Genomic DNA, 72,089 nt, shown 5'->3' on the forward strand with positions numbered 1-72,089 from the left:
GTGGAGAGCCAGAGGCGAAGCTCAATCCGAGGACCCTGAGATCATGACCTGAGCCATAATTGAGAGTTGGAGGCTTAACTGATTGAGCCACCCAGGCACCCCTTGTGTCCTGTTTCTGTAATGAATGATCTTACACATTATCCATTTTTATAACAATTTTGTAAATCTCATTCTTATTGGATGCATAATAATCCATAGTGTGGATGTTCCATCATTTCTTAACTAGTTCTCAATTTTTGGAGATTTGTTTCCAATAAACACTGGGGTGATGATGTAACTGTGCATAATTCTTCGCCTGAGTTTTGAAAGATTCCCTAAGGATTGATTGCTCTAAGCAGCCTTACAAAAGGTGAGAGATCACCAGTCTTTTTATGTTTCAGTAGTGGTCAAATATATATGAGAGTTGCCGTTTTAACTGTTTTTAAATGTCCACTCCCGTGGCATTAGGTGCATTCACATTGTTGTGCAGTCATTACCATGATCCAGAACTTTTTCACCTTCCCAAACTCAAACTTTGTATCCATTAAATATCGAATGCTACTTCTATTCTTCACTCATGGCACCCACTAGTCTACCTTCTGTCTGTATGAGTTTACTCCAGAGACCTCATGTAAGTGGAATCATACACTGTCCTTCTGTGCTGGCTTAATTCACTTAGCATTATATCTTCAAGGTTTATTCACGTCATAGCATGTGTTAGAATTTCCTCCCTTTTATGGGGAGAAAATGGAAGCCTTGTAGGCTATTGGGTGGAGTGTGATTGGTGCAGCTGTTATGGAAGACAGTATGGAGATTCCTCAAAAAATTAAAAATAGAACTCCCATCCGATCCAGAGATCCCACGTTTAGGTAGGTATCTGAAGGAAATGAAATCTGTGAGTATCAGCTATCTGCATGCCTAGGTTCATTGCAGCATTATTCACAGTACCCAAGGTATGAAAACAGCCTCAGTGCCCAAGACAGATGAATGGATAAGGAAGATGTGATTTATATATATAAATATATATATGTATATTTAATGGAATATTTTCCACCCATAAAAAAGAAGGAATCCTGCCATTTATGATAACGTGGATGAACTCAGAGTGATTCTGCTAAGTGAAATAAGTCAGAGAAAAACAATACTGTCTGTATTACTTAATGTGAAGTTTTAAAGGGAAAAAAAAAGTCAAACTCATAGAAAGAAAGAGTAGAATGGTGGTTGCGAGGGGCTGGGGGTTAGGGAAATGGGGGAGATGTTGGTCAAAGCGTACAAACTTCCAGTTATAAGATAAATAAAGTCTGAGGTCCAAAACACAGCATGGTGACTAGAGTTAATAATATGGTACCGAAAAAAATAAAATAAAATAAAAAATAAAAAAAATAACAATACGGTACCGTGTACTTGAAATTTGCTAAGAGTAGAACTTGAATGTTCTCACCACACACACACACACACACACACACACACACAGAGTATCTATGTGAGGTGACGGATGTGTTCATTAACTTGATTGTGGGAAGAATTTTGCCAAATATATCAAATTGTTACATTGTAGCCATTAAATGTATACAATTTTATTTGTTAATTATACTTTGATGAAGCTGGAGAGACAAAGCAAAACAACACAAAACAAACTGAAAGCAACGTCTTGATAACAAGGAGGAATGATAAGGATCAATCTAGTCCCATTCCTGGGGAAAAAATTTTGTCAGCTTTGCTGTGTTCACATGTGGAAGACCAGAGGTCAGCATTAGGTCAGTAGCTGATCAATATTCTTGTTTCTAGTTGAACTATTAAAAAATTGTTTTAAAAAAAGAAGTTCCCTCCTTTTTAAGGCTGACTATTCCATTGTACGTATAGACCACATTTTGTTTATCCATTCATGCATCCATGGACGTGTGGGCTGTGTTCACTTCTTGGCTCCTGTGAGCTGTGCTGCTGGGAACACTGTGTGCACACCAATCTTTTAAACATTCATGATAAGCTTTACCATCTGGAAAAGTTATACCAATGTGCCTGTCCTCTTACCGTGGGCATGTCGTACCTATGTTACTACATTCAGCATTTGATGGCAATTTTAAAAAAGATTTTATTTATTTATTCTTGAGAGACACAGAGAGAGAGAGGCAGAGACACAGGCAGACGGAGAAGCAGGCTCCATGCAGGGAGCCTGATGCAGGACTCGATACCCAGACCCTGGGATCATGACCTGAGCCAAAAGCAGACGTTCAACCATTGAGCCACCCAGGCGCCCTGTTCTTAAGTTTTTATTTTCATTCGAGTTAGTTAACATACACATAACATGTATGTTTCTCTGACTTATCTCGTTCAGCATTATACTATCCAGCTCTATCCATGTCATCGTGAATATACAGTCACTTGGGCTGTTTCCATATCTTGGCTATTGTAAACAATGCTGCAGTAAACATAGGGGTGTATGTATCCCTTTGAATTAGTGTTCTTGTATTCTTTGGGTAAATACCCAGGAGTGAGATTGCTAGATCAAAAAGTATTTTTATTTTTAACTTTTTAAAAAAAGATTTTATTCACTTATTCATGAGAGACACACACAGAGAGAGAGAGAGAGAGAGAGAGAGAGAGAGAGGCAGAGACACAGGCAGAGGGAGAAGCAGGCTCCCCATGGGGAGTCTGATGCAAGACTCAATCAGATCCCACCCAGGACCCCACCCTGAGCTGAAGGCAGATGCTCCACCACCCAGCCACCCAGGCGCCATGATGGCAATTTTTAAAATGAAAGACCTGTGAATGCTGAAGGGGGTGCTGGAATTAACATCAAAATAGGAAAAGGCTTTTATCTACTTACTGGCCTGTCCACTCCTTTGCCATATGCAGTCTTCTTCCCTCCATCTATCTACTCACCCACGCATCCGTCTGTCCATCCACTTATCCACCTGTCCTTTGGTCCATCCACTCGCCTATCCACCCCACTCACCCACCTGTCCATCCCTCCACCTCCCCATCCATTCTATTTATTATTCCAGTTCTGACTTCCTGGGACTCTCGTGTCCTTTTTATAATACAACAGAATAGCCGGAGAATACGTAAGGATCTGTCTTTCTGTCCTTTATTCCTCCAGAGGCACCTGAAAGATAATGCATATCAGGCTCTAAGTCACCCCCTCGCTCCTTACCGCTGGCCTCCAGTCTTTTCAAAATTACTCCACTGGATCTTTTCCGTGGAAGTTAAACGTCCCTCCCTCCTGCAATACCCAGCTTCCAGCACATTATGAAACTATGTTCGCTTGTTAATGTGGACTTTCAGCTTCACCAAGGTGCAGGCCTACCTGTGTTCTTTATTAGGCTGGGGGGCGGGGGTGACGAGGCAGCTACCTGTGGTCCTGGGTGGCTTTGAGGGGGCATGTTGCAAGAAGAGTTCCTGAGCCCGAAATATCTCCCCTTGGCACACAACACCTTGGGCCTCGAACTAAGAGAATTAGGAGGCATTTCACAATGACTTAAGGCTAGTTTTACATCCTGCAGTGTTCCCTCTTTGTAAGGGGAATTGGAGAGGGGGTGTTTGTGTGTGTTTTCATCTAAATGTAAATGACAGGCGTATTGCATGGGGGGCATTTCCATGAAAAGAATATAGAACCGTAATATTTAGAGCTCTATCAATTCCCTAGAAACCACTCTAAAATAGACACAGGAAGAGAGAGAGCCCCTCCCAAATAAATGAGTTAAGTAATGAGAAAAAAAGCATTTTGGAGTTAGGTCTAATTGGTATCTGAAATGAAGTCAGCAATCACAGCGAGATCCTAACGTTGGCTTAACAAATAATTAGACTTTTTTTTTTTTTTTTTAAGATTTTGCTTATTTGGGAGAGAGAGATAGCAAGAGAAAGCATGAGGTGGGGGTGGGGGTGTAGGGAGCCGCAGGCTGCCTGCTGAGCAGAGAGCCCAACTCTGGAGCTCTAGCGCGATCCCAGGGGTCCGGATCACAACCCGAGTCAAAGGCAGATGCTCAACCAACTGAGCCACCCAGGTTCCCCAATAATTAGATGTTTAAAAAAATGAGTTTTTCTGCTAAAAATATTTGCGGTCATTGAGCTGATGTTCACATCTTAGAGATCAGCCACTTTCAGAGACCGAGGGAGGTTGGTGGGTCCCGGCTGCTGGATTCTGACTTCCCTGCAGAGACTGGGTTCTCGGGCTTTGGGTGCATGGGTCCACCACCTAAGAGGAGCCCTGCCGCTTGGCTGGTTGCTTACTTGGAGGCGTATCAGTCGGAGAGAAGTCCTTTCCTCAGATCTAGCTCAGGACCAGGATGAAAATAGCACTAGAGAGGTTCGGCCTGGGAGACACTGGCCGTGCGCCCGCACTGCCTCTCAGCTTCCACCTGGCGCAGGGAGATCCTGGCTCCTACCTCTGTTGGTGACAAGCAGGCACTGGTGGCCCTGGAGCGTGGGGCCCCGCCTGGCTTCGGGAGGCTGCACACAGGGCGTGTATATTTTAGAAACACTACTTCACTGCCTCCCAAGGCTCCCTTTGCTAAGCTCTTGCCCGGCTTTCCTGGAGCTGTTTCAGTCTTCTGTAGGCAATGATCAAAAAAAAAAAAAAAAAAAAAAAGGAAAACAAATTTAGTTGACTTGGATTTTCTTTTTTCAAATAAACTCTGAGTCATTTGACTCAGACCCTAGGGGTCTGAGATGGGATAGTGCTTGCCCTCTGAGACCCACATCTTTCCCTAATCCCACTGGGGACAGGCCGCCACAGCAGAACATTTCCAGAATTTTCTGGAAAGGCCCCCACCTAACCCTTCAGAAATTCTTCGAACAACTGCTTCTCCAGGGGACGAAACTTCTCTCCCAGAGCTGGAGTTATCAGCCTTCCACGGGTGACGAATGTCACAGTTGTCTTCAGGAATGCAACCTCCTGAACAGTGGCCTCGTGCCAAGAAAGGCAACTTTGTGAACACGCTTACACATTATGGTCATACTTTTCACATTGGTCTCTTTCATCTCTTTCGCAATTTAACTCTAGAGTGTTCTATTCTTTAGTGTTCTTTTTAATTCCCACTTTCTTTCTCTCTTTTCTTATTCTTAAATAAATGTGACTTGGAATTGTGGATTCCTTGTAGGTAGGATCATATCTGTGTCTCTTAAGTCTTTCCAAGTGTCTGGCCTCCCTCTCCACAGAAAGAAGCTCTGGCTTGATAAGAATTTCCTTGGCATTTTGAGCTGGAGAACCTCCTTCAGTAGATGCCCTTGGCAGGAGAGGAGGTCCCTCTCTGCTTGGGGTGCAGGCGCTTTCCTGGGGGAATATTTAAGTTTAAATCGGCCACAAAAATGAAGCCAGTAGAAGTGCCAAGGATATTTTGCCTTTGAGGTTAAAAACCTCTTGCATTGATATTAGCGCTTCTGAGCCACAAGCAGTAAAGTCTGCAGAAATATATTTTCACAGGCAGGAAATCCCCAGGCTAAAAGTTAAACGCCCTACCTGAGTGTACTTCTCGCTCAGGCTTTTGAGAACCGAGATGTGAGAGGAAATCGCAGATCACTTTAACACACGCTTATTACTCCCAGGGAAAAAAAAAAGTCTTTGCTGAATTCTTTAGATTCTCCAAGCAAAAATGTCTGTGCTGCATTAACACTCCCACCCCTACCACTGCCCCGAAGTTTGGTCACTTCTCAAGTATGTCTACACTTTTCTCTAAAAACAGGAGGTTCCTCCTCCCCTTCCATTCGTGTGACTCAAGCTGGCAATTAGGAAAAGCTGTAATTACTGAAAGTATCAGAATAGCTTCGCTACTGGGGACATAGGATTCTCAGCCCCATAGCTATTTACAGCAATCTCTTCTCACTCTTCCTACCCTTCTAGAAGTCCACTGCGGATGCCAGTCTCTCAGCCATTTCGCATGGAGTTTGCTATGTGTGTGGCTGACAACAAAAGAAAAAGTCTTAGGAAACATTCTTTGCGAAACACTTAATTCCCTGTGCAAGATGTAAGGGGTGCGTTTGGCCAGCGAGGTCCTCGGCGAGCTGGTAGTTCTCAGGTTCTACACAAGAGGGCGCTTTGGGACCCCATTGCACAAACAGGATTACAGGGTGTTGTGTGGGGGTAAATTTTAGTAAAAGTATTTCATATCCAGGCCTGCTTATTCTTGGCAAAATTACTTAGGACCACAATTCAGAAAAGAGAAAGTTATATTCCTGCACGTTCCTTGTGTGACTTATATGGTCATCTTTTATGGGCTTAGTTTCTTAGAGCTAGCATCTTCATTTTTTTAAAGATCTTATTTATTTATTCATGAGAGACACACAGAGAGAGACAGAGACATAGGCAGAAGGAGAAGCAGGCCTTCAGGGAGCCTGTTGCAGGACTTGAAACCAGGACCCCAGGTTCAGGACCTGAGCCAAAGGCAGATGCTCAACCACTGAGCCACCCAGGCATCCCTGAGCTAGTGCCTTCTAAGGAAGGAATCAGTGTTGTCCAGCAGAGTTGGATCATGTGCACAGCCAGAGTCCACTGTGGACTAAACTAGGAAATAGCTCGAGATTGTCATCCCATCTCAACGTATGACCAGATGGTAAAGATTCTAAAGTCAGCCCTGCCTCCTTCCTGTTCATTCTTATCTCATTAAAACCATGTCCACTCCCACCCTATGCCCCAGACTCGGTTTCTGAGGTAGAGCTGAGCCAGGCTTTGAGAGAAAAAAACAATCTGATTGAATTCATTCCCATCGAGACATGAATTAATCGCATTGTTCCTTCCTTAAGCCTTTTAGAATTAAAAACAAAACAAAAGAACAACACTTAGTTCCAGAGAAGGTGCCAGATTTAGGCTATCGTTAATAGAATTCAAACATCGGTTTGGATACAAGTCTTTATGTTTAATAGCTGTAGGATCAAATCTAGATCTTATCATAGGGTGACATACATTGGGACACTTTTCAATAATATACTCAGTAAATATTTATCGGGTGCCTACTATGTGCAAGGCATCAGGGGTACAATAACAAGCAAAACCAGAGAGGGACCCTCTTCCCAGGAACTATAGTGAGAGAGGGAGAGAGAGGTAAATCAGTCACAGAAATGCGGGTAAATTCACACCTCAGGTAAGTGCTACCATGATACTCTCCAGAGTCTGTCCTCACATCCATCGTCAGACACATAATAGGACTGCACTTTCTCATCCCTTTTGAGGTTACACGTGGCCGTGAGTTGCTTTGGCCAATGAGATGTGAGCCTGAGTCACGCATCTGAGTGATGATGAGTGGGAGCTTCAAAAGCTGGTGCATCATCTGCTACGTTCCCTCCCCACTGCTTTGGTCCACCTGGGAGCATGTGTCTGGGATGAAGTTTCTGTGAGGCCTGGCCCTCAGGTGACCACAATGAGCTAGTCCTGCCTCTTATCCTCCTGCCAGTGAATATGCAGGGTGAGAGAGAAATAAAGCTCTGAGATACCACAGGGATTTGGGGCTTGCTTTTTGCTGCAGCAGAGCCTGGCCTATCCTGGCTGATAGAGCTCTGGTAGATAGGTATGTGGTGCCCTAAAGATGAGTAATAGGGGAATGGGCTGGGTAGAGGAGGGCAGGAAGTTAGGAGAATGTCTCTGAAGATATATCTGAGCTGTGGGCTGAGGAAGATAAGGAAGGGTCCTGGATGAAAAGCATTTGAGGCTTTGGACGGGGGGGTAGAAATGTAGATGGAGAGAATTGGGGGGATTAATCTCTCTGAGCTAGTTGACAAAATGGGGCTGATACATTTGTTGAGAGGGGAAGCAGTTGCAGAGGGAGGGCACCCAGCTCAGAGCCTGGCATGCAGTAGGTGCTCAGGGTATAGTAATAGCTGACACTTATCCATGCACTAAGGGGTTTGTGTATATGAACTGACCTGATCCTCACACCATCCTATGACTTAAGTACCATTATTTATTTATTTTTTTTAAAGATTTATTTCTTTATTTGAGAGAGAGAGTGTGTGAGTGGAAGGAGGAGGGGCAGAGGAAAGAGATTTTCAAGCAGATTCCCTGCTGAGTGAGGAGCCCGACATTGGGCTCAATCTCATGACTCTGAGATCATGACCTGAGCCAAAATCAAGAGTCAGACGCTCAACTGGCGGAGTCACCCACATGCCCCATTTTAGGTACCTTTATTACCTAGTGGTTGGGGCACAGAGAGGTCAAGTAGCTTACCTGAGATCACCCAGCTAGTGAGTGGTAAAAGCTGGATTTGAATTCAGGTGCTGCATTTTTAGTGATTGTGCATCCCCGCTTTTCAGCTGCTACTGTTGTTATTACTGTGGTTTTAGTCATAAAGGGAAGGGGCTCTCGTCCCCACCCCCAAGCTCTACGAGGAATAACTTGCCACCAGGCGAAAGCCCTGTGTATGATGAGGCACAATGACATTTTTTAAAAATATTTTTTTATTTATTTGAGAGCGAGAGAACACGAGGGCAAGAGAGGACAAGCAGGGAAGGGGGCAGAGGGAGAGAGAGAGAGACAGACTCCTGGCTGAGCAGGAAGCCTGACTAGGGGTTCGAACCCAGGACCCTGAGATCATGACCTGAGCTGAAACCAAGAATCAGACGCACTCTTGTGATTTTTTAGGGTCCTCTGATATTTTGTATAAGTCAACTATTGCCTGATGATGCTGTGTAACAACCAACCACGAAATACCATGGCAGCTGGCAATCAACATTTATTTCCCATGGGCGTGTGGGTTATCTGGGCAGTGCCCTCGGGCTAGACTCAGCTAGCTGGTCCTGCTTCCAGTGATAAGTGCAGCTGAGCTGGGCTGGAAGGGCTCTGCCTCTTGTGTCTTAATTTTTGGTGGTTTCTGAAGGAACAGCCACTCCTCAGGGACTGTCTCCTCAGGGTGCTGGGAGAAGTACTCAGGAAGCAAGTGGAAGCACGGGGTACACCTTCAGACCTCATCCGTAGCCTAGCAAGGGGCCTGACCAAGGTGGCAGGGCCAGGGACCGCCACAGCCCAGACGCACACCCTGTCTGTGGGACTCAATGCTGTAGGACATTCCATCATGCTGCTTTGCTTAGGTGGAGCATGACCCTCGGAGAGGCATCCAGGATGGGGTGGCTGGAGGTGTGACATACCTATATTGATGGGTGTCTATGCTTCTGTAAAATGGGCATGCCAGTAGCCAGGCTCCTCCGAGCAGGGCGGGCGGAGAGGGGCAGGGTCTTTGGGATCTAAATCTCTTTACCCTTTCCTGAGTCTGGCAGACGGCACGGCTGTTACGGTGCCGAGAAATTTGATTGACTCAGTGGCTGCGAAAGTCCTGCAGACTTGAGCACCTGGTGCTAATCTCACGCACGTGTGGCATCAATTGACAGGGTGACCTTAACAATAGGATGAAGCACTTTATTTCCTTAAAGTTTTACACTTTCCTTTCCCTCTATTTCTCCTGATTGTCTCTCTCAAAAGCCACGGCCGCGCTGGCGAAGATAACTTGACAATTCACTCTGCCTCAGTTGGCCCAGCCACAGAATGGGGAGAACATGCCCACCCTGCGAGCCTGTGGCGAAGGTACATAAGAGAGTACAGTGTGTGCCCCGTGTGTGCCCCGTGCAGGGTGAGCTCCGTAGTCTGCTCAGGCTGCCGTAACAAAGTAGCACGCACTGGGGGTTTAAACAATGGAAATTTATTTTGTCAAGTTTGTAGAGGCTGAAGTCTGAGAGCAGGATGTGGGCAGGGCTGGGCTCCTTCTGAGGCCTCTTCTTTGGCCAGTAGACGGCCGTCTTCTCTCCATGTCCCCACAGGCTCATCCCTCTGCGCATGTCTGTGGCCGGATCTCTTCTTGCAAGGTCACCAGTCAGATTGGGTATGAGCACCCACATGAGCTCATTTTAACTTAAGTGCCTCTTTAGAGACCCTCCCTCCAAATGGGGTCTAGCTGAGGTCCCGGGTGTTAGGATTTCAGCCTATGGAGGTGTCGGGGACACGATTGAGCCCATTAACAGTAGGCCTGAAGGACTCCAGGCCGTTATCAGCCACGTGTCCTCGAACAAGTCCCTTTCTGCTGCTGGCACCCCGTTTCCCTATCAGAAAGGTGGGATTGATCTTTGGAGCCCCCAGGAGACGAGCAACAGAGAAGGGCATGTGCTGGTTGGTGCCTTGGGAAGAACAGGGAATATCCTTCAGGCAGCTCATTGCTGGGGGCGGAAAGGCCAGCTGTCCTTTCTCCATCATCTGGGGCCATCTTTCCTGGACGCTCAGGACAGAAGGGCCCCTGGCCTCCGGTCGGATGACGAGGTGACAAGCGGGAGTGCTGACCTGCCCTTCTCCTGTGAGCCATCCGGGCAGCTAGCGTTCTCCTCCCCGGCCCGGCCCCACCAGCCCTGCCTGCTCCAGTGCCCGACAGAATGGAAGGCGGGAGGGCTGAGAGCTGATCGCCTCAGGCTGATCAGGCTGCAGGACCTGATAGCCCACACCTCACTCCCAGCTCTGCTCTCGCCCCACAGACGGGGCAAGGACCTCTATGTTTTTTATTCCTTTCTTTCAACCTGAACTTTTTAAAAAAGACTATTTATTTATTTCAAAGAGAGAGAGAGAGAGAGAGAGAGACTGAGAGCAAGCACAGCAGGGGGAGTGTGAGAGGGTGAAGCAGGCTCCCCACTGAGCAGGGAGCCTGAAGCAGGATTCGATCCCCGGACTCTGAGATCATGACCTGAGCTGAAGGCAGATGCTTCACCAACTAAGCCACCCAGGTGCCCCTCAACCTGAAGTTTTTAGTGGAAATAGCTAACAGAGTCACATGAATCAAAACTCATAAGGTCTAAACAAACATTCGGAGAAAACTCCCTGGGACTTCCTCTGCAGCCCCTCCAGCCTCTCCCGGAAGGCTCCCAGTGTTCCCAGCTTCTCGTGTGGTCATTGCAGGGACACCTTCTGTGCACACAGCAGAGGCGCCCGCGTGCTCTTTACCCCTCACCCCTTGGCCTGTGCACTTTGCTCTCCACCACGGACGTCGGGAGATACCAGTGCATGAGCCTCTGCATTCTGGCTGCTGCAGTCCCATCATCAGATGCCGGCGCTGGCTACGCTGCAGTTTATCATCGGCCCCCTGTTGGTGAATGTGTAGGCTGTTTCTAATGCCAGGGCCAGACACTTTACCTCTGTCTGCCTCAGTTTCCTCATCAGTGAAGAATTTAGAACAGAGCCCAGCACAAGATAATTTTTGGGCACATACTCGTTGTAAAGGGGGGCTTTTTCATCACCATCTTCTTCTCCTTATTCCAGTTTCATTCATTTATTCACTAGTATGCAAAGCTCACATGTGTGCTGCTCCCAATTCCTGCTCATGCTGTTCCCCTTTCCCTTCTCCTCTGATCCATCACCTGGTCCTCAGGTGGCCCAGCTATGTGGTGTTATAATGCCTTGTCCTTCCCTTCACCAAAATCATAATTGAAAGCGCGCTGTGCTGCTATCAGTGAATTGATGGACAAAAAGAAATGAACCATTAGGCTGGTCGGACATGTTATCATGTTTTTCATTCATTCATTCAGAAGTAATTTTTTCAAAAAAAATTTATTTATTCATGAGAGACAGAGAGAGGGGGGCAGAGACACTGAAAGAGGAAGAGGCAGGCTCCCTGTGGAGGGCCCGATGTGGGACTCGATCCCAGGACCCCGGGATTATACCCTGAGCCAAAGGCAGATGCTCTACCACTGAGCCACCCAGGGGCCCTCAAAAGTAATTCTTGATCACCTGCTCTGTGTTGGGCACTGCGGTAGGCCCCGTAGTCCCATTTCATATCTGAGGCACCAAGACAGAGCTTATCAGATAGTCATAGAATTCGTAAGATAACCACCCCCCCGCCACGACCACTGCCACCACCACATTCAAAGGAACTATTCAAGAATGGGTCATACGATTATTGGGACCCTTACTCCAAGGCAAGGACATTAAAAGTGTCAAGAGAGTAGAAATCGGAAGATGTCTTTGGAGAGAGATGTTGGCTCCGAGGGCTGGAGATTGGGGAATGCTGCCTTCAAATTCCAAACCTGGTAAAGGGCAGCCAAAGGATCACCGGAGGGCTTGTGCCGGTCGCTTGGACACAGAGCATCAGCACCTGCTCCCCTGGAGGAAGCTGAAGGGACCTGGGGCAACAGAGCAGAGCATCCTGGCCAGGTGCACGCAGAGGGCAGAGACAGCAGTAACCGTGATGAAGGAGGTTCTCCTGTCCCTCAGCTTTCTTCCTCACTGTGCATCAGCTCTGGTGGGGGCAGGACACGCAGCCAGCAAGTAGGGGCGTCAGTGAGTGAGGGAGAGAAGTGATTACGAGCCCCGCCTTCCCGGGGCAGGTGCGGGGTCTGGAGCCCGCCCAGGCTGGGGAGCAGGGAAGGCCAATTTGAAAGTGAGTTCTGAAGTTGGGTTATTCCCCGGGATTCCATCTCCGTGTCGAACTGAGGCCGTGGTGGTGACGTATGGGGGCTCTGGAACTTCCTGCCTCATGGGAGGGAGCAGGGAAGCCCTGTATGGACGGTGGGGGTTCTCGCCGGCAGCGGATAAAGGGCAGGTGGGCAGGAGGGAGTGTGAGAAACAGAACCACGACCATCTTGCTGATGGAGCCCATGAGTCCACACGACACTCTGGTGACATGATTTTCCACAACCAGGCATCATTCTTGAATGAACGTGCACGCCACTCATTACACCCTCTGCTCCGTGAGGGCAGGGCTGCGTCTCCCTTGCTCACAGTTTTGTCTTCCCAGGACTGGCACACAACAGATGCTCCATGATATTTGCTGAGAAAATGGATGAGACACTCGTAGCTCTCCAAATGTTCTGCTGCCTGAGAATTTATTTCCTGGTGCCCATTGGTCAGGACCTGCCTTCAGGTAGGACCTGCCTCTGGGCACAGGTGTGCTTCCTCACTCAGGCAGGTGGGACGCCTCCAGACACCTCCCCGGTCTGACTCAGCCTCTGTATTTGTAAGACAAAAAGGTTTAATGACCTCTACCTCGGGGAGGGCGGGGAGGGGAGGGGGTGGAGAGCTGTGGTGCACCTGGGGGTTAGGTCCGTAATTTCTGCTGAGGGGCCGGAGATTGACCACCGACCGGTCACTAAAACAGTGACCCTCCCGGAGAGAGGTGATCTAATGCTTTCCATATATTAACTCGTGTCATCTTCATGACAGCCCTCGACTATCCCTTCCTGTTTTACCGTCAAGGACACAAGGCACAGAGGGGTTCCGCGCCTTGCCTGAGGCCACACAGTGAGCAGTGGGGGAGCTGGTCTAGGAACCCGTGCTGGTCGGCTGGGGCACCCCAGCAAACTGCCACCGACCCAGGGGGCTCGCACGCCGGAAATGTGTTTCTTCACTGTTCTGGAGGCTGCACGCCCAAGACCAAGGTGTGGGCAGGGCTGGTTTCTCCTGAGGCCTCTCTCCTTGGGGTGCAGGTGGCTGCTCTCTCTCTGTGTCCTCACTGGCCTTTCTCTGAGCACCCTGGCTTCTGGGATCTCTTCCTCTTCTTTTAAGGACGCTAGCTAGTCCTCTTACAACCTCATTTAACCTTAATGAGCCCTGAAGTGCCCCATCTCCAAATACAGTCATGTTGGGGGTTAGGGCTTCTCCATATGAATTTGGGGGACATGAACTGGTCCACAGCAGCCCCCACTGCATGCTCCAGATTCCAGGGTTCCACATCCCCCTTCCCCACCCCATGGCACTTTCCTCAATCTCAATTTTATCCTATATAAAGTGATAATTGTAATGTTATCTGTATGAGAGCACAGGATGAGAGGATGTATAAAAATACAGAACACCGAGACGCCTGGTGGCTCAGTGGTTGAGCGTCTGCCTTTGGCTCAGGGTATGATCCCAGGGTCCTGGGATCGAGTCCCACCTCAGGTTCCCCTGCAGGGAGCCTGCTTCTCCTTCTGCCTGTGTCCCTGCCTCTCTCTTTCTGTGTCTCTCGTGAATAAATAAATAACATCTTTTAAAAAATACAGAACACTGTTTGAATATGAGGATATTACAAAATAAACCTTATAACCCACAGAGATGAGGCTGTGCAGGCTGAGGTCTGGGACCATGCGTTGGCTGGCCTAGTTAAAGAGACACTCTTTTTAACCGTCTTTTGTGACAAACATCAACAAATAGCCTTCCCAGGGACGCCTGTCTCGTCTTGCTCACTCCTTCCCATCATTCTCCGTGTATCAGGCTATCTTCTAGAACTCAATCAAGAGTCAGCACAAGTGTTGCCTCCTACAGGAAGCCTTCCTGGATCTCCCTAGACCTCATCTCCCACAGCCCCTGTGTTCCCTTTGGCTCTGGCACACAGCACAGGTACTCAGATAGGCTGCTACCTTGCTGCCTGTCCCTAGACTGAAACTCCGTGGGTGGTATGTCCATCTTATTATTTTCTGTTGGCTTCCTTTCCTTTTTTTTTTTTTTTAAGATTTATTTATTTATTTATTTTTATAAATTTATTTTTTATTGATGTTCAATTTTCCAACATATAGAATAACACCCAGTGCTCATCCCATCAAGTGCCCACCTCAGTGCCCATCACCCAGTCACCCCCACCCCCCGCCCACCTCCCCTTCCACCACCCCTAGTTCGTTTCCCAGAGTTAGGAGTCTTCCATGTTCTGTCTCACTCTAGTCTTTCATTCCTCTCTTCCAGCTTCCCTCTTTTTGCCCCCTCCTCCTCCATTTCCTCTTCTATTGTCATTTCAAAACCTTTTTCTTTTCTTTTTAAAAAGATTTTATTTATCTGATGGAGGGGGAAAGAGAGAGAGACAGAGAGTGCATCAGCAGGGGGAGCAGCAGAGGGAGAAGGAGTAGCAGGCTCCCCGCTGAGCAGGGGGCCAGATGAGATGGATGCAATGTGATAGGATGTGGGGCTGGATCCCAGGACCCCAGGATCAGAGCTGACGGCAGACACTTCACTGACTGAGCCACCCAGGGACCCCCAAAACATTTCTCTTTTCTGACTTCAGAGCGTAAGATACCATCCTTAGAAAATTTCACAAATTTGAAGAATCCCAGGTAAAATACAATACTGTGATTGCAGGACCTGGATGTCTCTCTAAGCAAAGTTCCTTGCACTTCTTTCCCTCTGCATATATATATTTTTGGGCTAATTCTCATGACTCTATGCATGCAATTTTGTATCTTGTTATTTTTCTCTTTTTCTATATTCCACGGAGCATAGTTTCACATCGTGAAAGTTGCTTTGTCAACACCAATTTCATTGACAGCCATATATTCCAGTGTGTGTGGTGTTATATCTTTTCCCACCCTTATTCCTGCCTTTATAAACCTCCTTTCTGGCTCCGCTCTGCTTTCCCCTTGAGTGATGAGCCACCGATTCTATAAGAGCTCAAACTGGTCAGGGCACTTTGTTCTTAGAGAATCATAGAATTTTATGTGTGTGTTTTCTTTCATCCCTAGGAACTCAAAGCCCTTGAAAGGAGGGGGGTCACCTCTCAGAAAGTGACTGTGCCTGGGAATCAAGTTTTTATTAATCCCTGGTGAGTGAGTAGGAGTAAAATAGAGTCAGCCCCATTTACAGATGGAAACACTGAGGTGCAGAGAGGCAGTTTGCTTCTCCCAGGGTGAAGACTGCATTCTGATTTTGGAAAGTGGTAGGAACCGACTCTTTTCTTTCCACTGGCTGATGTCCTCCTCTACCAAACTTTCATTAAGAGCAAGTGCCTAAATTAAATAAGGTGCTCAAACCACTATACTCTTTATGCAAAACATCCCAGGGGGACAGGCTGGGGAACAGGCTGTAGACACGTAGCTCCCTTCAGAATCTCTCTGTGTGTTTCCACTTGCTCTGTCTCTGTGTCTCACCCCCTAGACCTTGCCACACTGTCTCCTCTGCCTGGAGAGTCTTGCTCCCTCCTCCTTGGACTAAATCCTTACTCAAGCTCTGAGACACATCTTAGGAGTGGGAAACCTTTCTGTGTCCCCAGGTTGGAGTCCAGGGCCCCTTCCCCATGCTGGTCTCTGATCATATCTGATTGTCCGTGCGTGCGCTCATGTCCCGACCCCTGTCTGCTGTGTCTTTCTCACCACTGTACTGTGCTTGCCAAGCACAGTGCCTGAGACATAGTAGGCACGTAGTAGGCATGTCAGAATGAATGAATCTCCATGGTCACAACTGTCTACCGCGTGGATCTGGGGGCCATAAAATGGAAAAAGAGACAAAAGGAGGCAGGTATTTTAGGAGAGGAGAAGGCAAAATGAAGTCAAAGTGAGACAATGGTAAGTATGCCAATGTATCCAACCAATTTGGACTCCTGGCCCACGTGGCAGTTAGCGTTCTTACCGTAAAGGACACTTGCCTGTGGTTTATCCACCCATATCATATGTGTTGGTGTCAGTGAAGTGGTCCCCAGTCTGTCCTCTGGCCACACCCAGGCTGATCTCCTTTGAGAGCCTTGAGCTGGACTATTCCATCAGGATACCATGACCAGGTGGGATGGTGCATGGGCAGCCAGACGGCCTCCCTCTGGGACCAGTGTTTGCCTAGCACCCATAGTAGCCAGCTTCCAAACCCAGCCTCTGGTGACCCTCACCTCCTAGTGTTTGTGTGCTGTGTAAGACCCTCCACTTGAGTGGGAGCTGGACCTAGTGACTCACTGACAACATTAGAATATGATAAACATGGGGGCACCTGGTTGGCTCAGTTGGTTGAACATCTGACTCTTGATTTTGGCTCAGGTCATGATCTCAGTGTCCTGAGACTGAGCCTTGAGTCGGGCTCTGCACTCAGTGGAAGTCTGCTTGAGATTCTCTCTCTCCTTCCCTCCACCCCTACCCTGCTCACTCTCTTTCTTTCAAACAAATAAATTAAAAAATATTTTTTAAAAAAGAATATGATAAAAATGATGTGATGTTACTTCTGCTGTTAGGCTGATTTTCATTTTGCCAGTGGATTATTTCTACTAACTTCCTGGCTTGCAGCCTTTGATGACATTGACTAGCACATGGGAGAGGCCCATCTGGCAAGAAAGAAGCTGACTTTCAGCCAAGAACCAATGAGGATTCGAGGCCTCTGTCAACAGCCACAAGGACCTGAGTGTGGCCAACACTCTCTGAGTGAGCAGACCCTTCCCTGGTGGAGCCTTCAGATGAGACGACAGTCCCTGGGCCAGTACCTTGATAGCATCTAGTCGGAAACCATGGAGCAGAGCATCCAGCTTAGCTGTGCCTGAATTCCTGACCCACAGAAACCATGAGATTATAAATGCTGTTTTAAGGTACTGAGCCTTGGGGTAATTTGCTAAGTAGCAATCATAGCTAAGATAGCGCCCATTCTATGCCATTGCCTTCAATGTTTTCTGCAGGCACCTTATATCACTTGGTGCTCCTTTTCATGATCTTCCCCACCCAGCTACTTCCAGGGGATAGATGGATAAAGACTACACTTCCCAAACTCCCTTGCTTCCAGGATTCTGGAGGTAATTTAGGTTCTGCAAACAACATGAACCTGTGCAAAATTTAAAAAGCAGGGATGCCTGGAGGGTATTATGCTGAATGAAATAAGTCAATCGGAGAAGGACAAACAGTGTATGTTCTCATTCATTTGGGGAATATAAATAATAGTGAAAGGGAATATAAAGGAAGGGAAAAGAAATGTTGGGAAAAATCAGGAAGGGAGACAGAACATAAAGACTCCTAACTCTGGGAAACGACTAGGGGTGGTGGAAGGGGAGGAGGGCGGGGGGTGGAGGGGAATGGGTGACGGGCACTGAGGCGGACACTTGACGGGATGAGCACTGGGTGTTTTTCTGTATGTTGGTAAATTGAACACCAATAAAAATTAATTAAAAAAAAAAAAAAAGCAGGGATGCCTGGGTGGCTCAGTGATTGAGCGTCTGCCTTTGGCTCAGGGCATGATCCTGGATTCTCAGGATTGAATCCCAATTCAGGCTTCTTGCATGGAGCCTGCTTCTCCTCTGTCTGTGTCTCTGCCTCTCTTTCTGTGTCTCTCATGAATAAATAAATAAAATCTTAAAAAAAATTTGGAAAGCTGATTTTTTTCTGTGGCAGTGGCAGTTGATGGGCAGGCTCTGGCAGACTTGAACTTTTGCCATGGCCACACTCTGTGTCCCATTCTCTGCTTCTCAGTTCCAGGGTGTGGGGATGCTGGGGCATCAGCAGAGATTTCCTGCAGTTTCTTGAGTTCAGAATCAAAGCAATGGTGATGTGACCTTGAGGCCAAAATTCCAGCAACAGCCCATTACTTCTACACCTGCAGCTCATCCAACAGTTTTATAAGCATCCATGTCTTCATATTGAAAACCTTCCCACAAAAAATATTTAGACAAATTTCTGCTACCTATATTGAACTTGGCTGATATAATCATTCACTGTTCAAGGCTCTGGGGCCACAGGTGAACCTGACATAATTCCAGACCTCAATATGCCCACATGCTAGTGATGGAGCATCTTTCACTTGCATGGGTCCCTTCCAAGGTTCTAAGAGAAGGCTTGTGATTTTGTTTTCATAATTTTGTGGGGTGTTTTGTCCTTTTGTTAACACATATATTTTGAAAAAAGTTTTTAAAAGACTTTATTTAATTAATTATTTAGAGCATGTGAGCAGACGGAGAGGGAGAGAGAATCTCAAGCAGACTCCACACTAAGCACAGAGCCCGACATGGGGCTTGGTCTCATTACCCTGAGATCATGATCTGAGCAGAATTTAAGAGTCAGAAAGTTAACAAAGTTAACCAACTGAGCCACTCAGGCACCCTGGTTTGTTTGTTTGTTTGTTTTTTTAATGAGCACCTCCTCAGAAATTGTACAAGTTCCTGGCCCCTTGAAACTTAGATGTAGGCCCTGGCTTTGGGGAATCCCATCCACTTTATAGTTTAGCCCACCAACCTTGTGATAGAAATCTCTGAGCTCCAAAGCTCTACCCACTTCTTGGACATCACTTCTAGGTTGTCTTCTGGCACTTTATTATTAGTTTTTTAAGATTTTATTTATTTAGTCATGAGAGACACACAGAGAGGCAGAGACATAGGCAGTGGGAGAAGCAGGCTCCCTGTTGGGATCCTGATGCAGGACTTGATCCCAGGACCCCAGGATCACGGCCTGAGCCAAAGACAGGTGCTCAATCACTGAGTCACCCAGCTGTCCCATCTTTTGGCACTTTTAACCTTCTCTTCACTCTAGGGGCCATCTTTGGTTGAATGACATCACCATCCACCCACTGGCCCAATCCTGACACATGCGGTCATCACTGACTCTCCTTTTGTGGTCCTACCTCATTCATGGGACTGATGTGCTGTAGAAAATTCATGACAGTATGCAAGATAAATGAGAACGAGTCACACTGGTGATTCTGTCACAAGAAGCATGGCCTCAGAGGAGGAGTTACCTGCATCCAGGGCCCAGAGAACAGCATCCATCAGAGTGACTCCAGGCAGAGAACTTGACATAGGGAGCCTGGAAAATGAGCCCAAGCTCTAATCTCCACTATCAGGCAAGGCTGGAACTGGACAGCAGTATTACCAGGTGAGTATTCAGATAATTAAAACAAGGAGGTGGGATCCCTGGGTGGCGCAGCGGTTTGGCGCCTGCCTTTGGCCCGGGGCGCGATCCTGGAGACCCGGGATCGAATCCCACATCAGGCTCCCAGTGCATGGAGCCTGCTTCTCCCTCCGCCTGTGTCTCTGCCTCTCTCTCTCTCTCTCTCTCTCTCTCTCTGTGACTATCATAAATAAATAAAAATTAAAAAAAAATTAAAAAAAAAAAAAAACAAGGAGGAATCCAGGGACAGGACGAGCTGAAAATGGGCATTATGGACAGGGGTATCTTGGGGTTCCCCTTTGGCATGGCATCCTTTACTTACAAGGTTGTTCCTAAGCGCAGGTTCCCCCAAAGCAGATCCTGAGATGAAGACCCGATTCCAGTATTTCATGTGGACGGTGATCCCAGGGGAGGGCAGTGAAAGCAGAAGAGAAAGGGAAGTGATGCAGAGAGTGAAGTGAGCAGGAAGGAGCCCATTGTGGGAAACCAGGACTCCGCCCCCCAGCACTTCTGAGAGCATGCACAAGGCACCCCAGAGTTGCCCCACTGCGGGCAGGGCCCCAGGGGATTTATCCTCCATCTTTTGTCCTCATTGGCTGAGGGTGGCTCCTAGAATGTCACTTTCCAGTGCTCCTGGCTTGTCCCATGTGCCAAGCCAGTCGAGCCCTGCAGCAGGGAGATGGATGTTCTTTGTGGTGTTTTGAGAATGTCTGTAGTGGCCTCTGGGCTGCCAGGTTTTCTGGTGGGGCACCGATGTCATTTGCGCCAGGGGCTGTCTCTGGTGTCTCAAAGGCTAGACTCCCCTTTGGTGCAAGCAGCCTGAGGTAACCTACCTACCCGCCCCGTCTGGTGAGCAGTGAGGGGCACTGAGCAGCCAGCAGCAGAAACAGCAGAACTAAGGAAAGAGCTCACCGGCTCTGAGTCCGACAGGCCAGATTGGCGGGTTCTGCTGCTTCACTGATTTTCCTGCCGTGGGACCCTGACCTTGGCCTGGGGGCTTCCCCCAGTTCCCGGCTCCTGCTACACTGTGTGCACTTCCTTGTCCCCAGTGGCTCTTTCAGGGTGCAACATCTGTTCTGCACAGGCTGTAGGAGTCACAGTGGCCCCCAGACAAGGACACGTCAGCGTCTTTGAAGTGCCCTGGCTGGCAGAGCTCCCTGCTATTGTGGGGCTGGGTGGCTCTCTCCTCGCAGCTCCTGGAATGACAAGCTTGCAGGAGGCTCTGGTGGCCTTGGCGGCCTGGCCAATGTTTAGACAGTTTCTTCTGCTGTTTGAGTAAGAGCCTCAGTGGGATTGCATCTCTGCTTCGCCTCCTCTTCTGTGGCTGGCGGATGGGCCGCCCAGCATCCGGAGCTGCCTGTAAAGTTCCTCTCAGCGCCCGCAGAAGCTTTATAGGTGAGGAATCTTCCAGCAGACTTCAAGCTTTCCCACTCTCCTCCTTTTTATGCAGGCGGCTCCTTTTTAAATGGCCTTTCCTTGACACTTAGGTGTTAAGGCACCCGAGCCCCCAGGGTGACTTTGAAAAACCTTGGCCCTGGGATTTGGTCTCTCTCCCCAGCAACATAACCTTAAAAGACAGAGTGAGCCTTACCTGTTATTTAGGAGGCTCAGAGAAACTCAGTGTCTTTCCTTATGTTGTGTAGTTAGTTGCAGAACTCAGGGGAGGAGAACCCAAGCTTGCTGACTTCAAGTCCTCCAGGACCAAGGGGTGTGAGAGAGCTTTAGGGTCCAGGGGAGGGCAGGACTCACTTGCACCCACTCTCCCACCTTTGTGAGGATTCATGAGGAGTTGAGTAGAAAATGCTGTGAAATCTCCCACAGAGGTGCAGCTGACTGTGACCAGGGGCTTTATTTGTCTGTGGAATCTGGGAGCCAGTGTGAGCCGGTGTGAGAAAGGCGAGGTGTACAAGCCTGCCGTCGGAAGGGTTCCAATCCGAGTTTCTTGAGTTTCAAGTTGCATGGCATTAGGTAAGTTACTTAGCCATTGTTGCCTCAGTTTCCTCATCTGTAAAAGAATGATGGTCACCCCACTGAGTTGATGCTAAACACAATGTCTGGGCCACCTAAGTCCTAGGTAAATGTTAGCTGTGGCCATTACAGACATTGTCATCATTGTTATTTGTCATCTCCATGAAGTTTCAGTTATACGTGACATCAAGTAGAGGCTCAATACTGATAATAATGATGTTTATTCTTGCCCATAGCAGTATTAAACCTGGAACTGGCTTCCTGGTCCCCCAGGTGGGGTGGCTGTCCCAGAGGAGATGGGAGAGTGTGGCCTTCAGAGTTGGTGAGAATATACCCATGAAGGCTAAACAAGACAGGACCATGATGGCACAGGCCAGGGACCATGGGTGGTATGATCCACATTCTCTGCTACAAGTTAAGTCACAACCCAGTGATAAACAACCCCAGGAAACTTGAAGAGAGGAGGAGCAGGATGGAAACACTGAGGGCTTAATTAACTTGAGCAAGTCGTCTCCTCACTTCAGGGCTTTGTTCACTTGAAGAAGAAAAGGTGCATTGAGCTGATCAGTCCCTCTTAGTTCTGAAATTCTGTCCATCCACTCTTTCATCCACCCACCTATCCTTCTATCCATGTCTATCCAAGAAACCACCCAGGCATCTCCCATCCACCCAATCCTATCTATCTATCCTGTGTCCATGCTTCCCATGTGCCCACTCCCCTTTCATCCAGCATCTATTGATCCACCTGTCCATCCAGCCATCATCCATCATCCATCCATTTGTCATCCATCCATCCATCCATCCGTCCATCCATCCATTCATTCACCCATCAACCACCCATCATTCATCTATCCATTCATCCATCATCTGTCCATCCACCCATCCATCCAGCATCCAGCCACCTGTGCATCCAACCACCTGTGCATCCAGCATCCATCCACATATCCATCCATCCATCCACCCATCTACCTATCATCTAACCATTCTTCCATCCAACATCCATTCATCCACCCACTCATCTACCCACTCATGCATGTGTGCATCCATTAATCCATTCACCCACTCATTCATTCATCCATCATCCATCCATTCACCCACCCATCCACTATCAATCTGTCATCTATCCACTCATCCATCCACCCTCCATCCAACATCCTATATGCAGGCCCTGGCTGGGCATTACTAAACAGATGAAGGGGCCTATAGCCATGGCCCTACTATTGAGAAGTTTATAGTTGGGTCCAACTTTCCACAATTGGTCAGTGGGCCAGATTTCCAATCCCAGGGCTATCTGACTCTCAGAGTCATTAGCCTCACTGTAACTTGACCTTGTGGTCCTTTCTGCCTTCCTGGGCCCTCAGACAATGGCTGTGGGTTCTCACCATTCTTCTGCTCTGCTCTTTGTCATGTGCTGGGGTCCCTATCCCACATGCATTTCCACTTCTCATCCTTATTCACTCTTGTGAGGCAGGGCTTCATATACTTGTTAACTGGGCAGAGGACTGAAGCTCAGAGAGGTGAAGAGCTATCCCAGAGCCTCCTCTGTGATATCTGTCCCAGTGCCTTCTCACAGAGCTGGCCTCTGCCCTCCTGGGCCCTGCACAGAGAGCCTCACACTGGGTTCAGATCCTGGCTCTGCACCCTCCTGCCCTCTTCTATGAAAAGGAATAATAATAGTCCCCATCTTAAAGACTGTATGGGTGTTATCTGGTGTAAAACAAGTGAGTGACACATAAAGCACTCAACTATCAGTTATCATGGTTAGTTTACCTATCATATACTACCTGTCAAGGCCAGACAGGTCCTAGGTCAATTTTAAGGAGAGGACTGACTGCTCAGTATTTGATGGAGGGATGGACAGAAGGAAGGAGGAGGGCTCCCCCTCAAGGCCACAGTCAAGGCCAGTGTGTAAGAGCTGGTCCACAAATGTGCAGTCTGAGGCTCCATCTCCCGTCATGTGAGGTGAGCACTGGGACCACAGTTAATTTCTTTTACTGCAGAGTGGCAGGCATCAAGCCTCATTAACCCGATGAGTCCATGAGCCGGCAGGATTTGTGTAATCTTGTTTTCCCTTCAGCTGGCTTCCCGGGACGCCATTGTGCTCACACTGAAGCCTAGTAACTCCATCAAATTCCCTGCACCAGGCGGGGGCCCTCACATGCCTAAGCCCTGTCTGCTCGCATGAGAGCCCCGCAAATCACCTCTGTGCTCAGGCCTGGCCAGACATGCCTTGCCCCTATTGGCCTCCTCCAGCCTCACTCAGGTCTGGCGAAGTGGAATGAGGTTCCCCACCCTGCACCCCACAACCTCCAAGACACTGGTAAGTGTGCTGAACACTTAAGCCACACGGAGTCAAGACAGAAAGGGAACTCATGTTCCATAAATGTCCCCATGTGCCAACAACTTTATTCCCACCAGAGTTTATCCTTTGGCTGCCATGTGGGGACCCCCTTCAGGGTGACCCTAGAGACTTCAGGGGCTTTGCTGGGACCCCAGGGGATGGAGCAGCAAGAGGTCACAGAGGAGCCTTGGGTTTGGGCTGTGGCCCCCACTCCTTCGTTCAGGAGACCCTGTGCAGTTTTCCTGTCTATGCTTTCTCATCTGCAACCCCACCCCCAAGAGTAAGAAGCAGGAGATGAGAGGATGGCACATAGTAGGAGCTCAGAAAATGTTGGTTCCCCTCTTTCTCACTCATTCATTTGTTCATTCATCCATTCATTCATTCAATAGTTTGGAAATTGCTAGATGCCAGGCCTGGCAGCTGAGCAGTGAGTTGGAAAGACAGAAACTAAAATAAACTGATAATTTAGGGAGTGCCTGACTGGTATAGTCAGTTAAGTGTCCAACTCTTGGTTTTGGCTATGGTCATGATCTCAGGGTCGTGAGAGCGAGCCCCAAGTCACACTCCACACTCAGTGGGGAGTCTACTTGAAACTCTCCTTCTCCCTCTGACCCTCCCCCTTCAAATGAATAAATAAATCTTAAAAAAATAAATTACACTAATTATTTAGTAGTTGCCAGTATGATAAGTACTATTAGGGGACTGAGAAAGCAAACCTGAGGAACTTGCCTTATGGGGAATTCCTCTGGGGGAGGGCCTCCTTAAGAAGGTCAGTTGTTTTTTTTTAAAGTAGGCTCTATGCCTAGTATGGAGCCCAATATGGGGATGGAATTCATGACCCTGAGATCAAGACCTGAGCTGAGATCAAGAGGTGGTTGCTTAACTGAGCCACCCAGGTACCCCAAGAAAGTCATATTTAAGCAGAGACCGACCTGGATGTTGAGGGGAGTTTGGCCCTGACAGGGTAGAGGTACCCAGCAGAGGGTGGTCAGACTGTGCCAGGCCCCGAGAGATGGGTGACAGGGAGCAGGGGCTGAGGGAGAGCAGGGCAGGTGGGCAGGGCCTTTGTGCTGCATGACAGACCTTAGGAAGCATTCTCAGGATAGGTCTCTGTTTATAAACCACATTTCCCCAATAAAACCCAAAACTGTTTATTCTGATGGGTGTGGCTGGCAATATCCCCTTGGGACTTTGGATGTGGGTGTTTGCAAATTGTCCTTTCATTTCTCTGCAGTCTGTGTTGTGATACCTTGTGCCAAAAGCACAGATGTGTTGTGGTCCTGGTGGGCTCTGGCCAGGTGGCAAAGACTGTGAGCAAGGGCACAACAGAGGGTGAGCCAGTGAAGGTCTTTTTGAAGCCCTTGTGAGTTCCTAGATAATCTCAATGATGCTCGTTTCATAGAGAGACTTTGCCCTCTCTGGGTCCCTGGTGCTTTTTGGTGCTGGTCTCACTGAGCCCCCTTTGTGACACTACCTGGTTGTGACTGCAGATGAGAGAGTAGAGGTAGAAGCCTGACCTGTGGAAGGTTGCCCAGCCAGTGAGAAGTAGAGCCAAGATTCAAACTCAGACCTTAGACACTGAGCTTTAAGCAGGTCCTCTATGCTAGGTCAGTAAATGGCAAGTCATTCCTAAGGTATTACCTTAGCACATCTTCCAGTGACAGCAGGCTTTGGCTTCTGGGAGTTACCAGGATCACCAAGGAGGCCAAAAGCTGTGTTTGGGTTCATGCTACAGAGATGGATATGGTCAGAAGAGTGTCCACTAGATAAAGGGAGCCAGTCCTTGGGTCTCTCAAGCTCAACCATCAACTCCTTTTTTTTTTATTTATTTATTTATTTATTTATTTATTTATTTATTTATTTATTTTTTTAATTTTTATGATAGTCACAGAGAGAGAGAGAGAGAGAGAGGCAGAGACATAGGCAGAGGGAGAAGCAGGCTCCATGCACCGGGAGCCTGATGTGGGATTCGATCCTGGGTCTCCAGGATCGCGCCCTGGGCCAAAGGCAGGCGCCAAACCGCTGCGCCACCCAGGGATCCCCAACCATCAACTCCTTACATATAGGATTGTGGAGCTGGAGTGGACACAGTGTCTCTTCAGTCTGAGTTTCTGCTTCTTTGTTGATGAGGAAACATGCCCAGAATGGTCAGCGAATGGGGGGTGAGGTTAGGGGTGAGGTGGGGCTGGAGTCTAGGATTTCTTGATCCTGTCTGGTGGACTTTCTACCTCAACTGAACCATATTAGCATGGATGGGTAGAGGCACCTGACTGGCGCAGTCAGTTGAAACTCTTCTCCCTCTGACTAATAACTTAGAGCCACTTCATACCCTTCCTGGATCAAATGTCTACACAAATAATCCTGCCATGAGACCCCCTCATTAAATGACATTTCATCTCTGGGACTATTCTTTAAGAACTCTTGATTTTGGGTTTTTAGCTCTAAAATCCCTCATGTGTCAAGAGAGATTTCACACCGGAACTTGAAACTAGGAGAAGACTGGCAGGTAAGAAAGGCGACTGAGGTATCTTGAAGCCTGGGTCCAGTGGGGGCTGCTGGTTGTGTGAAGCTGGGAAAGACAATAAGGTCTCCAGACCTCAGTCTACTCATCTACAAAGTAGTGATAACAATGGTTCCCTTTCCCTTGACCTCACAAGGGGAAGAAACCATGGCCTCTAAATCAATACACATGGATGATAGGTGGGGAATGATAATCATGGTTTTCATGTGAAGAATGATTTTTCTAAACATTAATATGATCAAATTACTCCTTTTATTAAAATTCAACAGTGTTTTTTCTATTGTATTCATTCATTCATTCATTCACTGATCATTCATTTATTCAAAACATATTGAGTAACTAGTATGGGCCAGGCACTATTTTAGGCATCAGGAACATAGGAACCAAACAGACAAACTTCTGTCTAATGCTTACGGTATAGCAAGGACGAGATACAACAGACAAGTTGAAGAAGTAAAATACATAGTATTTAGGGGGTGTGTTTGAGGAACTCACAATGCCTTTGGGCCCAGAGTGAGGGGAGGAGCAGAAATCTAAAAGGCAGCAAGGGCGGGGGAATCCTGGGTGACTCAGGGGTTTAGTGCCTGCTGTCCACCGAGGCGTGATCCTGGAGTCCTGGGATCGAGTCCCACATTGGGCTCTCTGCATGGAGCCTGCTTTTCCCTCTGCCTCTCTCTTTCTCTGTGTCTCTCATGAATAAAAAAATACCAAACCAAACCAAAACAAAACGAAAAACAGCAGCAAGGGACTAGAAATGTTAAGCCTCACCTTTTAATTTGGCATGAAATGGAGAAAGAAGCTCTGGAGGATTTTGAGCAGAGGAAAGACATGATCAGATTATGTTTTAACAAGCTCACCCTGATTGCCAGGGTTGGCAACATACTGCAGTGAGGACGGGGTCAAAGCAGCAGGGGATGGGGTTTGGGAACTGGTGGGGTCGGGAAGGTGATGAGAAACAGCAGAATTTGGTGCTCCTATTATTTGCACTTGGTTGTGTCTGCCGAGTGACTTTCGTGGGTTTGTAATTGTGGAGTGTGAGCTCATTTTCAGTGGACAAGATTTGCAACCAGGCTTGAGGGATGCCTTCCAAGAGGATTCTTTGTGTGATGCTTCCAGGTTCCCCAGACACCCACCCCCACTAACACTAGGCTACCAACTTAATTTCTAAAACAACCAACAAATACCGACTCATAATCATAACTAGCCTGTCCTTTTTGGTTAATTTGCCCACTTTGGGTTCTCCAAGCTTGTGGGGAGCATAACTGCTAGCAGTGAGTATGAGTGCAGACAAGCTACGGGCATGAGTTCTTAAAGGATGATATGAGAGAGACCAGCAGGTCGGTCAGCTCCTCTGTGCTGGTGGGAGGGCTTTTCTGATCCTTCACTGAAGTTTAGTCTGTCAAGGGTCCTTGCTTTCTGATGGGGCCTTCAATTCTCATTTGCTGTCACCCATGGGGCTAACCTTTGGGTGTTAGTCCAGCTGTCTGGTGGACAGCTACCTACTAACACCCAAGACTCTAATTGCCCAGACTCTGCACCTCGTCCACTCAGGGTGGCCACGGGGCACCTGTGCAATTGCTCTGGTTGTCAGTTCCTGCCTTTGTGTGTGTGTGTGTGTGTGTGTGTGTGTGTGTGCCCTGGACATTTCCCTTATTGGTTTTTATGAATTGGCTCTGCATTTCAGGGAAGTTCTGTAGGCTTCTTTCCAGCAAGTAGCAGAGGGTTCAGGTTATCTAGTCTACCACATTGCAAGAAACCTGCCTGATTACCATCAGCGTCTTTTGACAGGGCTAGTTTAAAGTTTTTTTTGAATCAGAGTCACCTCGGGAATGTGTAATGAATAAATATGTATTCCCTAGTTTCATTCCCACATTGATCAAATCAGACTAGTAGAAATTTGGCAGGGAACATACATTTTAACAAACGCCCAGGGTAGATATGATGCACATACACTTGTGAGAACCACTGCCTGTTTAGCAGTTTGGGTTCATTGGTTGACTCAGCAAACATGTATGCCACACCTACAGAGTACCTGCACCGCACAGGCTTTACAGGGTACGGAAATAAATAAGATGTTCTAATTCTTCAAAGGGCTCATAGCATAGTTCAGGAGTTGGCAAGCTCTTTCTGGGCAGAAAGTAAATAAAGGGACAGAGAGTAAATATTTTAGGTTTTGTGGGTCATCTGGTCTTCTTTGCAAAAGCTACCAGAGACAATATGTAAACAAATGGGTGGCTGTGTCCCCACACATACTATTTACAAAAACAGGTGCTGGGCTGGCCTACTGTGATTTGCTGAGCTTTGGCATCATTAAAAGAGAAACATTCCAGGGCCCCCAGCTGGCTTGGTCTATAGAACATGAGACTCTTGATCTCCCGGTCCTGAGTTCAAGCCCCATGTTGGGCAGAGAGATTACTTAAAAAGAGAAAGAGAAAAACATGCCAAGCAAAGGATCATAGTGCAAGCAGTTGCTATAGCAGAGGTGTGCAAGAGGTGTGGTGAGGTCAGGTGAGGAGTCCTGGGGGACCTAGGAGGCTTCCCAGATGAGCTAGCAGTGGAGACGAGACTCTGGGTGGTCCAGGAGGGCAGGATGCAGGCGATCACTGAGTATTTAGGTTGTTTGCATTCTTTGCTATTGTAAATAATGCTGCAAGGACCATCTTTGACTTTGTAAACTTGTCCGATTCTTTCTTAGGATAAATTCACTGTTTAGCTTTGGTGGCCCATTCCCAGGATGCTATGGGAAGAGGGAATTTCAATTTCCACATGCTCCAGGGAAGTGCACCAGGGCACACCTGACTCTACACTTGTCAATGCTGGGTCACTAACTCAATTTCTAAGAGCACCAACAAATATCAATTCATGATAAGGCTTAGTTTGGCCTTTAATCACAAAATTAAAAACCTAGACCAGAAAGCCTTGCCTAGCTTATTATCTTCGGGAGATGTTCCAGTTCATTTTGTAATTGAGATAATAATTTATCTGTAACACTGTGTAAGGTTAAGATGAACAAGGTGCTGATTCGATACATTTCTATGTTGCAATCTGATTGCCACAAGCAGCCTTAGCTAAGAGATGTTCCCTGTTTTTTTTTTTTTTTTTGGTGTTCCTGTTTTTTGTTTCTTAGTGTTGGACAAGATAGGCTGTGTGTTTTGGGGCGCTTGAAGAGTGGCCCCTGGAATGGCATGATTCCTTGGTGTCTGCTGCAGGAGGAGGGTTGACGCCCTATCTCTGCTGCAAACGGCACAGTCTGCCCAGCCCACTCTGCTCAGAAATCAGCTTTTTACACCGTGGCTAAACGCACACCCACATCAGTAGAAGGGAGGCCCAGGGAGCCTGTTTGATCTCAGTGGAAAGCTGGCCCAGGCTGGCATTTTGACATTTGGAAATAGTGAATACAATTACCCATCTGTGGACCAAAAGGGATTTTTTTTTCTTTAAGGGAATTGAAGGTATTTTGCCCGCGGTAGAGTTTCTCTCTAAGAGGCCCCTTCCAACTGGAGCAGTTGGAAGATCTGCCACAAGGTTTAATTCAAGAAAGAGGGGGAAGGAGGCAGGCTGGTGCGAGAAGTTTTGTCTTCCCCTGGAGCTGACCTTTTAGTCAGAGAAAAGTGGAAGACAAGCCAGCGAGAGCCACTCTGGCCCCTTAGAGTTAGCTCAGGGCTTTCGCAGACTTCTGTCCCTCACACAGCCCTGTGGGGCGGGTGTGGTTACTTCATTGTTGACAAATGACAGCAATGAGACGAGACCTCGTGAGATTGTCTCCGATCACTCAGTCGGACCGTGGCAGGGCTGGGATGTGACCTGGAATCTCCTGACTTCAAATTTAATTCTATTCTCATGTGTTATGGGTTGGATTGTGTCCCTCAAATCCATAAGTTGAAGTCCTAACCTCTAGTACCTTGGAGTGTGCCCTTCTTTGGAAATAAGGTCTCTGCTTATATAAATTCATCAAGGTGAAGTTGTACTGGAGCAGGATGGAGCCCTGATCCAACATGACTGGTGCCCTTATTATAAAAAAAAAGTCCGTATGAAGAGTCAGAGACACATGCAGAAGGAAGATGATGTGAAGACAGAGAACATCATCTACAAGCCAAGGGATGCCTGATGCATCTAGAAGCTAGAACAGGGACATGGAACAGATTTTCCCTCAGAGTCCTCAGAAGGAACCACCCTTGCCACACCTTGATCTTGGATTTCCAGCCTCCAGAGCTCCACTTACTATAATAAAGGAAATTGTAGCTCTTGAGGATCTACTCTGTGTGGCAATACAACTTATTGCGACTTGTGTTCTGTTCTCCCCATACGTTTTTCTCCATGTTCCAAAAAACTAGGACATAAATGGCTAACTGTTCTCCCTCCTTTGAACAAAAGAAACCTCCTCCCTCAGTTCAATAACCAAGGACTACATTTCCCAGCCTCCCTTGCAGGTGGGTTTGGCCACGTGACCATATTCCCACCACTGGAGTGTGAGTGGATGCCTGTGTGCCACCTTCTGCAGCCCTGCCCTAGGAGGACATTGCTTGTATTTCTGTTTCTCTTTTCTCCCTTCTTGCGGCCTGGAATGTGGTCATCAATCACCACAGATGATCAGCTTGCATTATGTGGGTGTAGAACAACAAGGTGGAAGGAAAGTTGGTCCCTGAGTGACTTTGTGGAGCAAAGACCTCATCCCTGCTGGTCTCCTGCTTTGTTCTGGGCTGTCATGAGACAAAGGAAGAACTTTTTGTCTTATCTGAGCTGCTGTGTTTTAGGACCTTTGGATTATATCAGCTTGGCCTACATACCCTAACATGTGTATGTGTTTGCCTTTTGTTGCCTTTGGAGACGGTTGTGCTCCAGGCGCAAAGGCAGAGGTTGTACTCAGATGACCTGATTAACTCCTTTCTAAAACAACTTTGTTGAACTATAACTGACACATGAAAAATAGCATGTATTTAAAGTGCACGCCTGTGAAACCATCACTACAATCAAGATAATGAGCCATCACCTTGAAAAGTTTTGAGTCACTGGGTTTTGTTTTCCAGGAACCCTAATCACTTAGTGGGGAGAGGAGAGAGGTGAGCAGCTAGCCGGAAGAGAGATCCTGGAGCTGGGTATGCAACAGGGAAAATGGGGATTTATATTAGGAGGCTGAGATTCAGAGGGGCTGGGAATCTGAATTCTTATTTTATTTTATATTTTATTTTTTTATTTTATTTTATTTTATTTTATTTTATTTTATTTTATTTTATTTTATTTTATTTTATATTTTATTTATGAGAGGCACAGAGGCAGAGGGAGAAGCAGGCTCCCTGCAAGGAGCCCAATGCAAGACTCATCTAGACCCCAGGATCACACCCTGAGCCAAAGGCAGGCACTCAACTGCCGAGCCACCCTGGCGGCCTGGAATCTGAATTCTTAAGAAGGCTCTCAACATCCAATCAGAGTGAGGAGGATCTGGTCTTGAGCCTTTTCCTGGGAGATGAGTCCAAGGCAAGCCAGGCTTCGATTCTCCATCCCATTCTCCTTCCACACATCCATGTGGCCTTCCTAAACAGGGTATTAACTTTATGTTCTACAAAGAAAAGAAGGAGAAAAACTTTGTTATTCTTTTGATTAACAGGGAAGTTGTCCAATTGGCTATGCTTGAATTATATCCCCTGAATATTAAACTCAGTCTTCTTTAGTTTTCATTTATTTTATTGGATTGTACAGAGATATTTTGAAAGAGTAAGGTGGGGGCGGGCGGGGGTAGTATTCTGGGATGGGGGCCACTTTTGCCACATGCAGAAGGCCAATACTGCTTCCAGAAGACTCAAGTAGACACAGGATTTCTTCACTCAGTGAAAGTTGTTTTATTTCTTCCAGAGAATATGTGGGTTCATAATTTATAACAAGCCAAAGTCTCTTCTGGTTCCCTGTTTAGAAAAACGGGTGCTTTGCTAAACAGTTTTCTCTCGTGGCTTCCTTCCTGCATTGCAGTGTGATTGTCTAGAATATAAATTCTTGGAGGATTGTCCAAAGGCCACAGGCACTTGTGTACTCCTCTGCTCTTAAAATGTTGTGATTCTCAATAAATAACCCACAGCCAAAGCATGGTGTTTTGTTTTGATTTGTCACAAAGAGTTTTCCAGCCTGTTTTTATTACACTGAACTGAGAGGATTTCAGCCTCCAAGAGGAGATTTTCTTAGCTGGCTGTTGTGTTAGGAGCACTCGCTTTGCTTGATGAGGGTCTTCAGACCCACTGGGTGTGTCTGTCGGGCAGAGGCCTGTGGAACACAAGCACTAACACCATGTACCTCCAGCACAGTCAACACTGGACTCATTGAGGAAAAGTTCAAGCAGAGAAGTAGCAATGTGCAGGATCAGTGACTGAGCAACCAGCACACCACCTAGACTGGATGCCTCGTGGAAAGGGCTTCTGAAGATCGACCGTGCCCTAGGAATGCTGCACAGACCAAGAAGGAGAGAGCAGGAGACCTCCAGGCAGCAGTCAGCCTCATTGGAGAGGGGATTCTTGATCTTATGGCCATCTGCCTTTCCATCCCTCAGAAAAAAGGCAGATCTGCTAACCTGGCTGGGCTCCCAGAGAAGGGAATGAGCCACAGGGCCTAATGAGCTGTCTGTCCTCTGTATCACTGCCATTCGACTTTGGGTGACTTTCCCCTGACCTCACCTGGCAAAGGAATAGTCTCTTAATCCAACAGTGTTGGGCACAGAATGTAGATTCTAGACGGGACCTCTATGATTCTAGTTCAGTTACTGCCTTGCTCCAAGAAGGGAGCAGAAGCAAAGAGAATTTCATGGGACTTTCCCTGAATCACCGAGCGAATTCATGTGGGGCTGGGAGGAGTTTTCAAATTTGTGATATTATCTCCCTAAGGGCCCTTTGCCAGGACAACAAGAGCCATCTTCCTGATCCTGAGCTGAGGATGAGATTTGTTTGATTTCTCCAAGTTTGCAACATGTAACCTATTTCTTCCTTCTTTTCTAAAAATGTCCATGTATCCAACTGAAAGGGTCAAAGGATTTTCCAGTGCTTGCCATGGCAACAGCAGTGACCCGTCTGTCCTACCTTCTCTTTCCTATAGGTTGCAGCTTTCAACTCTTTTGCCCATTTTGGTTTTGTAATTACCTTCATTTCATGGACTAATGTGTTTCTGTTGCTATTTATTGGCTTTTATGTTTCACCTTCCCTCTGTGGAAGATTGGACTGATTTTTCTTCATTCTCCTTTCCTGCCCCTTTCTTTCCTCTCAAACTTTGAATTCTTTCATCTTGCCAGTGCATTTTAATCTTAATTTTCTTAGGTGTATGTTTGCTTCAACCTTATCATGACTGTGTAAGTGTATTCAGACATATTGAATATTCTGAACACTTTATTCCTTTAGAAGTCTGTCCTGGAGATTTCTGACTTGAGCCTGTTTAGGCTCAATGTGGGGTTATACTCTGGGGTCTCTCTTCATCATCATCCTGGGGATCCCATGGCCTCTCTTTTGTCATGGATTCCATTTTCCTATATGCCACATCTTTTCCTTAATTGGTTTATTATTTTTTAAAAAAACATAAACGTTCTAGTAGCTTTCTGAGAAAAAGCATATGGGAAATTTTTTTTGAGAGACAGAGTATGCACAAGTAGGGGGAAGGCAGAGGGAGAGAGAGAATCTCAAGTAGACTCCTCTCTGAGCACAGAGCCTAACGAGGGGCTCACTCTCACGCCCCTGAGATCATGCATGACCTGAGCCAAAATCAAGAGTTGGATGCTTAACCGACAGCCACCAACAAGCCTATGGGAAATACATTTAAAGAACTTGCATGTCTGAAGATATTCTGACACTTGCTAGAGAATTGGGGTCAGTATAGAATTCTAGGTTAAAGGTTACTTTCCTTCAGAGTTATCATGGCATCACACCAGTGCTTTCCTTATGTGGGTTTGCTATGATGGGACTCCTGGCACTGTCATGACTCTTGGTCCTTTGTGTGGGATATGCTTTTCTTCTGCCTAGAAGATTGTGTCATATTCCCTTTATATACAGTGTTCTGAAATTTCATAATCATGTGTCATGTAGAGCATCCCTTTGGGGCCATTGTGCTGGACCCTTGAAGGACCTCTGCAGTTTGAAAATTAATGTCTTTAGTTCTGGAAAATATTCTTGAAGTTTATTTTTTGAAGATTTCTTCTACTACTTTTTAAGGATTTTGTTTATTTATTCATGAGAGATGCACAGGGAGAGGCAGAGGGAGAAGCAGGCTCCCTGTGGGGATCCCAGTGCGGGACTCAATTCCAGGACCCTGGGATCATACCCTGAGCCAAAGGCAGATACTCAACCACTGAGCCACCCAGGTGCCCCATCTACTTTTTTTTTCTTTTCGATAATGTTATTCACAGATTGAACTTCCTGGGCAGGGCTCTAATTTTCTTATCTTTCTTTCCCGTTCCTCCCATTTATTTCTTTGCCATTTTCCTCTCTGTTCTGGGAGATTTTCTCAAAAAAATTTTTAAAGATTTTATTTATTTATTCATGAGAGACACACAGAGAGGCAGAGACACAGGCAGAGGGAGAAGCAGGCTCCACGCAGGGAGCCCCACGTGGGACTCGATCCCAGGACTCCAGGATCACACCCTGGGCCAAAGGCAGGCACTAAACCACTGAGCCACCCAGGGATTCCAGATTTTCTCAAATTTATCTTCAAAATCTTTAATTTCAACATTTCTACTGTTATATTTTTTAGTTCTGTGACTAGTTCTCCCCTTTTATTTTAGTATTATTTTTATTGTTTTGGTTTCCTGCCTATACATTTTATATAGCAGCCTGTTCTTGTTTCATGAATGTACTCTTTCTCCTATAGTCTATTTTCTCAAAGTTACTTTACCCCCCCCCCCCACCTTTTGTATCTCTGCATTTCATCCACAAGGATTCCTTAGACATTTGGTGATTGCTTCCCACTCTCTCCCCCATTTACCTGTAGTGCTATGATCATCTCTGAACTAACCCACCCAATTTGGTCTTTCTCATCTTCTTGGCCATTTGGCATAATCCTGTCCAATCAGTCTTTATTAAATGCTGACTTAACATGCTATTCCATTGGTGAAAAGCCTTCAATGATTTCCTATTTTCTACTTTATCAGACCCAAACTCTGCCATTTATAGCATTCCCAAACACTAATTCCACTAAAGCCATGCACCACATCTCTCATCCTTGTAATGTGAACATTTTTGTGTGACTGGAGTTAGAGATTAGGTAAGAAAAACACCAATACCACTAGGAATAACAGGTAATAATAATAATAGTAAGACTACTAGGAATAACAGCAATCAAGGATGGTAAAGACTTTAACATTTACAGACATTACAGACTCTAACACCTCTATGATGCCCACATCATTATGCCCATCATAAGGTAAAGAAATGGAGGCTCGAATGGGTAAGTGAAAAAACCCAAGATAACACAATGGGTAAGTACCAAAGCAGGGCTAGATTCATGTCTCTGTCCACAACACTGTGTACTGATGGAGTCGGTTGCCTCACCTGGGTGACAAGCTTCTTCAAGGCCATCCTCTGATAAATGGCACTACTACATGTATTGACCATGAGCTTCCATGTCTTTCTGCTAAGTGCCAGCTCCTCTGTGTACATATAATGATCTGTTGTATGCATTTTATACCTTGCTCATGAGCGTGCGAAAAGCCTTGGATATTTTGGTGCCAGGGCCAATGGGAGCTGCTTACTGTCTTTGAGGACAATCAGGCTTGGCCTCCTGCCTTCTTTCCATATAATTTTTAATAAACCAGTAATCTCTCTCCAAGCGTTGCAGACCTCTGGCTTGGACCAAGAAACCTGGAATTGTTTAAGAGAACATTAATTTCCTATGAGCTAGGATTACAGGCTGTCTAGAACTTCTTAATGAACAGTTACACTGCCTTTTTGAAGCATTTGTGTATTTGCCAATGCAGATCTGAAGGTTACACCAACTATTACAGGTTGTCCTTTCTGGAAATTAGAGTCTTCTAGAAGTCGACCAGTGATAGATCCTGGTGCTTGAGTATTTCTTTGATGTGACTTTAGGATGGCATTTTTAGTCCTCTTCCCCACACATGCTCACCTGACATCTTACTCTTTTGGTAAATGAAACATTTTATGACTCAATCACATCACTTTACCTTTTTTCCCCTCATCACTTTATCTTTGTTGAAGATAAAATCAAGTTCAAACCTTGCCTTATTTATTTTTTCAGCTTCTTTTCCCTTGAACTGACTTGTGGGAGACGACTTGAGTGAAACCAAAAAACCCATGTTCAGACCTGATGCTAAGGGGCTGAATGACGCTGGACGGAACATAATACCTTGCTTGGGTCCTCAATTTTGTGATGATGGTTAAATGAGTGATTCTCAAACCAGCTCTGACATCTTGAAAATGTGCTTCTGACTTCACAGTTACCATGTAATTAGAGCTTTGAAATGACAGTGCAGTAAACTCTCCTTGATATTCCCCTAAGCCTCTACATTGAACGGTGATGAGGATCCTATTGGGAAGCATTCAATGGTGTCTTCTCCAGGGGAAAAGGTGAAGAATATTTTGTAAGCGACACTGTCTTTTCAATTTTTACCTCCTGATTTTGAGCACGGCGATTCTACTAAGCTGTGTTTTTTGCCCTGTGAAAATGGTTTTGTGAGAAAATGTAACCAGTGCAATTATACTGAACTTTCATAAGATGAAATGTTAATAAAATGAATGTTTGACCAATAAAATACTTGATGCTAAATTAAATGGGCCTGAAGGGAATTATACTTTGGAGCAAACTCCATGGGAAACAGGATGAAAAGGAAGACTATTTTTGAGCAACTATATGAATTTCTCCAGAAACACAAATATATAAGTTGCAACATCTTTGGCTTGCCTAGAGAGGGTAAAGCATTGTGGCTAAAGATGTAGATGCTAACGACAAATTTCTTGAGCTCAAATCCCAACTTTGCTAGTTCTTGTCTGCCAGCCTTGGGAAAATTACTTTACCCCATTGTGCTCCAGGTTTCTGGCCCATACACTGAGGCTAATAACAGTATTTTCCCCATAATGTTGGTGAGAGGATTGAGTTTGTACATTTAAGGCCATTAGTAATGCCTGGTGCCCAGGAAGTGTTTGGTCTACATGAGTGATTATGATTAGAAAGCCATGAACTTGAAATGGTTCTTGAGAAATTATGTGTTCAGATACCTGCCCTGGAGCCCAAGGCTGGTTTCCCTGTTTTCTCCAGGAGGCACTGGGGACCTTGAACATGTTGAAGAACATACCAAGGTCACATGGCATGTCTGTGATGGGAAGAGAGGAATGCTGGTGTTCAGCATGAGTGACCTCTAAACTCCCTAGCTCCTGTTCCTTTTTACAGCAACCGAGTGATGATGATCCAGAATGCATGGGAGAAGCAGTCTGGTTAATTAGACTTCTGGTGAGCTGACAACCACATTTCCCTAGGGTAGGTGGGAGAATAAGTTAGGGTAATAGCTGCCAAAAACCTTACTGTCTGGACTCTTGTACCTGCTACCTGTGTCTGTTCCCTTCCTATTGTACTTTGATTCCACCATCTGGGTCTCTACTGGGATCTTGTGACCAGACCACCAGGACCTTCATGGCCCTTCCTGCACACTCCTTAGCCTTATCTGCTCCTTTGAAACCAATGCTCAGGACATAGCAAACCACCTCAGCTTCCCAGTATGGAATGTGTCCCTGCATTTTACTCAGAACGCTTCTTCCTCCCTGGAGACATGTAGTTATCTTTTTCATGAAAATGACCAAAGGTCACCTCCTTTGAGAGCCTCTTCTGCCTCCTTCGTGATGTTCCTCCCTTGTCCCCTCTTGCATCATCTTGTAAAACCTCTATTATAGCACATAAGAAACTACACACTTCTATTATAGCAGTCGCAGCCATATGAAATTAAGAATTATTAAAAACCAATTCTGTCCCTTCTACTAGTTAGAGACCTTCTTGAAGATAGGAACCAGGCTAAATTCTTCTCTGAACACCTGCCCTGTGGCATAGGCCTGGCTCAGCAATGGTCTTCTCCTGGTTGCTTAGGCAAGTTCAAAGTAACCAACAGAGAGATGTTTTCTTGATAATTGAGACTCTTATATTTTCTTATTTATTTTTAAAGATTTTTATTTATTTATTAATGAGAGACACAAAGAGAGAGGGAGAGACTTAGGCAGAGGGAGAAGCAGGCTCCCCACAGGGAGCCTGATGTAGGACTTGATCCCAGGACCCCAGGATCATGCCCTGAGCTGAAAGCAGACACTCAACCACTGAGCCACCCAGATATCCTGACTCTTATATTTTCTTTGTTTTATTTTATTCAACTTTTCTTTGAAAATAATTTTAAAAGTATTTTTTACTGAAATAGACCCACAGAAAGTACACATATTGTAAATGTACAGACCAGTTGAATTAGAGACTGGAAACATCTGTGAAACCAGTACCTAGAGCCCTTCTTATGCTTCTTCCAGTCATTATCTGTCTCCCCATCACCACCAGGAACCACTATTTGATTGTGATTAATTTTACTTCTAGGGCAGCCCCGGTAGTGCAGTGGTTTAGTGCCGCCTGCAGCCTGGGGTGTGATCCTGGAGACCCAGGATCGAGTCCCACATCGGGCTCCCTGCATAGAGCCTGCTTCTCCCTCTGCCTGTGTCTCTGCCTCTCTCTCTCTCTCTCTGTGTGTGTGTCTCTATGAAAAAATTAACAAAATCTTAAAAAAATAAACTATGAGATTAAAAATCGTTTAAAAATTTTTTTACTTCTAATTTTTATATAAATGGAATTACATAGTATACACTCCTTTGTGTCTGGCTTCTTTTGTCCAGTAGTATGCTGTGAGCACTCTGAGTTTTTGACAGTAGGAATAGAAAGCACAGGTCATGACTTGAAAGTGTACTCATCCCTAGCCTTTCTCTCACACATCACTGAAATCTTGCATAAAGTCGTTGAAAGAATATGAGACAAATTATTGTGTTGAAGGTTTCACTGGTACTCAGTAACAATATTTGAGTTAGAAGCTGAGTTTCTCTTTTGTTCAGTCAAATATACATATTGAAAAAATTAAGGACAACTCCTAAAATAATGGAAATAGATTATATAACTTTCAGCCAAGTGAAAAGAACCAAAGAACTAGTAATTATTTTGCAAAAACTAACAATAATCCAGTAAAAGTCAGGAGAGGAGAAAACATAAATAAAATAAAAGCAAAAAAAAAATAATGATAGTACAAGTAAGTCCAAACAGAACAGCAATTACAAGAAATGAAAAAGGATTAAATTTTATTAAATTTCAGGGATTCTCAAACAAGATTTACAAAATCCAGCTCCATGCCATTTACCAGAAATAAACCTAAGACATAATAACACAAGAGATACAAAGTAAAGGAATAAGAAAAGCTGCAGTAGGCAAACATTCTCTTCCTCTCATACCCACATCCAATACAGCAGAAAATTCCATCTAATTGCATCCCCAAACAAATATTTCTCACCTCCTCTGCTGCTAACACACTTGTCAAAGCCACTGTTGCCTCTCCCCTGGCTTATGATGAAGCCTCGCAACTAATATTTTTATTGTTGCCCCTCTGGTTTAATTCTTCATATAGCAGCCAGAGTGATTCTTTTCAAACATATTCAAAATATGTCTCTGATCAAAACTCTTTGGTAGTTTCCTATGCTACTCAAAGTAAAATCCCACATTTACCATGGTTTTTAAGCCTTACACATTCTGGCCCCTTGCTTTCCTTTTTGAAATCATCTCATATGACTTCCAACTTGATCAATGCATTCCAGACTGAGGCTAGGCTCTAGAGGAGGATGAAGGTGAAGCAGGAATACTGCGGAAAATCTTGGGACAAACTGGTTGCCACCCTAAGCAAAAAGTAACACCAGGGATATTTGAATATGGTGATGTATTGAAGATAACTGAAGAAGCAACAAAACCCAAACCTGGTTCAAAATTAGACTAGACTAAATATACTCTTGAAAGTAACAGGCTGGTTATTTGCAGTCATAAATACTATTTATTTCAGTCTAAATTCTACACATGATGTCTGGAAACCAATTTTTAAATGTGATACACATGAAAAAGCAAGGAGAAAAAAAATGTACTGTCAAAAGATGATGCAATTAACATATTCAGACTAAAAGAGGACCCATATTTTGCAACCATCAGAAGGAAAATTAAAAATAACAATGATTAATATGTTAAAAGGGTTAGTGGAGATGGACAGCATACATGGGCAAATGGGTATTTCAGCAGGGAGACTGACAGTGTGAATCAAAGGAAATGTTAGAAATAAAAATATTAGTAAGATAGGTGAAGACTGCTTCCTTAGAGGCTTATCAGGATTCTTGACACGATGAGGAAAGAATCTGTAAACACAAATATAGGCCAATAGGAATTACTCAGACTGAAATATGGAGGGGAAAAAAAAGAGTGGGAAAACCAGAACAGAGCATTGGAAAGCTGAGGAACAATATCAAGTGATTTATCATACATGTAATTGGAACCCTAGAAGGGGAAAAGAAACAGATCAGGGCAAAAGAATATTTGAAGAGATAAAGGCTGATAATTTTCCAAAAGTAATAAATGACAACAAACCAGAAACCCACAGAACCCAGAGCCCTCCAAGCAGGAGAAAAATTAAAACAAAACCACCTGGGGACACCATATTCACTCTGCTGGAAACTAGGATAAAAGAGAAATCTTGATGGCAGCCAGAGAAAAAGTCACATTACACACAGAGGAACAAAGGTAAGAATGTCAGCAGATGTCTTGTCTGAAACTATGTGAGCCAGAAGACAATTAAATAACATCTTTAAAATGTTGGGGGGAGAGGGGAAGAACATGTTAACCCAGAGAACAATTGCTCAAAAATGAAGGAGAGATAGACTTAAAAGCAAGTAAAAACTGAAAGAATTAAAAAATAATGCATTGCAAGAAAATGTCTGCCAACTTTGAATTCTGTAGCTGACAAAAATCTTAAAAAATGAAAGCAACACTGGAAGCAACCCAAATTCACCCTACCTGTGAACAAACAAGATGTAATATGCTCATACAATGGGATACCACCAGTCAGTGATAAAAAGAGATGAACTGATACATATAGCAATGTGCTTGAATCCCCCAAACATAAAACTATGTGTAAGAAACCAGCCACAAAATAATATATACTATGTGATTCCATTCATAAGAAATTCTACAAAATGGAAAATTATAGTGACTGAGCAGATTAGTAATTTCATCAAGCTGAAGACATAGAAAGGATTGACCATACTGGGGCAAATGAGAACTTTTAGGGATAATAAACACCCTCTTAAACTTGATTGTGGTGGCTATTGCACAACTGTATACACTGATCAAAGTTTATTGAACTGTAAATATAAAACAGGTTTAATTTTATTGTATGTAAGTTTATATTTCAAAGCTATAATAATTAAATATTCTCAACTCAAAAATCAAACAGATGATTCAATCAAAATATAGTAGTACCATAAGCCTTGCGAGGGTCTTAAAAATGTTATGAAAATAAACAAACATATTTGAATGATCAAAACTAAGCTTGATAATTTCAGGGAAAATATGAATACAAAATAAAAACATTTCTAGACCAAAAAAAATATTGTGAGAAGTGAAGCTGAGCACACTTAAACCAAAGGAAATTTTATTTTATTTCATTTCATTTATTTTATTTTTAAAATATTTAATTTATTTATTTGACACACAAAGAGAGAGAGAGAGCACAAGCAGGGGGAGCAACAGAGGGAGAGGGAGAAACAGGCTCCCTGTTGAGCAGGGAGCCTGATGCCAAGCTCAATCCCAGTACCCTGGGATCATGACCCCAGCCAAAGGCAGACGTTTAACTGACTGAGTTGCCCTGGTGCCCCCCAAAGGAAATTTTAAAAGGAGTTCATCAGGCAAAAAAATCATGATCTCAAATAGGAGCTGAAATCCCAGAAGGAATAGAGAGCAGTGGATAGGGTAAATATGCGAGTGTAAATGAATGTTGAATGTATGTATAATTGCAATGTTTCATGGTGTGCAGAATATATGCAGAATTAAAACATAATAACACAGAAAGTGTGTTTGGGATATTAATGGAGCAAAAGTGTTCCAAGCTCCTTTTATTATCCAGGAAGTGGTAAAAATACAAGTTTATATTAGACTCTAATAAGTACAAAATGCATATGATAATGTCTAGAACAAACACTAAAAATACAGCAAAAGAATGGATGACAAACATGCATAGAGGGGTATATGGAATAATAAAATATTTGATTAATGTAAAGGCAGGCAAGAAAGAAAAAAGAGTATGAACAGTTGGAATAAAAAGAGAAAACTAAGATATTTGATTTAAACCATATCAGTAATGGCATTAAATGCAAATGAGCTAAATATTCCAATTATAGACTAGATTGTCAGACAAGAAAATAAATAGTGCCAAATGATATACAGCTTATGAGAGGCACACATTACAGAGCACTTGGGTGGCTCAGTTGGCTAAGCCTCTACCTTTGACTGGGGTCATGATCTCAGGGTCCTGGGATAGAGCCCCACATTGGGCTCTTTGCTCAGTAGGGAGACTTCTTCTCCCTCTGCCATTCTCTCAGCTTTGGTTGCTTACTCTCTTTCTGTGTCAAATAAACAAATACATTCTTTTTTTTTTTTTTAAGAGTCACACATTAAACAAAAATTCAAAAAAAAAATTGAAAGTAAAAGAAGGATAAAGATCTACCACACAGCACTAATCAAAAGAAAGCTAGTGTGATTGTGATTCTGAAATCAGATAATATCAAAGTAAACTTTAAGGCAAGAGGCATTTTTTTTTTAGAGAGGGAAAGAAACAGAGAAGAGAAAGTGGGGAGGGGCAGAGGGAAAGAGAGAGAATCTTCAGCAGGATCCACGCCCAACTTGGACCCTGATGCAGGGCTCAATCTCACAACCCGGAGGCCCTGACCTGAGCCAAAATTAACAGTAAAACGCTTAATGACTGAGCTACCCAGGTGCTTCAAGGCAAGAAGCATTATTAAAAATAAAGACAGATGTTTCATGAAAGAGTAAATTTACTAGTAATATATAGCAATTCTATATCTACAAGCATATTTAGTAGCATAACTTCAAGGCATGTAAAGCAAAAGTTGAAAGAACTGGAAGGAGAAATAAAGAAATTTGCAGTCATGGTGGAAGAGTTTACTGAGTTTCTTTCAATGATTGATAGACTATACAGATAAAAATTCAATAAGGAGATAGAAAAGTTGAATACCAGAATTATAAAATTCAACCTGTCTGACAAACATAAGACACTTATACCTCCCAAATGCAAAATATCAGTACTTTCCCAGTGTGCATGGGAAATTTACAGAATTGATGATATGCTAGGCCATAAGAAAGTTTTGACAAATTTCAAAAGATTGACACGAAAGTGTGTTATCTGGCCTCAGTAGAATTAACCTAGAATAGAATAACAGAAAGGTTAACTGGAAAATCCACAGCTTTCAAGAAATTACATCATATAATCCAAAAGTAAAAAAAAAATTAATGAAATTTAGAAAATCCAAAGAGCACAAACAATATCAAAACATGTGAAATGCAGCTAAAGACACACTTTGAGGCAGATTTTTAGCCTTAAGTGTGTATATTAGCGAAGAAGAAAGGTTGAAGACCTAAGTACGTGCAGCAGACACTGTACTGTCCAGAGTCTCCCTTGGGATGGAAGAACTCAATGACTCAGGTGTAGAGAAGGGTGGTAGGGACAGTTCTCAGTGGAGTCTCCTTTGGGGAATTGCCCTTGCCAACACAGAAGCCCGGCTTGTCCCAGACCTCCTCCCAGCTCAGGTGGTTGAGACTTTGGGATTGACGGAGCCCTTTCTGGGAGTGCACTGCAGGTCAGCTTTTCCTCTGCCCAAACTGCCTTTCTGCTCTCTCAAAGCCGCTGATTCTTCAATTGCCCCTCCACACCTCCTATATACACGTCCTTGTCCTGGAGTTTATTCGGAAGAAACGCATTATACAACAATAGCCAACTACATAAGTTAGAAAAAGGACCCCCACAGAAAGCTAAAAAAATGTAGAAAGAAAGAAATAATACAAGTAAGAGTTAGAATTACTTTAAAATAGAAAATAAATGTGCTGGGGCACAGAGGTGGCTCAGTCAGTTAGGCGACCCACTCTTGATTTTGGCTCAAGTCATGATCTCAGGATTGTGAGATCGAGTCCTGTGTTGGGTTCCATGCCCAATGAAGAGCCTAGTTAAGATTCTCTCTCCCACTCCCCCTCATCACTCTCATCTCTCTAAAAAAAGAGAAAAGAATAGAAAACTTGGTTTTCTGGTATATAATCCAGATTTTCTTCTACTATAAATAATACTGCTCATTTCCCTTTTTTGTAATTATTGATGAAAATAACATACATATTGAGCTTTCATTATGTGCTGGGTGTTGTTGCACAAATTTTCTGTGGCATTTCATTGAATCCTCATGGCAGCCTGATGGATTTTACCCTGTGTGGTGCCACTGAGCTTGCAGGCACATGGCTCTAATCTTCCCTCAGGTCCACTTGCCCTTCTCCAATGTGTCAAATCTCCCTCTGCCTCGCTCTTCTTAAGGATACTTGTCTTTGGGCTTAGAGCCCACCTAGATAATCTATGTGAACATCTCCTCTTGAACCCCTTAATGTAATCACATATTTTGAAATGTAAAATAATATTAATTTTTTTAACTAAATGAGGTAATATTCAGAGATTCCAGGGATTAGGCTGTGGAAATATTTTTTTGGTGGTGGTGGTGGTGGTGGGGTGGTCAGGGCTTACCATCCAGCCCACCAGAGGGTTCACAGCCTGTTGGATTATAGCTGAGTCAAGCCTGACATTGCAAATTTGCTTAGCAAATCTGGGGAGGGCAGGAGGAGTGTGGCATTACACAGCATCAGAAGGGAATTTGGAGAGTAGAATGGCTCCAACTGCATAGTCTCATGTTTTATAGTTGGAGGCTTTTGCAGACCACTGAAATAGTTCATCTGTAACAATCTGCTGAGGTTCTCAGATTCAAAGAAAATAGCTGGGTATGTATCATTTTTCCCTCAAAACAATACAATTATTACAAGATGATGGGGTTCAAGTTTTCTAAATGGAATCACATGCTTGAACGTAAAAACCATACACAGTGTAAAATCCTTTTGTTCCATTGATAAAATGCAAGGAGAGTATGTAGACTTGAGTCAGACCTGAGACGGAATCCTGGCTTCATTCCTTTTTCTTATGGGACCTCAGACAAGTCTTGGGCCATTCTGAGTCTTGGTTTCCTCATCTGCAAAATGGACCACTTGGCTTGCAGGGCTACCATGAGGCCTCCAACCGAATGTCTGGCCCACAGGAGGGCTTCACAAATGCCTGGCTCTCTTCCTGCCTTCATAGGCACTCACGGACCAGCACAGAAAGAGATCTTTCTGATGGTCATGATATGGAGGGGGAAAGAACCCGATGTTCTACAAGTGCCAATATCCTCGCAAGGGCCAGATGTGTAGATTGAACTTTTTACTTGTTTTCTTCTAGTTGCAAGTAACAGAGACCTTGCAGGCTCCTTCAAGGATCAAAGGGGTGTTATTGGAATGACGGCAAGGAAGGGGGTGTTTTCACGGAAATATCCAGGCAGAGAAATACCTGTTCTCAGGACAGGATCTGCAGGAGAGAAAGTTATGTCTTGAGTTTTACTAATCTCGAATTGAAATTTTAGTATTTTCTTCACTTATGAATCTAGACATCAAACCACAGTAGTGTTAGCAGTACCTTTGAATTTGTCACAGAAGTCAGAGATAGTTCACATCATACGGCTTTTACCACTAAGTATTCACTATTAAGAAGTTAGGGCCTCCTCTACCCTATTATATTATTATCTAAATTTAAAACCACACTTGTGAAGCGGTAATATATGTGCTGCTTTATTAACTTTATTTATTTATTACTTTTATTAATTAAGGTATAATTGGCATATTACATTGTGTAAGTTCTAGGTGCACAGCCTGATGATTTGGTATAACACATATCTCATAAAACAATTAGCACAATAAGACTAGTTAACACCCCATCACCTCACATTGTCACACACTGCCTTTTGTGTGTGTGTTTGGTAAGAATATTTACGATCTGCTCTCAGCAACTTTCAAGTAGATAATAAAGTGCTATTAGCTGTGATCACCATGCTGTAACCCACACCTCCAGAACCTCTTTGTTTTATTACCGGAAGTTTGTACCCTCTGACCAGCTCCTCCGGTTTCTTCTACCCCCTGGCCCTTGGCCACCACCATTCGATTTGCAGTTTCTTTGAGTTTGGCCTTTTTAGATTCCACACATAAGTGACATTGCACAGTATTTGTCTTTATCTGTTTGGCTTCTTTCACTTAGTGTAATGCTTTCAAGTTTTATCTATGTTTTAGAAGATGGCAGGATTTCCTTCTTTTTTAATTGCTAAGTAATATTCCATTATATACATAAATGACATTTTATATATATCCATTCTATATATATATTCCATATATATATGACACATTTGATAGATACAATTTTTCCTTTATCCATTCATCTGCAATGGACATATAGGTTGTTTCTATGCCTTGGCTATTGTAAATAATGCTGTAAGAAACATCTCTTTGAGATGGTGATTTCATTTCCTTGGATACATACCCAGAAATGGTATTGCTAAGAAATTAGGGTCTTACTAGTCAGAAACTAGATTATGCTTTTTTCTATTTTGAAGATTCTATTTATTTATTTGACAGAGAGAAAGGGATCACAGGCAGGGGGCATGAAGGCAGAGGGAGGAGGAGAAGTAGGGTCCCCACTGAGCAAGGAACCCAACTCAGGGCTCGATCCCAGGGCCCTAGAATCATGACCTGAGCCAAAGGCAGACAGACGCTCAACCAACTGAGCCACTAGGTACCCCTAGATCATGTCTTTTATTTTATTATTTTTAAAAAATATTTTATTTATTATTCTTGAGAAAGAGAGAGAGAGAGAGAGGCAGAGACACAAGCAGAGGGAGAAGCAGGCTCCATTCAGGGAGCCTGACGTGGATCTCGATCCCTGGTCTCCAGGATCCCTGGGCTGAAGGCAGCACTAAACCGCTGAGCCACCCGGGCTGCCCTAGATCACGTCTTTTAATGTGTTAATAAAGCAGCACATATATTACCGCTTCACAAGTGTGGTTTTAAATTTAGATAATAATATAATCCTCAGTAATCCTCTGTATTTTATATATATATATTTTTTTTTCCCCCCTTTTTCCAAGAAGAATGCCAAGGCCTGGCCCAGATGTCAAAGGCCCTGTGACACACAAAGAATTTAGGATCCCAGGTTATACTTTCTGTCCATGGCTCCTGTGGGCAGGTCTACTGTGCATTCTCTCTCTCTCTAGATTGGCTGATTTTGTGCAAAGATTCTGTTGAGGGCTGTGCTGAGCACTCTTCTTACACATAATGGGGCATCAGCTCTATGAGATGAGCTCTGAGGGTGATGTTCACTCCTCTCCTACAGATCAAAGGATACATGGGGAGTCCAGTGCCTACAGCTGGTGTGGAAGCACAGGCACGGATGGCTCGGCCTTATCAGGAAGGTGTTCTAAGGCCATCCACTATCCTCAGCTTGAGATAGGGGCTGGCCTCCTGGTGCATTTATGTTCCTCCTCTGGATGGATCCCCAACCTTATCTCTCAGGGCCAAGAATCCAGGGAGTTTTCATCATGGCCTGGCCTTGTTTTATTTTATTTTTTATATATTTTTAAAGATTTATTTATTTATTCATGAGAGACACAGACTGAGAGAGAGAGGCAGAGACATAGGCAGAGGGAGAAGCAGGCTCCTTGCAGCGAGCCTGAAGTGGCACTCAATCCTGGATCCTGGGATCACGACCTGAGCCAAAGTCAGGTGCTCAACCACTGAGCCATGCAGATGTCCCCCCCCCCCCACCCCCCGCCTTGTTTTAGATGCTGGGGACAGAGATGTACACTAGCTCTGGACCTGCCACAAGGAGCTCCAGGCAGGGACACAGAAATAAACATTCACAGCTGTAACTCCAATGCAGTCTGGCAAAGACAATGCAGTGAAGTCACTTTACTTGGAGGCGTTGACATTGCACAGACTGGTTCCTCCACTGGGTGCACCCTTCCCCTGTCTTCTCCTTCTGTCCTGCTTCTTCCATGCATGCACAGTGGGTAGGGCCTGGCCTCCATCTGGCACAGCCTGAGCCTTCCTCTGTCATGACATGTACTTCTCTGAACCATCTCTTCATTTCTCTGTCACACTCGGGAGCACAGGATCTGCCCATTTTCTGCTGCTCAGAGCCAGGCCTGACAATCATGAGGTGTTTAGGAAGTATAGACTGATCGGGTCACATGCATGGTTAATGAGTTGAGCTCTGGAATTGGCTTCCCGTGTGTATGGTCACCAGAAAGTGGCAATTTTCATAGAATTGTGTGGACTACCCCTCCTCCTCTGCACCAACTGTCGGATAGGTGGGTGCTCACTCATTGGGGACAACTCAAGTAGTGATTCTGCTCTTGTCCTCATTCAGCACAGGTTTTCCACAAGCCATGGGTGGCTGGCCATTGGTGCCCAAGGCCCATCCCTGGGCCCCTATGAGCCCACCTACTGCCATGGTGGACATTTCCAGAAGCTTCCAGTTGCCCTTGCCCACCTCAATCCCTGAGGTCTTCTCTACTTCTCTACTGGAGACTTGATGCCTCCTGAGGAAAGATGGGAGTTGGTGGAGAAATAGCCCAGCAGCCTCATTACTTGTTGGACCAGTGCTGATGTGGGTTCCTCCTGATTCCTCAGGTGTCTGCCACCAGGACTGACCCCAGTTGCCCACAGAGATGACCCCTCATTAACTCCCTTGCTGTGACTTTCCTCTTTCCCTGCCTCACTGTCTCCTCCTTCACCTAGCTTACTTGGACCACTCCCAAATAAACCCATTTGCACCCAAAGACATTTGCACCTACCTCAGGGTCTGCTGCCAGAGGACCCCAAACCAAGCCACCCTCTTAATCACATACATACTTGTTCTGTATCTACATATTGAGTCTCTCTTCCTGAGCATGAGCACGTGACCCCTTTGCATGTAAACCCAGGCATCTATTTACTGGTTACTGTCTGATAGCTTTGTGGCCTCCCATCATGCTACCACAAGAGGCTGGTGTTGGTTATGGTCTCCCTCTGGAGCACCTAAGCGTCCAGCAATGGATAAAATTCTCAAACAAATAAGACACATTCCTGCCATAGTGCCTTTGTACTGTCTATTCTTTCTGCTTAGAATACCCTTCTCTCAATATACTTGGATTCACTTCCTGTTGTAGGTTGAATTGTGTCCCCCCACAAAAGATCCTTTGAAGTCCTAATCCCCAGTGCCTGTGAATGTGACCTTATTTGGAAATAAGATCTTTGCAGATGTTCTTACTTACAATGAGGTCATATTGGATTAGACTGGGTCCTAAATCCAGTAATTGGGGTCATTGGAGAAAGAGACAGAGACTAGAGTGATGTGTCTACAAGCCAGGGAATGCCAAGGACTGTCGGCAGCCATGAGAAGCTGCAGAGGGACATGGAACAGAAGGACAGGGAGTTCTCACTTAGTCTCCAGAAGGAACCAACTCTGTCCACACTTTGATTTTGGACTTCTAGCTTCCAGAATAATGAGATAATAATTTCTCTTGTTTGAAGCTACCAAGTTTGGTAATTTGTTATGGCAGCCCTTGAAAATGAATATACCCCACCTCTTCAACACCTTTTCAAGGAGAACACCATGCAGAACACCTAGTCAATACTGCAGGCTACCCCACTCCCCTTCCAGCCCCTTTCTGTCCCCTGTATCTACTGGTAATTTCTCTCAGCTTTTGGAGCCAGGACTGGCTCCCTAATTGGTGGGGCCCAATGTAGAATAAAACTATAGGGTTGTTTGTTCAAAAGTTATTTAGGACTTCAACAAATGGTGTTGGGAAAAATGGACAGCCACATGCAGAAGAATGAAAGTGAACCACTTTCTTACACCATACACAAAAATAAACTCAAAATGAATGGAAGACCTAAATGTGAGACAGGAATCCATCACAATCCTGGAGGAGAATACAGGCAGCAACCTCTTTGACCTTGGCCTTAGCAACTTCTTATTAGATGCGTCTCCAAAGGCAAGAGAAACAAAAGCCAAAATGAACTCTTGGGACATCATTAGGATATAAACCTTCTGCACAGCAAAGGAAAGAGTCGACAAAACTAAAAGGTAATCTACAGAATGGGAGAAAATATTTGCAAATGACATATCAGATAAAAAGCTAGTATCCAAGATCTATAAAGAACTTATCAAACTCCACACTCAAAAACCAAGGAATCCAGTCAAGAAATGGGCAGAAGACATGGATAGACATTTCTCCAAAGATGACCCACAAATGGCCAACAGATGCATGAGAAAATGCTCAACATCACTGGGCATCAGGGAAATACAAATCAAAACCACAATGAAATACCACCTCACATCAGTCGGAATGGCTAAAATGAACAAGTCAGGAAACAACAGGTGGTAGTGAAGATGCAGAGAAAGGGGAACCTTCTTACACTGTTGGTGGGAATGCAAGCTGGTGCAGTGACTGTGGAAATAGTATGGAGGTTCCTCAAAAAGTTAATATAGAGCTACCCTATGACCCAGCAATTGCACTTCTAGGTATTTACCCCAAAGATACAAAAGTAGTGACCTACAGGGGGACCTGCACCCCAATGTTTATAGCAGTCATGTCCACGATAGCCAAACTGTGGAAAGAGCCCAGATGAATGGATAAAGAAATTATAGTGTATATACAATGAAATATTACTTAGCCATCAAAAAGAATGAAATCTTGTCATTTGTAATGACATTGATGGAAATAGAGGGTATTACGCTAAATGAAATAAGTCAGTCAGAGAAGGACAAATACATGATTTCACTCATATGTGGGATTTACAAAACAAAACAGGTGAACATAGGGGAAAGGAAGGAAAAACAAAATAAGAGGAAAGCAGAGAGGGAGACAAACCATAAGACTCCTAAATATAGGGAACAAAGTGAGGGTTACCCAAGAGGAGGGGATGGGGCAAAGGGATAATTGGGTAATGGGCATGAAGGAAGACATGTGATGTCGTGAGCACTGGGTGTTATATAAGACTGATAAATCACTAAATTCTATCTCTGAAAGTAATAAAAAAATTATCTAGGACTTCAAGATAGTGACAGTAGAGTATTGAACTAAGCTTGGGGCCCTTCTTTTTTTTTTAAGATGTATTTACTTATTTGATAGAGAGAGAGAGTGAGCACAAGCAGGAGGGGCAGAGGGAGAGGGAGAGAGAGAGAATCCCAAGCAGACTCTGCACTTGATCCCCTGATACGGGGCTCCATCCCACAACTCTGAGATCATGACCTGAGCTGAAACCAAGAGTCAGATGCTGTGCCAACTGAGCCACCCAGGTGCCCCTTGCTGGGACCCTTCTAAGCCCAGGGGTCTGTGTGAGTGTGCAGGCCACACACCTGTGAGCCCTGTCCTGAGCACTTCATACCCTCTGATATAGTTAAGGACTTCTTTCCCATTGTGTCTTGTCTGTTCCACAAGAACAGAAACTCCTCGAAGGCAGTGCTCTCTCTCTCTCTCTCTCTCTCTCGGTCTCTCTCTCTTTCTCGTGGACACATCCCAATCCTCTCAAACAGCTCCAAGCGCATGACAGGCTCTCAGGAAAATGGCATCAATGATTGGCTAAGAGGCAACTGAAGAGTGACCATGGCTGTTGTCCCTGGCTAAGGCCAGGGTTTGGGGCCCCCAGCTGCCTGCCCCAGAGCTTCAGCAGCACAGCAGAGCTTAATGTGGGCCCACAATGGAGTCTTGTCCCTCAGTTTTTCAAAGTCCCTCAGTTTTTCCTTAGTACCTCTGGCCTCAGTTTCTGCATCTGGAAATCAGACAATCATAATATCCACCTCTTGAGATTCTTTCTTTCTTTCTTTCTTTCTTTCTTTCTTTCTTTCTTTCTTTCTTTCTTTCTTTCTTTTTCTTTCTTTTCTTTCTTTCTTTCTTTCTTTCTTTCTTTCTTTCTTTCTTTCTTTCTTTCTCTTTCTTTCTTTCTTTCTTTCTTTCTTTCTCTTTCTTTCTTTCTTCTTTCTTTCTTTCTTTCTTTCTTCTTTCTTTTTCTTTCTTTCTTTCTTTCTTTCTTTCTTTCTTTCTTTCTTTCTTTCTTCTTTCTTTCTTTCTTTCTCTTCTTCTTCTTCTTCTTCTTCTTCTTCTTCTTCTTCTTCCTCCTCTTTCTCTTCCTTCTTCTTCTTCTTCTTTTTTTTATTGTTTCAAAATATGTGAAACACTCACAACAGTGTCAGGCACATTGCAGGCGCTTTGGTGAGCCCCAGTAGCTCTTCCCATGGCTATCAACTGCATGCCTCTGTGCACTGGGCGTCCCTGAGAACAGAACTGCCTAGGGAGGGGTGGGGGCTGCCATCTGGGTGCAGATATGAGTACACTCACAGCACTTGGGGCTAGCTGGAAGAGAAAAACAGAGACAGAGCATAGATAACACAAGTTGGGAGGCGAAAAGCTGACTTGGACTCTAGCAGATGGAGGAGCCCGGAACATGTAAGCAGCCTTCGGAATGACAACAAAGAGGCCATTCGAGGCCTCCTGCCCTGCAGGCAGCTCTGTTATGACTTACAGGATGCATTTTGAAGACTCTAGCAAAGAGCTGAATAATTGATTTTGAAATATTTGAATTCTGGAACATGAAATGGAACCCGTTAAGCTTTTCATGTACCTCCTCTCCTCCATAACAACACGGAGCTTATTTTAAACTCCAGAAATAACAAAAAGAACCAGGAGACCACCCCCTTAGAATAACTCCCTGCGGTCGATGAAAGGAAAGCAGATCGAATTCACTTTGGGATAGAAAGGATTCTAAGAAATGGATTTTCACAATGTCAGAATGGGGTTGGCCTATGGATTTTCACAAGGATTAGACCAGGCTGCTTTGCTTTAGGATGAATACAGATGGTCAAATGCATTTCACCAGACTTTGTAAAAAAAAATCTTTTTAGGAGGAAATTTAAATGGTTCTAAACAATGCAAAGTTCTTGAATGAAATTACTTGCCAGCAAAATATTTTTTTCAGTTAATAGACTTATTTTTTTAGAGCAGTTTTACAGAATGACAGAATGGGGACAGTTCCCATACACCCCTCCTACACACACCGCAGGTGCCCCTAATATAACATCTGCATGGACGTGCGACATTTGCTACAATGGATGAGATCAATATTGTTGGGCTAGTAATACTTAAGCTCCGTAATTTACAGCAGGGTTTATTATTTGTGTTGTACAGGTGACCTTTGAGCAACTCAGGTTTGGGCTACATGGGTCTACTTATGTGCAGATTTTTAAAAAAGATTTTATTTATTTATTTGAGAGAGAGAGAACGTGCACACAGCTGGGGGGAGAGGCAGAGGGAGAGGATGACTCCCCACTGAGCAGAGAGCCCTACAATGAGGGGTGAGGGGCTCTATCCCAGGACTCTGGGATCATGACTTGAGCTGAAGCACTTAACCAACCGACTGAGCCACCCAAGTGCCCCTTAACATGCTGATTTTTTACAGTACAATCCTGTAAAGGTATTTTTTTCTTCCTTATGATTTTCTTTCCTCTAGCTTACTTTATTGTAAGAACACTGCATATAATACGTATAACATACAAACGTGTTAGCCGATGGTTTATGTTGTTGGTAAGGCTTCCCATCAACAGTAGACTACTAGGGGTTAAGTTTCTTGGGAGTTGAAAGTTATACGCAAATTTTTAACCATTCAGTGTTCAAGGGTCAAGTGTACATCCTAAAGGTTTTGACAAATGTCAGTCATGTATCCACTGACACGGCATCAGAAGAAGTAGTTTTGCTGGCCTGTTATCTTCTGCACCTCGCTGTGCCCATTTTTCCCTTCTCCCTCCAAACCCCTGGCAAACATTGATTTTTTCTTTTTCTTTTTTCTTTTGACTGTTTTCATGGTTTTAATTTTCGCCCTAAGTTATTTATAATGTCTTTGACTATCAGCTAATAATAGTAGGATGCGTATTGGGTTTATAAGGAAATTAATCAATGTATATTCATAGTGCAGATCTGTTTTTACTAAATGCGCACTAGATCCCTCAATTTGGAGACTCCTGCCCTAAAGATGAACTTATAGCTGAACATCTTTCAATGAGGGTCTAGAAGCTCCTGCTCCAAAGTCAAACATGTGCTCTAAACAATGACAATATTTCACTAATTGGTGTGTGTGTGGGGGGGATGATGTGTGTTTGAGTTTGCAAAGTGCCTTCAAAGTTTGAGTGTCAAGGTGCCATATTGTCACCTATTCTTCTATGGGGTGAGAAAGGGAGACATTTTTACCTCCATTTTAGTGGCAATATTTGGTGACTTTCTGGACCCTCTTGCCTCTCCCTGTTTCTCCCGTAAAGATGGGCTCATGGGCAGAGTATCTCATACAAAGCTTGGCTTGTCAGATGAATCTCCCAGCTCCACGGTTGGTGGTGATGTTTTCTTAGCAATTTCAAGGTGACTAAGTCACTGCTGGTTTAAAACAGTCTTTCTGGGGCCAGTTCTCCATCAATTCTGGATTCTTACCTTCCTTTCAAATTCTTCTCCCATGTTCCGGGGGTGAAGCCAGAAGCTAGGAGACAGATTTAGGAGTCAGCCCTTGGGTTCCCACCTGTGTTGGTATTCATTCTTTCCCTTTCATTAGCGCAAAATCTGTGGGCTATTCAGTAAAGATTCTTTTAAAATTTTTATTTTTTTAAATATTTCACTTATTTATTCATGAGAGACACAGAAAGAGAGAGGCAGAGACATATGCAGAGGGAGAAGCAGGCCCCCGTAGGGAGCCTGATGTGGGATTTGATCCCAGAACCTCAGAATCACACCCTGAGCCAAAGGCAGACATTCAGCCACTGGGCCACCCAGGTGTCCCTCAGTAAAGATTTTCACTGAGGATCAGTGCACGAAACAGGAGAGACAGCCACATGTTCAGACTAACCTTTTTGTAAACCTGTTTACACAAACATCCATGTCTTGTGTAGACCTCCTTGTGAGATATTTGAGATGCATGATTGACTAGTGCTCACCTGGGTCATACCTGGGGAGAAGACATCTGGGATGGAAGGAGATGAATCTTTAGGTGACTATTGCAACCCCTTGTCCCAACTTTAGAGCAGATCTCTCCTCTTTTTGAAACAAGTTCCATTTTCCAGGGCTCAGACAAAGTCTTGCCCTTGGCAAGTGGGCATATGCATTCTGTTGGCATCCTCACTTCTCTGCTGGAGCCACTGCTAGTCATAAAACCAGGCCCCGTACTCTCCTGGACACAGCTGTCCTGGACCTAACATCATTGAACATGTGGCTTTTCCTTTTTTTTCTGGGAGCTTGGAAGGTATGTGAGTTTAGAGAATACAAATGGATCTGAAAGACTGATTTTTTAAAAATATTTTATTTATTTATTCATGAGAGACACACAGAGAGAGGCAGAGACATAGGCAGAGGGAGAAGCAGGCTCTCTGTGGGGGGCCCGATGCAGGACTTGATCCCAGGATCATGACTTGAGCCAAAGGCAGACGTTCAACCACTGACCACCCAGGTGCCCCTGAAGGACCAATCTTAACAAATTTTGCCAGCTCTAGTCTTTCCTGAATCTCTTAGAAGGAACTCCCCACACTCCTGGAGAGCAAACATTTGGAACTTCATGAGATAGTGTCCTTCTCTGGCTGATCAAATGATCCTCCTCTCCCTCAGTGACACAAGGGTTGGTGCAGTCCCCCAGGATGCTAAGGATCCTAATCAGAGAAGCCTCCCCCTACAGGCTGGGGTTGGCTTACTCAGAGGGCAGTGTTTGCACAGAAACCTTGTGATGGCCTAGGATTTGGAGGGTCGGGGAGTGACAAGGGGGCAGCCAGACCTTGTATTCAAAGGGTGGACTGCTCCACCTTGTAGCTCTGTAACGCTTTAAAAGAAGCTGTTTCCTATTTTGATGGTAGGCTTTGGCCTGGCGTCATCACCTCTACCTTACCAATGTGGAAAATGCAGATAAGGAAATGCCAAGATTTAAATGAGTTGTCCAAGATTTTCATAACCAATGGTGTTAGAGCCAAGAGTAGCATCTGGGCCTCATAAATGCTCCGATGATGAAGGCGTTAGTAGTATCAGCAGCAGCAGGCCTCAGGACATTGGTGTCTCCAAAGCAGCCTTCTGCCTCCAAGGTGGGGAGCCCCCGAGGGGGTGTTGCAGGACAAAGCCTGGTGGACTGCAGGACCTGGAAGAGACTTTAGAGTACTCCAGTTATGTCTCTGGTTTTTATTGTAATCCCGAAAGATGAAGTGACTTCACAACATCAGATGTCTAGCTCATGGCAGACCAATCTCAGAGATTTGGGACACAGTCGGAACTTCCTGCTTTTCTATAACAACCAGATAGAATAAACCTTGACTTCTCTATAAACTTTATTCAACTACAGAAACAGCAGGACAGAGAAAATTATTATTTCTCCCATCTGGAAGAAGCATGGCAATTAGGATTTCTGGGCCTCCATCCATTCTTCATAAAGGGATGATGGGGGAACAATATGATAAATACAAGATATTATCAAATTTTCATCAGTATCATGGTTAACTTTTGCTGGAAGTTAACAGCTTGGCATTGCTTAGCACACTCCCGAGAAGCTGTTTTGTTCTCTTGGCTAATCAACCCAAAAATGGTTTTAAAAGCTTGGAGTGTAGTCTGGACCCAAGATGGCTAAAGTAGGCTGGAGATTAAGGCACAAATCCAATTTTACTTTTCTATTAAAAATAATATTTTTATTAAAACATTATGGACTCTGAGGGGCATATTAGTTTTGCTGCTGACCAGTAGTGTGACCTTGGAGAAATGACTCGTTGCATTAAAGCCTCCTGCTCAGTGTAAAATGCACAACACCCACCTCCCAGAATTAGCAGAGAATCTGGGTAGCTCAGGAAGTGGTGTGGAAAGTGTGCTCGGGAGGCCCACAGATGTCCTGGCTATGATTGCCTTGGGTTGCCAGAAGCTAGTGTGGATTCTCAGCCTCTGGGAGATGGGGCAGTGAGTCTTCGAGGGGCCTCTGTGAGTTTGTAACTCTAAGGAGGAGGGACCTGCTTTGCTCAGACAACAGGGAGGAAGGTACTGGTTTGCTTGCACAGCCTGGGTACCCAGATCCTTGTGGCTGCTCTCTGAGAGTCCACACTGAAGAATGTTATCAGAAAGATGGAGATCACTCCAATCAAGATCCTCAAGCAGGAAAAGGAATAGAGAACTTGATGGCAGTCAGGGGAGTTGGGCCTGATGGCCTGGTCAACATGGGGATGGAGGATGTATTAGTCATGGTTCTCCATAAAAGCAGAACAAATTGGATACATGTATATATGGAAGAGGATTTATTTTCAAGAATTTTTTCACATGATTATGGGGCTGACAAGCCCCATAATCTGCAGGGTGGAATGTCAGGCTAAGACCTAGGGAAGAGCTGATGTTGCAGTTTGAGTCCAAAAGCTGTCTGCTGACACAATTCCCTCTCTTGCTTGGGGGAGGTCAGTCTTTTGTTCTACCCAGGCCTTCAACTATTGGAGGAGGCCCACCCAAGTTTTGGAGGATAATCCTCCTTATGCAAAGTCCCACCCCTGCTAAATGTTCATCTCACCCAAAAACACTCTCACAGAAACATCCAGAACAACGTTTAACCAAATATCAGCACTACAGCCCAGCTAAGTTGACACATAAAGTTAGCCAGTACAGATGGTTAAGGTTAGCCGGAGAGAGAGCTGGTTTGGGCAGAAGTCAGGACCTATTCTGAAAATCCTTCTAGACCCAGTCACCCTTGTGGTTATGTCTGAGGGAGCAATGGCTGAGCTTGGGAATGTGGGAACATGAATCACAAGACCTGTATTGTTGGTGCTGACAGTGGGGCATGTGAAAGCCCCGATCAGGCGGAGCTTGCCAGCGGCAGGGGTAAGGGTCCTTACCCAAGCTGCACCAAGCTCGGCTTCAACAGTGACATCTTGTGGCCACGAGGAGCAATGACAATGGTGGATAGATGGACTCCGCTCCTCCAAAGGAACCTCAGAGGCAGCAGTGACCCATCCCAGACTGAGGATGCCTCCCCAGGATCCAAACGGTTGTGGGGTGGTGAGCGGGGTAGGTTCAGGGGTGCCTGAAGGGGTTCTCAAGACCGAGACATGCAGTTTCTGCTACCAAGCACAGAATTCCTCAGTGATTTGCTGGAAAAGCAGAGGGTGGGCTACCCGCCCTGAGCTGCTGAAGCAGAGCATGCAGGCCGCCTTGTCAGATGAGTGAATGGTTGCCTTGTGCCTTACTGCCGACACACACAGGATTGGGGAGCCCCACAGGTGTTCCCACACTTTAGCTGACCTGCAGTTTCTCACGGGTTCCCTTCTGGCATTTTCCATGAGGCGGCTTCACTCTGAGTCTTGTTTCACATCCTCGAGCAAGTGCCCACATGTTCAGAGGCTCTTGGTGGAAAAGCCTTGCTCTGGAGTGGAAGGTAGGTATCTTGCTCTGGAGTGGATGGTAGGTATCCCCTGAGTGTGTGGAGGGGGTATGCTTCCCGGGGTGTGTATGTGGGACAATGACACTTGTCAAGGGGTAGAGTGCTTTACCTCTGGCATGTCTTATCTCCTCAAACTTCCCTGGCATTTGGGGTGGGGCACTCAATGCCCCTATGTTATGTCTGGGGAAACTGAGGCACAGACAGTAACTTACCTGTGGTCCCAAGCCCACAGGTTGCAGAAGCCAGGAAAGGAGATGGTGTCCCTCACCCACACTCCCAGAGACAGACGGATTCTGCACAGACTTTCTTAGGAAGCATGAGAATGCTCCCTCTCCCGCACCCCCAGAACTCCCTGGCACACAGACAGTCTTTTTTCCACCACAACAAATTGCTTTCAGGATTTTTTCTCTGAGGCCAGTGGAGGAACATGGGTACGATCGTTTTTCATGGCTCAGTTACCCGGCAATCTGCAATTACAAGATGGTGGGAAAGTCTCCTCTTACTCTGTGGTGACTTGGAGCACATCCTGGGCATCTCTCTGAGGACCAGGCTTAGCAGCAAGAGTGGGCTTTACCCGTCTCCACCTCAGGGCCACAGACCCGCCCAGTGGAATATACTAGAGGACCTCCTCACACAGAATCACACAAAAACAGCAAAACTGCTTAGTCTGTTTGGGAAAGGAAATACCGTACAATTTTGGGTAGGTTCCTTGTATTAAGAGCACTCAACTGCTTCCTACCCATCATAAAATATTATTTCAAAGATATTTCTTCCTTCAAATAAAAGTCTTATTCTTCACAAAGTAATGCTTACACAGGCTTTGGATTTAGAGATTCTTGAGATGGAAGGCTGACACTCGCACTGTGCAATATTGGGCAGGTCGCTTAACCTCTCTGAGCCTCTGTTTCCTCCTCAGCCCTGGAAGGGGCCCCTGATACTGTCTGCACTCAGTCGCTGTGGGGGTCGATCGCATTCATGGGGGTGACATTGTGAAGAGCTGAACTCACGTGGAATATCGTTATTTTTTTCATGGTTACAGCATTCATGGGGGTGACTCAGCCAGGAACTGGCTGAGTAGGTCACAAACTTCATGGCCTGTGGGCACGCAGAATTCCCGGATAAAGGACAATCGGAGTCAATGCTGAAGGCACTGGCTTGCACTGAGCACCTGTTTCCGTTGGGGGTGCCCCAGGCTCCTGACCCCCATCCCCACTCCACCCTGGGGCAGCGTTCCAAAATCCTATGTGGTCAGAAGGCGGGCCATAAGAAGGGGTTCACACGTGGTCTCCTGAGCCCACCTTCCTGGGGCCTGAGCCCAACCCTGCCATTTGCCAGCTGTGTGACTTGGGGCAGTGGATGTTTACCTCCGGGTGCCCGGGCCATCAGGAAAATGAGGCTGGCCACGGTGAGGACGGACTGGTCCCCACGGGTTGTTGTGAGGATTAAGAGCTTCGGTCAGCAAAGCATGAGGTGCAGATCCTGGCACATCGTAAACGCTGAGCCAGCGGATTTTGCACAGGCTGCTCTGGCGGTGCTCCCTCTACGGCGTGGCTCAGAGCTCTGTTGTCACTCGATCCCTCCACAGCCCCTGCTCAGTATCCATGGCAGGGCCAGGTCGCTCTCTGTGTGACAGCTGGAAGGCAGGGCGACAGAGCCCAGCGCCTCCCCTGCTCCCTGGGCCCCTGGAGGCCCCCCACCCACCCTCACATGGCCCACAGGCTTGGCCAGGGCTCTCTGTGGGCTGTCAGGGCTGTCTTCTGGGGGATTCTGGCCCCAGTGGGGTCAGCATTCCCCCTTGTCCTGGCAGGGACAACACTCAGATATTTGGTCTCACTTGGGTTTTCCCTTATGTTGCTCAGGACTTGGGTCTTCCTGGAAGGGGAGCCCCTGCCCCTGCCTCGTCCCTGCCCCACTGCCTCTTCTCTGGCCCCAAATCTGGTTCCTTCTCCAAGCCTCTCAGTGTGAAACTCCACCCCTCTCTCTGAAAACAGGATTCATGCCACAGCAGGAGTCTCACCCTTGAGTTCCCTTTTGCGCCATCCTGAGCCCAGCCGCCAGAGGATGAGTGTCGGCCTTTGGCTGAGTGGGTGCTGCTGCTTTCTCCTGAATGGCACCACCACTGGACCAGTTCTCTGAGCCCTTGTCCTGCTGTCCTGTCTGACCCTCTGTCCTCTCTGACACTCTATATCCAACTGGTCAACGGCATCTCTCGGGTCAGTCCTCACTCAATCGTTCGACAGACATTGACTGAGTTTCTGCCGTGTGCAGACCACCGTCCTGGGCACTGGGGGATCGAGACACAGAGAAGCCTGCTGTGTCCATAAAGCACACTGGGTACCCCGAGTAATGGGAGCAGAGAGAGGAAGAAACTAAGGCTTGCGGAGGCTGTGATCCACGCACCCCCCCACCCCACGCCGAGATCACATGATGTCATCAGTGGAGCCCTGCTTCCAGCCAAGCTGGAGATCACATCTCTCCCCAGACTGTGGGGGGTCCATGAGGCGCAGAGCTAGGATGAGGCCCCTTCCTCGGCTTCCCAGGGGTGGGCTCGGCCGCCCCCATGGCCTGTTCCAGCCCCAGCATTCCCTGGGCCAGGATTAAATGTTAATTTATAATAGGGTCCGCTGAAGGCATCTCTGGTTGCAGGCCGCGAGGCAGATTACTTTGGAATCTCGGTGGAATGAATCAGAGGCCTGATTTTGGCAGTCGGCATGTGAGACTTACCCAGGGAAAGATGGCAATTTATGCTGTGTCGAAGAGAATGATAGTGTTCTTGTTTTACTGCCAGGAGAACCCCGTGGGGCAGGGGCCTGCGGATGGAAAACCAAAGCTGTGTCGGCTGGAAAACTTTTGTTTTTATTTATGAAACTGATTTGTATATGTTAAGGCCAATTGGTAGAAATTGGTCCATTTGCAAATTGGCAGACGGAGAAAGATCTTGATTTAGGACAAAAAGCAATGAAGCTAAAGCAATAAAAAGAGAATCACTTTCATTAGAGCAAAAAAGCAGACAAATACTCGAGCTTTTTTTCTTCTTCAGTTTTTAACGTCTCCCCTTAAGAAAATGGTTGGAAATCGTTTCAGGGACACAATATGGTAGGATAAAGATAAACAGATGAAGAAATCAGGGAGAAAGAACAATAGAGGCAGGACAACAGAGTGAAGCCAGAGAAAAGATAACACAGAGAAGCATATGATACCCTAGGGGGCATTAAAAAAGGGTTAAATTTTATTTTTCAATTGAGGTATAGCTTCCATATATTAAGTTTAAAAATCTTGGGTGTGGAGATCTCTGGGTGGCTCAGCGGTTTGGCACCTGCCTTTGGCCCAGGGTGTGATCCTGGAGTCCCGGGATCGAGTCCCACATCAGGCTCCCTGCATGGAGCCTGCTTCTCCCTCTGCCTGTGTCTCTGCCTTTCTTTCTCTCTCTCTGTCTCTCATGAATAAATAAATAAAACCTATAAATAAATAAATAAATAAATAAATAAATAAATAAATAAATAAATAAAAATCTTGGGTGTACAGCTTGGCTTGATGAGCTTTTGCTTGTGGATCTACCCAGGTACCAGCACCCAGATCAAGATGGGGAACTTGCAGCTTCAGCATCCTGGTGGGCTTCCTTGTTTGGGGCTGGCCAATTTCTCCGGCTAAAATATCTGTGAGATTCAGCTGCACTGGGACATAGGACTGTCAGGTGTCCCTCTTCACAGCCGTGTGCTATTTCCTCACAGGGATATACCGGGATGTACTCATCCATTCTGCTGGTGATGGATAACTGGGTCATTCCCACTCTTTGACTGTCATGCAGATAGCTGCCACCAACACTCTTGGACGTGTCCCTTGGGGGACAGAAGCACTCGCTTCTGCTGGGCATATGCACTGGGGTGTGTGGCTGCCGGCACATAGTTTGCTTTGGTAGAAGATGCCGAGCACTTTCCCTAAGCGGCTGTACCACCCCCAGCCTTCCATCGGCAGCATGTGAGAGCTGCTCCACGTGTTTGCCAATGTTTGGTGTTGTCAGTCTTTTTAATTTCAGCCATTTTTGTGGTGTTTTCTCTGTTTCAGCAATTACTTCCCCTTTGTCGGGGAAAGCATGGTGCTCCCGTGGCAGCCTCCATTCACCAGCTCTGGCCAACTAAGCCCGGGGCTAAGCCCATCAACACATCATTTTTGCCCTGGTGCTAACTGATTTGGGATGAGCCTCTTAGGTGGAACCCTATGAGTGAGTTTCTAGCCTTTGCACTGGGAATTTGGACAGATCTGGCAAATGTTCCCCAGCGGCAAGGGAAAGCTGGTCTATGAATATAGTCAACATGGGGGCCCCAACCAAGAGGGGGTAAGAGCACCAACTGATCCCCGATTCCAGCTGTCCCCCAAACTGCATCCACTACCTTGGGCAGTATTTCCCCTTTTATTCTTAAGGCAGGTTGAACTGGGGTTTTGGTCACTTGTGCAGTTCAAATGCCCATTAAGTCCAAACACATCAACATCATTGCAAATACAAGCCCTCAAAAAACTCAGGGCTTCCACGACATGTGAATCTCTGTCCTCTGCCCCGGGGGTGCTCCTTCTCTCCACAGGGCCTCCCCACGCTTTAGGTTTCCCCCTTAGGTGTCTCCCGAGGTTGGAGACCCAGCCTCACTCTGCACGGTACTTGGGCACTTCTTTCAGTTTGGTTATTTACTGCTTATTGATGGAACCCTGCTTATTGATTGAATCACCTCTGTGATTCCCACGAGGTCAGGGATGGGCTCTGTTTTGTGCCCAGCACAGCCTGGCCCATCATGGCATCAGTCAGTATGTGTTGAATGAATGAATAAAAGGCTGTGTCTTAGCCTTGGTCTGGACTCCCATCCTCCTGGCCCTGGGTGACCTGGTTGTCCGGTCAGCTCCCCCAGCCCCCACCTGCACACGTTCATTTGGATTCTCCTGGAGGCAGAGCCTGAGACACTGGAGGGAAATCCTGTCAATGAGGAAAATGTTATAAAATGGGTTAGGGCTCACGCCCCCTGGAAACTCTGGGACAGAGCATAGGCAATGCAGAGTTACCCCATCCAAGGGAGAGAGAGCTGGGGTATTTACACCCCAGCTTCCCTGAGGCACTGCTGCCTACTCCTGCTGGCCTGAGGAGGCATGAACCCCAGTGCTTGTGGCAGCCAGAGAAAGCCCTAAGGCAAGGAAAGAAGAGTGCAGGTGTTGGGAAACAGGATGGGGTGCTCCAGGATGGTAATGGCTCCTGGATGTAGATGTGGTGCCTGTGGTGTCTGCCTCACAGTCCAAATGTGATCCTAATGTGTTCCCCACTGTCCTAAGGAAGCACCTGCTTTGCACCCAATCTAAATCTACTGCCTCTTTTGTCACTCTGTGAATTCACTTAGGTCACTTTACCAGGATGACCTTCCTGGGAGAGCAAGCCACACCTGCAGGGTGGCTGGCAGGATCACACGCCACGCCAGCGGCTCAGCTCCTGGCAGGGGTCTGGGCCACAGCAAGTGTTGCCAGGGTATGCTTCCTACCTCTTGGCCCCGAGGGCCCGTGCCTTCCAGCAGGATTGCACCATACTTTTTTTTTTAAATAAATTTATTTTTTATTGGTGTTCAATTTGTCAACATACAGAATAACACGCAGTGCTCATCCCGTCAAGTTGCACCATACTTTTTCTTCTCCAAGGCTGGATAGCAAAACAGAAGCTCTACCTGACAAGTCTGAAACAAGTGTTGTTTGGAATGCTGGGTGGCTCCTGGACATGTCACCTCTAGGCTCTTATAATCTTGCTCCCTGGAGAACACACCTTTCCCACTTACGTGCACAGAGGTTGAGGGGGCACAGCAGGGGGATGGCTGGTGGCCAAGAAAGGATTAGACCATTTCTGAAAAGTCTTAAGCAAACAAATAAATAACTATTTCCCCCAGCCACTCGATGGAGAATGTCTTCTCAGTTTAATTTCAAACAGCCCCTCTTTGTGGGCCTGGCAGCCTGAGGCCATGTGGGGCACAGGGACCCCAAACAGGCTTCCCTTTGGATTCTGGCAGAAGATGGTTTGAAACGCCTGAGGGACAGCTCCCATCTCCAGGAAGGATAAAGTTGCCACGACTCCTCCAGGGCTCAAGCCCTTTACAGTTTCAAAGCCTTTCCCCCCCAATTCAGCTTCTCCTTTGATCCTGGAAACCAGCCCTACTGTGAGCTGGGCAGAGTGGCCTCATTATATCCACTTTAACAAGGGTCAAGGAGGCCCAGAGAAGGAGAGCTACCGGGGCATGGTCACACAGCAAGGCACAGCACAGCCAGAATGGGGACCCAGCATCCGGCTCTTGGAGGGGCACTTCCTCCACTGTGGCCCTCCGCACCCCAATATCAAACCCCAAAACTCCGGAAGGGCGGTGACGCCAGTCCCTTCCTGTCTTTTAAAGAGACCTCTCTTCTTGTCCCCACCCCCTTCTTTTTAGTAAGTAGAACCATTAGTTTTTATTGACGGGACTAATGCTTTTCATTTAGGGCCAATTACAATGGGAAGGGAGACGCTTAAGGGTAACTGGGTGATGAAAGGCCCCCATTACGGAACAAGCTCAGGAGCTGCTGTTTCCCATTTGTAATGCTGGTTCCACATGCGAGTCATATTTAAGCCATAAACGGTGGCGCCCAGGGAGCACTCGCGGACTGCCTTGAGAAACCCAATACTTTTATCAAATCGCCAGATGGCCCCATATTAGAGAAACCATTTATTTAATTTATTTTTTCCCCCTCCGAGCTGCTTAGATTCTCAGAAGCTGGCTTCACCTAACCCCATAGACCTTCCAGTAGCATCTATGCTCCTGCTTGAAATAATCGTCCTTTGGGTTTTACTGGCGCCCCCGTGGCTGCTTGTAAACTCTTGCTCATTTTCCCCCTCTTTTTTGCAATTCTGTTCAAGAGAGGAGGAGACGAATATGTACTTGATGCTTACCTGGTCCTAGGTGAGGGATTCCAGCCTTCATTTACCTTCAATCATTTGGTCCTTGCGGGGCTCCTTCAGAGGCACCCATTTCACAGATGAGAAGATGGAGGCTCTCAGTGACACCCCCGACCCCCACTCCCAGAGCTTGACAGGAAGTGCATGGAGAGAAGGGATGTCAGCTCACGGTTGTCTGCCTCTTTTCAGGGCTGCAAATAACTTGGAATCTACACTAAAAATTCCTAATAGTCTAATATATTGTATATTTACATTGTATTTTTTTCCCCCTTAAACCAGAGACTTGGCAAGACCCGTGATTATGTAGAGGAGCCCCAGATGATTATGGTGTGGTGTCTGGGCTTTGGGGAAGGTTTTGGCATTTGTGGCCGCTTTTTTTTTCCTTCTTCTTCTTCTTAAGGTTTGTGAAAGTAAACTGGTGCTTGCCCTAAGGGGGCTGAGCAAGTGGGGGCTGGAGCCGGCCTGGGCACTGAACAATGCGGCTGGAGTCCTGGGAGGGGGGGCAAATGTAAACAGAGAACCAGGAGCATAAACAGCAAATCAGCCCAGGACAGAGACTTGAGGGATGGGCAGGAAGGGAATTCTAGCTGGGGTGGGTAGAAAATGAAGAAGGAGGTCGGAATCTGCTTTGAATTCTGCAGGCAGATTGGCTTCAGGGGTCCGGGATGGGGGTGGGGGTGGGAAGGTCCAGAGTGTGGGGGAGAAAGTCTCCTGCTGGAGATGTCACTCCCAAGAGGAGGGGAGAGTCCACATGCGGTATGGGGAAGCACCCAGGCTGGGCTGAGGAAGGGCAGGGATGGACACCAATCTGGGGGAGCGAGTGCAGATGCAGAATGGAATTAATTCATTCCCGGTCACGGGGGCTGGATGAGAGCATCCCACAGTGGGTTCCCATCTCATTGGCACCCAACCCTTTTCAGTAGTGGAACTGGCCTCATTTTACAGACGAGTTAGTTGAGGTTCTGGGAAGCTAAGTCATTGACTAACACCCTCTAGTAAGTGGGAGGCTGAACCTCATAGATTCCAGAACCCAGCCCTCATCGCTGCACACAGCTGTCTTAGCGAGAAGCACAGAAGGAGGAGAAGGCACAGAAGAAAGAAGGGTCAACTCAGCTTGAAGAGGTCAAGGAAGGCTCCCAGGAGGTAGTGGTATGGCACCCATGCGTTGGCAGATGAATGCACCCAACAGAGGGGAGGAGAGGGCATTCCAGGCAGAGGGAATGGCCTGGGCAAAGGGGTGGAGGCTTAGCTGTGTGTTTGGGAACCTGAGCAGAGTTTGGTGAGGCTGAGGCAGTGGAAGTTTCGGGGAGTGGAGCAGGCAGGGGAACCCCAAGCAGCTCTGCCTGTCACTGAGGCTGGGCTATGTGAAGTCCTGATTTTATTTTGAACGTGTGTTTTGCCAGTGAAGTCTGACAGGAGAATGGAGCATGCGCAGGAACCGACATGTATAATAAGTGTTTCCTGCTGTTCTTTGCTGCCCCCTTTGCATATAGCACCCCCACATTGCAGTAGTCCAGAATTCCGATGGACGCACCTGCATGCAAGGTCCGTGATGACTCAAAGCAAGGACAAGGTAAGCTTATCACATCTACGGACAGACTTAGGGGGAGTACTGATAGCTCCAAGGAGCCACTTTTTTTTTTTCCCAACCAGAACTTAGTTCATTTAAAAAATAATTTTTTTTAAAGAATTTATTTATTCATGAGAGACACACGGAGAGAGGCAGAGACACAGGCAGAGGGAGAAGCAGGCTCCATGCAGGGAGCCCGATGTGGGACTCGACCCCAGGACCTCCGGGATCATGCCCCGGGCAGAAGGGAAGGCAGACACTCAACCACTGAGTCACCCAGGGGCCCCCAGAACTTGCTTCAAATGCAGAAAGAAGACACTGGCATTCTGAGAAATACAAACAACTTGCGACATCCTTTCCTACTCATGTCGCTTCCCCAGATTGGCCAAATGCTGCTGCTGCTGGAAGCGATGGCATTGAAGGAAAAGGAAAGCCAGGCCAACCCATGGTTCTTTATCCATGTACTACTCCTTCTTTATTGGTGAGCAAGTGGAAGTCAGAAAGTGGCAGCAGAACGTGTGTGTGTGTCAGGAAGTGAAGTAAAAACAGCCGAGTTGGGGATCCCTGGGTGGCTGAGGAGTTGAGCACCTGCCTTCGGCCCAGGGCGTGACCCGGGATCCCGGGATCGAGTCCCGCGTCGGGCTCCCTGCATGGAGCCTGCTTCTCCCTCTGCCTGTGTCTCTGCCTCTGTGTGTGTCTCTCATGAATCAATAAACAAAATCTTTTTAAGAAATTGGCAACAGCCGCCTAATTCTGTGCAATGCTCCCACTGCCCTGATAAGAGCGGAATACACGTGCATGAGCTATGAGATACATGAGTGTGTAGCTCCCGCAATTTCATCTAGCAGTGAAGTGCTTCTATCTGCATTTAAAACTGACATTGCACACCTTGAAGATGAAGGGCACAACTTCCGCTAATAACATACAATTCTTTAAAGCCTTTTTTTAAAAACTTATAATGTCATAAACAGAAAATTAAACAACAACAATAACAACAACAAAAAACCACTACGGCCAGCGGAGAGCGAGCCTGGAAGAACAAGAAAAGCTTTTCTATTTCGGTACCGTGCACGGGGACCCGGAGAGCGCGCCCCGCGCGAGGTGCCGCCTCTCTGCTCAGTTCCCTCCACTGGAAAATGAGTCAAACATCACTTCGTGCAGGTCCCGTGAGGCCGGCTCCGCAAGGCAGCACGTGGCAAAGGAACGGACAACCCATACGCGAGGAGCTACGACGTCCAGGCGCCTCTGACGGCACGACGTGCGCAGGCGCGGACGGCATCGGCTCTCTACTTCCGGAAAACGCTCCAGGCCCCTCGCGAGGGCTTTCTGGAGGCAGCCATTTTCCCTCATGACTCCTCTCCCCCACCCAGCCGGTTGGTTGTTGATTGGTCCACACCTGTCCCGTGACCAGGCTCAGCCAATCAGCTGCTGAAACTGGGCTTTCTTGAACGACGCGTGGCCGCTGTTGCCTGTGGTTTCTATTTCAAGAGGCAAAACCCGGAAGGCGTCAGAGGCACTTCCGGTCTCCAGTGGGAGCTTTCGCGAGGGCCTAGAGGAGAGGGTCGGAGCTTGCAGGACGCTCCCAGCCCTGGCTGCCTTGCCCGTGGAGGTTGCCAGTGTTTCTGTTGGCTTTCACGAGGCAGCACAGTTCTTTTGTTATTTTTTTTTTATTTTTATTTTTTAATTTCCAGGCTTTTCGTTAAAAATGGTTCATGGGGATCCTTGGGTGGCTCAGCTGTTTGGCGCCTGCCTTCAGCCCAGGGCATGATCCTCGAGACCCAGGATTGAGTTCCACGTCGGGTGCCTTGCATGGAGCCTGCTTCTCCCTATGCCTGTCTCTCTCTCTCTCTCTCTCTGTCTCTCATGAATAAATGAATAAAATCTTTTAAAAAAATAAAAATGGTTCATGGGTGTCTGCTGCTTCTGATGCAAAGAGTGCCCCTTAATCTCTTTAATAACGCCCTGGCGAAGACTTGGGGCGGCTTCCAGCCCACACGAGGGTGGGCGTGCAGTCAGCTCCGTGCTCTGCCTCGGAAGCTCTGGGGGTGCCGGGTACCCCTGGGTGCGGCAGGCGGGCTCGGACCTGAGGGGGCCTCTTCGTGCATATGCTCCGGGGAGAGCAGCATGGATTTACTGACTTTTTTTTTACAGGAGAGGCTTGGGGGACCAAGCAACGGGGTAGCTCCTCGGTCAGTTCCCTCCCCTCGGCCCCTCGTCTTCTGTCTTAACCACCAAAGGTCTCTAATTCACCGCAGAGACTAGGACACTGCATGAATGGTCCTAAATTAGAAGGGACCTACTGTTCCCTCTGGGGAAGCTTATAGGTTGGTAAGGGAAAAAGCAAACCAACCCACAATTCACTTAATTAGTTAAGCACATGGTGGGTCTGTATGTAAACATTCATTCATTCATCTGTCTGACGATTATTTATGCTTCCGTAGGATCCAGACACTTCTGGGGTTCAGGGTACAGGGGTGAAAACGTTAAACAAAGTCCCTATCCCCACGAATGGATATTAACACGGAAGATGAACCATCTAAACCAATGTTCACACATTCATCAGGGGCTTTTGATTCGAAATACTTTCACAGTGATTTCCTAAATCTGGCCCTTGCAAGAGCCTCCTGGGGCAAGTACTATACCCTCCATTTTACAGGTGATAAAACTCCAGGTTGTTAAGTAATTGGCTCAAGGGGATTCATATTGGATTCAAACCTGATACTGCTCCCAAATCTGTATTTTTTTCTACTAGCATATATATATATATTTATTTATATATAAATAAATATATATATTATTTTTATATATTTTATATAGTATTTATTTATTTATTTAAATATATTTATTGGGATCCCTGGGTGGCGCAGCGGTTTAGCGCCTGCCTTTGGCCCAGGGCGCGATCCTGGAGACCCAGGATCGAATCCCACGTCGGGCTCCCGGTGCATGGAGCCTGCTTCTCCCTCTGCCTATGTCTCTGCCTCTCTCTCTCTCTCTCTCTCTCTCTGTGACTATCATAAATAAATAAAAAAAAAAAATTAAAAAAAAAAGAAGTAGGTCTGCCTCTTTAAAATAAATAAATAAATAAATAAATAAATAAATATATTTATTTACTTATTTTTCTACTAGCATATATATATATATATATATATATATATATATTTACCTATTTACTTATTCATTTAGCAGAGCTAGCCAATGGGACAGACGGAGATATCTGCTTGGGGAAACAATAAAAATATTTTTGCTCCTTGAAAGCAAACAAGAGTGGCATGAGTCAAATGTCTCCCTCTCCTCTTCATACCTCTACATATCCATATACACATGCTGTACTTCCAATCTTCAACCACAGTTGAAATGTCTGTACCTCACAATTGCAGGTAGGTGCCAGCTTGCAGCTCTGAGATGACGAGCAAGAGGATGAAAAGTCAATAAGCTGAGAGTAGCAGTAAAGAAAGGTTGAGAGAACCTGGATTCTTGATAAATACCTTGAGTTGCTGTATCAATCCAAAACTGTTTCCTCTAGACTTAATATTATGGGAGACTATTAAAGGTCCCTATTGCTTAACCCAATATAGATGTTCTATTACTTGGAGCCCAACACATTTATAACTGATCCAAACTGCCAGAATTTGAGTGTAGGAAGGAAGCTCATCATGTCCATCTTGTTTCTGGATTACAATTTCTGGTACCCCCTTAATTCATATGGCACCTTGGGCAAGTTTCTTATATTTGCCTGTTTCCTTATCTGTATGATGTTGGTAATAGCGGTACCTACCACATAAGGTTGGTAGGACTGGGTAATTTAATACATGAGAAACTTTTAGAATATCTAAGTAAACTAGGAAGACAGATTGGACTGTCCTCAGGCTGATAAAGTGCATCAATGAAAAGCTTATAGCTAACATCATACTTAATGGAGAAATAACAAATGCTTTTCCTCTAAGATCAGGAAAAAGACAAGGATGACCATTGTTACAGCTTCTATTCATCATCGTATGATAGATTTTAGCTACTGCAATAAAGCAAGAAAGAGAAATGAAAGGCATTCAGATTAGAAAGGAAGGAATAAAATCATCTTTTTTTTTTTTTTTAAGATTTTATTTGTAGGGCACCTGGGTGGCTGGCTCAGTAGTTGAGCATCTGCCTTTGGCTCAGGTCATGGTCCTGGGGTCCTGGGATTGAGTCCTGCATCAGGCTCCTCACAGGGAGCCTGCTTCTCCCTCTGCCTATGTCTCTGCTTCTCTCTCTGTGTGTTTCTTATGAATAATGAGATGTTGGTAATCTCTGGGCTATCTCACACATTCACTCCCTTGTCAAGTCTGAAAGTGACTTCTACTTTCCTGTTAAAACCCGACAAACAATTTCTAAGGCTTTTTCCAGACTAAGAAAAAATTCACGAGTTTAATAGTTTTATTTTATTTTTATTTCTATACCCAGTGTGGGGCTTGAACTCACAACTTAGATCAAGAGTCATGGGCTCCACCAACTCAGTAAGCCAGGTGCCAGAGTAAAATTGTCTTTATTTTCAGACAATAGCATCATCTATGCAGAAAACCCTATGGAATCTACAGAAAAGCTACTACAGCTAATAAGTGAGTTTCACAAGTTTTCATGTTACAAGATAAATTCATATCAACACATTGTATCTCTACACAGTAGCAATGGACAATCAGAAATTGAA

The sequence above is a fragment of the Vulpes vulpes genome, chromosome 14, assembly GCF_048418805.1.
Source record: "Vulpes vulpes isolate BD-2025 chromosome 14, VulVul3, whole genome shotgun sequence".
In the NCBI taxonomy this organism is placed as follows: Eukaryota; Metazoa; Chordata; class Mammalia; order Carnivora; family Canidae; genus Vulpes; species Vulpes vulpes.